The 71,808-nt window shown below is 45.5% G+C and overlaps 1 protein-coding gene across 2 annotated transcripts; it reads right to left on the bottom strand.

Annotated features, from left to right (window-relative positions):
- Positions 1-39,922: 39,922 nt before the first annotated feature.
- MINAR1 (membrane integral NOTCH2 associated receptor 1) lies at positions 39,923-58,093 on the bottom strand. Of its 2 annotated transcripts, XM_054642307.2 has the most exons (4): positions 57,852-58,078; positions 49,025-51,380; positions 47,322-47,576; positions 39,923-43,812 (listed from the first exon to the last, which is right to left on the bottom strand). In XM_054642307.2, the coding sequence occupies exons 2-4, from the start codon at positions 51,332-51,334 to the stop codon at positions 43,615-43,617; spliced, it is 2,763 nt and encodes a 920-aa protein (XP_054498282.2). In that variant the 5' UTR covers positions 51,335-51,380; positions 57,852-58,078; the 3' UTR covers positions 39,923-43,614. The 2 variants fall into 2 exon arrangements, with proteins under 2 accessions (XP_054498282.2, XP_077041531.1); XM_077185416.1 differs by lacking the exon at positions 39,923-43,812 and having other exon boundaries at positions 47,419-47,616; positions 57,852-58,093.
- Between the last annotated feature and the right edge of the window lie 13,715 nt (positions 58,094-71,808).

The following is a 71,808-nucleotide window of genomic DNA, read 5'->3' as shown; positions in this document are numbered from 1 at the left end:
GCCTGACCCTGGAGGGACAGGGACACAGGCAGTAGAGGAAATATTAAAACTAAACACTCACTTGCAGGGTGTCTTTGTTCTTTAACCACTCTTTGATAATGGGCTGTCTTGTTTCCCTGCACTGAGCAAGCACAGCACTGGTTCAGGATGATGCTTAAGTTCATGTTTCAAATTAAACTGTTTTTTTCAGGAGTTCTAGTACAAGCAGAAGCACCATCCTGAATAACAACACAATGCAAGGGAGGGGAGGAGAAAGATGAGCACCTATGTTACATGAGTCATAATCTCTTTAAAGAGAATCTCTGTCCAGGCTTTTCCTTCTTTCTTGGCCTTCATTACCCCATTTGGTACCCAAATGCCACCCATTCAATCTAATGAGTTTTGCAGGCGATGAACATCTCTGGGCTTTCTTGGGGAGGGGTTTCCCAAAGCCAGCAGGAGGGATGCTTGGGCTCAGAGAGTGATCTCAGCCTGGGCACACAGAGGACACACTCCCAGTGGCCCTCCAGCCTTGTCATTACCACAGGATATTTTTTTTTTTTTTCCTGCATAGTACCACAAGGCAACTTTCCCTCCTGTCGCATGTTGTGTATGTATAAATGCTGTGCAAACTGGTAACTCTGAGGGACTCTGCAGCACACAACACACCAGGCTGTGAGAACAACCCCAAAATGCCCCTCTGTGGTGGCAGCAGTGAGATGGGCACCACCACACTCCTGTGCCTGGGAAGTGAGTAAATATTTGTACAGTACTTAGAAGAAGTAAGGTAGGACTGAATTATTCATTCCAATTAGATACTTTGCAAATGTTTCCCTTTTCATCTCATCTTAATTCATTTCTGAATGAGTTTGAATTTCATTTGATGCATTTCTTATAATTGACCAGATGCTGTTTGGGCACAGAGTTTCCAAACAGCCCGGGCTGTCTCACAGGCAGCTCTGTCTGACTCTTTCTCTCCCCACCCCCCTGCTGTTCTTGATTATTATTCCAGCTATATGGCTGGCCATATGTATTCTTTCTGCTTCCTAATTACTCTGAAAATTTTCCAGGGGAAAACTGAACCAGCATACTTCCTGCCTGATTGAATTTTTTTGATAGAAGATCTGAAGATTATCCTGAATAGGAAAAAAACAAATCCAGTCACCCAAGGAGCTGTGAGGAATGAACTGCAAGGGGCCAAAACCAGACTGGGCTGCTTTACTGGGTAGAGAGAGACTCAGAGCCACTCCTCTCTCTTCTTGTCCTCTCATCTCGATTTTCACATGTTCAGCCTTGTAAAGTCAGGTCATCACCAAGCTCTGGAAGGTGGAGGATCCCTGGGTTTCCATGCAGTTTTGGATTTGCAGGGAAGCTTGTGGGTGGTGCTGGGGAGGAAGGTGTAGACCCTGCCTCTGGGGTTTTCTGTGCTTGAAATGGCTCCTGAGGTGTTAGAAAGTCTCTTTTATCCCAGCCTGGAGACCGAAGAAGAAGCTGAGATTCATTGGTTCTGCTTTTCAAGGTTGTTTATTTTCTCTTATCTATTACCTTCTTTCTCTGACCTGCTGAGGTCTGTCTGGCAGGTTGGGTTGTGGCACAGTGACCACCCTCAGGGTGGTGTTAGCATTTTATACTAAGAACTACGTGTACTTTATTTACAATAATTTTCCAACACCTATCGCCTATGTTAGACAGTCTGTCTCTTCTCTAAACCAATCCAAAAGTGTCACCATCACAGCAGAAGGTGGAGGACAAGAAGAAGAAGAAGAAGAAGAAGAAGGACAGGACGTGCCCAGATTCCTCCATCTTGCCTCTTGAACCCCCATTCTAAACCCCCAAAATTCTACTTTTCCACCCTGTGACAAATTAACTATCATCCTACTCAAACTCTTGTGGCTTGTAAATCTTCACAAAAAGTTGGTAATTGTTTCCATGGGCTACAATCAAAGGCACAGGGGTCTTTGACTCTGTGCCAAGGTCTCTGAGCCCCCTGCCAGGGTCTGGAGTCTGCCAGGGGAATGTCCTGGTTCTGCACCCTCTGGCAGGCAGGGTCAGGCGAGGTGAGGCAGGGCTGCTGCCAGCTGCAGTGTCCTTGGAGCAGTTTCTCCTTCTCCCTGAGCACAGCAGCTCCGCTCCAGCAGCTCGGGCTGGATCCCCCTGGGACCCTGCCCTGGGTGCTCCCAGCCTTGAGGGGAATTTGCTGTTAATCCACAGCGAGGGCAGCTTTTCTGCTTGATGTTAATGATGGCAGTGTTGCAGGCTCTTGCTTGGGACTGGAGAACTTTTAGCTGCTGACTGTGTCTATTCTTAGTTTCCTCTTCCAGCAGTAGAAAATAATGATCCATCAGCTCCAGTGGAGCACTGCTGATTTACACCTGCTGAGCACCCAGCCTAAGGTGTTTCGTTTATCCCACCATTAAAAAAAAATAAATCATAGAATCATTCAAGTTTAGATTATGATAATGTGTTTTTTCTGATGGAGCATCTGGGCAGCACATTTAGCAGAGTTTCTCCTCTCCTGCACAGAACCAAATACTGGCATTATTTTGTACCATGTGATGAATTTTTAAAAATGTATTCAGCTTTCGCCTTCTATTATCTTGGATCATTAGCCAGCATCCTGTTATGCAATGTGATCACTGAAGCTTGGTGCAGTACCTCACAATGTGATATCATTTCTCAAACAGAGCATGCAGTGGGGAAGAAATTAATTTCTCAAAGCTGCGGCATCATTACTGACACAGGAAAATCAGATGGCTTCCCTGGTTGTTTTAAAGGGTTTAAATGCTCAGGCTGAACACTGAACTGGAGAACACTGGAGAGTTATTTAACAGGTCCATTTCCAGGGCAAGAGGGCTATTTTCTTTTAGGACATGATTACACTAGTGAATGAAACTTTGCTGTGCTCTCTGAGGTTTCCTTTTTGTTTGGAGCTGTCAGAGTAAACTCCAGTTTGTGGACATACCCCACAGACAAGGGAGATGAAGGCAAAGGGAAGAGCAGACCTCCACCCACGGGATCTCTGATAGCCTCCTGCAAAACAATAATTTAATGAATGCCTCCAAGGCAGCTCCACTGTTGCTGGGCAGGGTGCAAGCTGGGGACCTGATTAGCCATGGATTCACCAGACAAGTCAGTGTGCTGCACTCATGGCACAGGGTCCCAGAGCATCCCTCTGCACAGCACAAGCAAAGAGGGGCAGCCCCCCACCCTGCCTGCTCTGCAGGGCACAACACTCTGCAGTCCAAGACAGTCTTTGTGCCAGGGGAGGATGAAAACAGTTGTGTCATTTTCTCCTGAACAAATGATAAACTGACCTTTCCCAGATAAGGCACTGGAAACAGAGGGAAATTGCCACACTTTTTTGTTCAAAATGCCTGGACCCCTTTTGTACATCCGCACTTTAGAAGTATGAATCACTCATGCAGAGGCATTCGTGCAGATAAAGTGCTGTGCAACACTTTGAAAAATTACCTCCAGAAATATGGTTCAAATGATGCAAATCCAAGGGATGTGATATGGTGTTGAGAACTCATTAAAACTTTCACTTCAAGAAGTTTCCTTAAAAATTGTTGGCTGCGCTGGAACCAGGCACACAGTCTGAGCCTGGAAGCAAAATTTGTTTGTTTCTTCCTTGGGAATGGAGTAATCAAAGTTCATTTCAGATAATGCCTTTCACTTTTTCATCCCTAAATTGTTATGCACAAATAAATAAAGTAAATAAGATGTTTGTCCTTGCCCACCAGCCCAAAAGGTGTGAGAGGACATCAGTGTTTCTGCTCAAGCTGTGACCTGCTGTGTGTGCCAGCAGCTGGTGGAATTGTCTCTCAGGGGTGCAGAGGACACCTCCCCATCTGCTTTGCCTTTATTAGCCTTGACTTTAAATAAAAGACACAGATTTTTGCAGCAGTGCAGCTGAAAGTCTCATTTTTTAGCTAGGAGACACATGAAGCAGGAATGCAGATCAGTGCCCTGATGTCATTGCAGCCTCAAAACCTGAGCTCAGAGCAGAGACACTGACCCAGCCCAGGGGAGGGTCCCTCAACCCCAACATAGCAAACAGACACAAGGAGCTCCCACGAGGTAACCACAGCAAATCCCTGATTCTTCTTCATCCAGCCAGGTCCTGGTGGGATGTTTTCCCCAGCCATGCTGGGCTCCAGGTCACACACAGCCAGCAGAGCGACCCAGCAGGCAGCACAGCCCTGCTGCTGCCCATGGCTCCAGCTCTGACCTCCTCCAGAGGCACAAGGCAGCTGCTCTACAGCCACCCCACCCTCCAGCTCTGTTAGCCATTGAAACTTTCTCCAAAGGGCCTCTGCAATCTCGTTTTTCCCCCTCATTTGTTCCCTGCTCCTTCAGGGATGCAGCATTTGTGAGCACGTGCCTGCACTGGGCAGCCCTGCACGCTCTGAGCACCAGCCTCTGCAATGAGCTCTGCCTTTCTAATGCACATATCAGGGATGCAAATTTTTGCAAATGAGAAATGTTCTCTAACATTATGTATACAGTTTATTTTTGTGGAGATCAGAGAATCTGGCAATGTTACACAGCGATGACATTATTCCAACTCTGAAAATTCAAAAACTCATTGAAATACTGTCAGTTGTGTATTTAGTTTTTCTGCTGGCAGTTGGTGAGAGGAAGAGCACAGATTATAGGCACATTCCAAATGTTTGTCTTTTCCCTGCACTTTTTCAAAGGGAAGAAACGTGTATCAAAAGGAAGCAGGAGATTTCCCTTTTTTCTTCTAATATTCAAGGCCAACCAGTCCTTCAGCTGCTTTAAGAAGAATTTGCAAAGAAAGCAGCAAAGCACAAATTGCAGATATACCAAAATTTTGCCTTTCTTCCTCTGTCTCCCTGCCAACATTGGGCAAACTTTACAAATGGTGCAGTTACCAGGTGTCTAAGCAATATGACATTGCTACTTTATGCTCCTGGCTGCCCAAAGCTGGGCTTGTTGGACACATGACTCGGTGCTAAAAGGAGAGTGGTACCACCTGGGTCTTTAACTCATTTTTCTATAAAATGGAGCCCATTTCTATTATGCTGTATAAAACCCCTGCAGCAGAGAGCAGCAGGGAAGGCAGGTATTCATCCTGCAGCTTTACAACACAAGGAACCAGCACAGAAAGTTTAAATTATGTGCCCAAGGCTACACAGATCAGGAATGCCAAAGTGTAGCTGGAAACCAGCAGCCCGTGGTCCCCTGCCTTCACTTTATGCTGTTAAGAGAGGTTGAAAGAGGCATTGCTGCCCCAGGCCAGGAAGGCTGGCATTTCCTTGCCTGCAGCCTCTGTTAGAAATACTAATTTAAGTTTCAGTTTTTCAGTTTATGAAGAGAAATACTAAAGGGAATGTTTGCAAGTGGTTTCCTGAAGCAGGCATGCAAGGCAACAAAGACTTTATGTTGGCATATTTCATGTCTGCTTGAAGGACCCAGGGAGTGGCCTAATGAAGGATGATAATTCATTTCCATTCCTTTTACTTATTTTTGCCTGTTTACCCATAAATCTGTTCTTTGTTTAACATAAAAAATAGAAACACTTAGGATGACAACCTCAGACATGGGAGATTGATGAGCTGATGGGGAGGAGGCTGAACATTCACCCCTTCACTCCCAGGGAGTAGCTACAGAGGAACTTGCATCTCTTCTGCTTCTTATTAAAAGGGTTTGCAGATTGTTAAGGGTTTTGGAGTGCAATGTTGTGTCTTGTTTGTGTGCACATCAAACCTATGAGTGCCCTGTGGGTAGCTCAGCCTGGTTTTGCATTAGCTGGGAGGATTTTGGAAGGAACAAAGGTTCTGCCTTAGAGATGCACAGGTATGAGGACACATCATTGCCATCACACTGTGGGGGTTTTTCATATTTACCCTGCTGGTAAACCTCCAATAGTTCCATTTACATGGGAGCATCCAGACTTCCTCTGCAGCCCTTGTGTTGTGTGTGGTGGGCATTTAACACAGCAGAGAAAGGAATGATGAAACCTGGCTTGGGACCATGTGGGGAGTGGCAGGGAGTTTTTCCCTCAGGGAGTGGCCTTTATTCATCTCTGCTCTCTCTGTGAAGGAAAGCAGCCTCTGGAGGAGGGACAGTCCCCTTGCCACTAAAACCAGCTTGGCTGATAAAAAGTTTGCAGAACGCAGTTCAGAGTCAGGCGGATGTCAACAGATGAAATCCTACTGATATCACCAGTAAAAATTCCATTGATTTCAGGGGTCTTAGGCTTCTTGTCCAGGGCTGGAGTTCAACAAAACCCATTGAAAATATGTCCTTTTTTGATGCTGTGCTACACTTTGTTTATAAGGAGACTAAACAATTGAAATGCTTGTAAAGTCCCTGAAACTCATGACAAAATTCCTGTGACATGAAGTGATGTGGACTTTTGTATCATCTACAACCAAGGTTACCTTTTTTCTCTCTAAAGACTTCCTTCTCTTCCTATGAAACTTGTAAACAATGTTGCTCTAGGAAAGAGTGAAAGGAATTTGCCAAGAGCCTTTTCTGTGCTCAAAATTCCCAGATGGTCAAAGAAATAACTTCTGCCAGCAGGATGCACTAGAACAGCTTTGAAAACCAGGGCCTGTGTATCCCATCTCCCAAGTTCATGAGCTTATTAAGCTTTTAAAACCAATTCTGTAATTCCCTTTAATTCCAATAACCTTTGCATGGACTGTTGACACTTCTATTGAAACTGCCAGATGCAGTTAACAGGAGTTGCCACTCAGTTTTACATGTGCAGGTGCTGCTGTTGTGAGAGGCTTTGTGCAATTAATTCAGCTGTCACAGGGACTTTGGAAGCCTGTGGTGGATCAGATTGTATCTGTCTATTTTAGGGCTGATCAAAAATCCTCCCCAGCCCAAGGTAATGCCTAGATGGACCCCTTAGCCATTAAATCCACACCCCACTTTCCTCCCCAGCACTGGCCAGGGCAGCCAGGTTGATGGAGGGACAGCAGCTGCTCCAAGGGCTGGAGGAATTTCCTTTCTTAGTCAGTGGCTGTGCTAAAACTGACCCAGGGCAGAAAGATTCAGCCTGCTTGAGGGTTATCCAAAGTTTACAACACATAATTATGAGTTCTGGATTCATCTATCCCAACATGAAACCTCTGCAGATCCCACTCAAAGAGAGACAACCAGGTATGCAAAATGCCACTGGGTACACTCCATGGCCAGTCAGACTACAAAATCCCAGCATGTTCCCTGTGCCAAATACCCAAAACCTCTCTGCAGTAAATCTCCAGAGCCGGTTTGACTCACCTGAAGTTTTTGCTGCTTTGTTTCAGAGGCAGATTGTGAGCCCAGCCCCGTTTAACTCTGCCAGCCCCCCTGGTCTGACTGCCTGCATCCAAGCAATGCCCTGCTCTGGGGCAGTTTCAAGTGGAGATTATTGCCCAAGTGCTTTTGCACCCTGATAAATTCCCAGACTGATACATGAGGGTATCCAGTATCAACAAGCACTGAGGATCAGCCCAGCACTTCCCACCGTGGGACAACACTGGATAAAAGCCCAGTTATTATTATCAGCACTGTCTCTGGAGCTAAGCCTTGCTCCACTTTCTAAAGCCTTAGATAATTAGGTGGGAAGATAAAAATGTGTAATGGGAAAGAGAGACTGGTCTTAAGCAAACACCGAGCAGGAACAGGAAAGGTGGCTCCAAAACTCTGTCAGTGACCTTGAATTACTCTCTGCTGCTCAGTGTGGGGGTGACTCATCCTCTCCATGGCTTCCCTCAGGATCATCTTCTCCTTGCAGCCCATCAGGGGTCAAGTTTGCACTGAGAGCCCTGGATGTGATGGCACTGGCTGTCACCAGGGCTGAAAGCATGGAGGGCTGACCACCTTAAGCTCCCAGCTTTTATTAATCTCCTGTCATTAATTGCAAGGGAATTTCTTCTGCTGTAATGCACTTATCCAATACCATTAACTCTCCAGACATGAACTGCTTCAGAGCAAAGACTCAGGGGTCTCATGGCCATCATGAGAATGCACTTCTAAAGTGAATTAGTATGTTAACCCTTCCACAGCCCATCTTTTAAATATGTGTCACTTGGAATTTTGCACTGAGGGCAGTGCTGTTTTAGCTCTGCAGTGCAGCATGAATGAGAAAAACCATCTCGAGGAACAGTCATGAGTGGGGCAGCCCTGTAAGATTATGGTCTCCTTATGTATTTGAGTAATTAGGAAGTATTCTTGCTTTGTCTCAACAAGCCATGCTCAGACCTGGGCTCCAGGTTTGTTTTCAGTACCAGCCAACTCTGTGACCTTGGGTTAAACACTTTCCTGTGCCTCCTCTTCTTCCAATGGAGGATGAAGGTGGGGGTGACACAGATCTCCCTCATTAAGTCCCCCACAAATGTCAAGTATCTTTACATTATTTTCTGAAGCCAACCTCCCCCTGGATTCTGACCTGGCTGTGACCCAGTTCTCAGTGGTCCCACAGCAGCTCTGACCAGGTGAGGGTCCTGCCTCCAGCAGGCAGATCCCCCCTCAGGGTGATGCTGAGCAGAGCTGACAGCTGGGTGGGCAATGCTGCCCCTGTGCTGCAGCCAGGGGTGGTTTCTGCATCTCTCCTCCTCTTAATAATTGTAGGATATTCTGAAACAATGTAAGACTTCTCACCTAATGTCTGTAGCTCATTAAAGTGTGTTTAGACAGATGGTTGATAGAGGAGGGGTGAGTCCTCCTACCCTGCAACCTGAGATTCACCAGCATAACTTAAACAATGACTTATTCCTCGGTGAAACATTGGAAAACCATGAGCAATGAAACCCTGGAATAACATTTAGTCAGGCACAGCATGAGTAAGGCAGCAAAGCAGCAGAATCAGCATATCTTTCTTTGTTTCTCTTACAAACTCTCATGTCAACAGTCTCAGCAGTTGTTCTTTGGAGGGCATTTTTACTGTTGCACATGGCATTACACTGTTATTTATTCTTTCCTGGCATTGTGAGAGGAAAGCAGAACAGCAGACAAAGGCTTCTGGAATTAACACATCCAAGAGAGCAATTCAGGGAGTGAATATTAAAGCAGGTGAGCTGTGCAACACATCATCTCCCTGAAGCTGTGGATTTTTTTGTTGGAGTAACAGTGCTGCTGCCTGCATGGAGCCCATCCACTGGCAATAACCTGGTGCTGGTGGCAGGTTAATTTGGGGATTGTCTCCCTGTCTGTCTACGCTGTGAAATTAAGAACAGACTCAAGACCAGCTTTATGAACACAGGCATGCCACACACAGCCCCAGTGAAAGCTTTCAGCTTGCATTCCCATCACTTATCCTGTCAGGTATGGCATCCACCTTCATCATTGATCAGGTTATGTTTACCCATGTTTGGCCTCCAGCACTGGCTTTCACATGAGCACAGCAAAGTTTGGAGGCTCCTGCTCTTGAAATCTTTGTTCTGTTTTCCAGGCCCACACAATACAGACCATACTGGTGTTGTCAGCTCCCATCTGGCCCAGTACTGCCCAGCTTGTCCCTCTTTGGCTGACAAATTAGGCAATTTCTTTCCTTCTCCCAGCAAAGCTTCAGTGGCTGCCACCACACAGCCAAACACTGCTCCTCCTGGTCACAAAAGCATGAGAAGCATCTCCCTGGAGCCCATCTCCCACACCAGTGCTGGGGGATGTTGGGAATCACAGTCCTCAGCTCACCTCGCTCTGCATCTGTGATTTTGTGCAAGTCATTTGTCTTCCCTCATGCTCTCTTCCCTCCCAAGGGAGATCCAGTCTCTCCTCATAAAGCTGAAGTGCATCACCCTCAATAATTTTGCACTACTCATTTTCCCCCTGTGATGGACTCTTTGGACACAGGTACAGAGTCAACCCAAGGCCAGAACACTGCCAATATTTCAGTCCCAAATCAGTGTCCCTGCAGGCTGGCACCCAACCTGACAGGAGACATGCATGACCTACAGCAATGACAACATCCACATGAGTGGGCTGTCAGTTTAAAGAAAAATTTGCAAATCTTTACAGGTTTCCAACACCCTGCTGACCTCAAAGTGCTCCTCTTCTCCTCAGACCTGTGACTAACACAGATTTACCCACAAAGTGCCATTCTCCAGGTGAAATAAGATCCGGATGAGAAGCAGTTGGCTCCAAATCAACTGAGAGAAGAGCAACAGCCGTTGGTGAGCAGCTGGGACCGTGGCAAAATAATGGAAAAAGCCCAGTTACCTCACCCTGTGCTCACAGCATCTCTGCTGTTCCAGAAGATGGATGGTCCTGGGGTCACAGAAGCCTCATCTGCTCTGGTAGCAGCCATTGCCAAAAACAAGTGCTGATTGCTGAGTGAATTTCCACAGGCTCCTTTTGTGCCAACTCCCTGCAAACAAACCACCTCTGACATCCATGCATGGGAGTGCTCAGGGAGTGTGGGATTTGGGCCCTCTGTACCATGGGGTGCATCCTTATCCTGCCACGCACACCTGAGATACGAGGCTGTGGAGTGAAAGGAGCCATCTGCCCCTAGCTGGTGATGGTTCTCCCTGCAGGGAGCAGAGCTCAGCTCCTTCCCCACAGGCAGCAGATGGCCCAGAGGGCTGGGGGAGCTGTGCTGGACCAGCTGCTGGCTCTGCCCTCCCCGGACAGGGAGGAACATTGAGATGTCAAGGGTACATCTCTGCTTGTTCCTGAGGCAGCCCAATGGGTTCCCCTCTTTCTTGTCCACCCAGCAGCCAATTCTACCATAGTAATCACTTTTGGAAACATGAAAAGTGCTTTATAGCTTTGGTACCATTCTCAATCTCAGATTTATTGGCCAGGCAAAGCACATGAGCTGCCCGTGCAAAATACAAAATGGGGCTCCTGTGACAAGGACAGCATGAGCAGACCAAGGGGGTGGGTATAAGACTTACAATAACCTAAGCAGGAAGTTTTAAATGCAAAGAGAAGCAAAAGGTAAATTCAGCAAATAACTGCCAGCTGAGCTTCCTAAGTGTGACTTTAATCATCCCAGAAGCTTAAGGTAACATCAGAAAAATCTATGAGCACATGAAGACAAATATCAGAACTTCTGCTCCCTTTTAGTGCCCTATTGCTGGGTTTAGGACAGTAAAGACATTCAGAAAGTGCAGCTGATCCACTGTGTAACATCACAGCTGCTGACTTGTACCAGCTGGGAAAGCATATTCTGTCCTCTTCTGTTCTGCTCAGCTCACATTTCCTGGCACAGGTAATTCATATTCTGACTCTGTGCCCTACAGCAGCAGCATGAGCAGCAGAAGTGGAAGATTTAATTTATTTATTTAATTTTTTACTTTTTTATTTATATGAAAATTTTCTTGCCTGCTTCATGGAACCAAAAGACTGGAAAGAACCTCAGCAGCCCAGCAATTTACTCTCTCTAGTCCTTTCCCCCACAAAAGCTCAGCCATGGCTATGGCACTTTTGATAAATATTTATCCAGCCTCTGCTTGGAGGCCTCCAGCTGTGGAATCCCTGCAGCCTCCCCAGGAAACCCTCATCCTTGCCATTAGAAGGTTCTACTCTTATTTAGTCTGAATCTTCCTTGCTGAAGTTTAAGCCATTACTTTATCTGGAGAGAAGAAAATATTATTTTCTTCCTCTTCACAGCAAAACTTTAGAAGTCTCTCACGTTAAAGTAGAAGATCAGGGAGGCAAGGCAAAGGCAGAAGCAAAGGTTGAAGCAAAGGCTGAAGCTGTTTCTGCCCCTTTTGGCAGTTCTCATTGGAGGGAATTAAGTGTAAAGAGGAACTTTCTCCCAGTGCAAGAGGAATGTGGCTGACATGCAAGTAAGGCTTTGTGAAATCTGAGCAGATGGATATGTATGTAGGTAAGGAAGGGCCATGTCTGGGCATCAGGCATGAAAAAGGAATTGAATTTAGACAGAAACAATCAGGCCATTTCTAGTGTCATATTTTTGCCAGAGATGAGCAGAAATTTTTGTGGGTACAGCATCTTATGTAACCATGCTGTTTCATTTTCATTTTTTTCCCTTTCTCCATCATTCATCTCTTTGAGATCAGAATTCTGCATGGTGCTACCAGCACTCAGACACCAGAGCTGGAGCTGCCCATCTCCAGGACCACCAGGCAGTGACAAATCACCCAAAACCTGTCACAGCTGGCAAGAACCCCTTTCAGAGTTCCAAAGTGCTCTGGCTGCCATCCTCAGGAACATGGCAGCAGTCTCTGACTATAATCTGGCCTGTCCAGCCTTCCCTGCTCCCAGTCTAGTTCCAAGAGCAGTGTGGAGATAACAGGAACCAAAGAGGCAGCAGGTGGCTCCAGCTGACTCCATCACATCTTTCCCCAAAATAATCTGCAGGACAGCTGTGAGGAGGAGAATCTCATCTGGCTGCAAATCAACATAAGCAGGGGAGATGGGATGTGGAGTCAGGCAGAGAGGCTGTCTGGATTATTTATGGTTCTCAGTGGATGGACAACTTTCCTAAGTTAATAACCCTGCAGCCAGAGCTGGTTTTGCTACTTCAAGAGCAACAAAGCACATCTGGTCTTGCTTCCCAGGCTGGTAAGCACTGAATTGCCAGGGAGATAGTGTCCTTGATGCTAAGAGGAGTTTTTATCTCATTTTGGAGTATATACCAATATAATCAAGAGCCAACACTGGGGAAAGAGAGTTTATCTCTGCCAGACCCTGGCATATTATGAGGCTTAGAGGATGCTCTTCTCTGCAGAGCTTAGCAAGAAGGGAATTTCTGTCTGTCTTAGCCTGAGAGCTGCAGGTGTGTGCCAGACCAGGACTACAGAGAGCAGTTCTGATTGAAATGTTTTTACCTGATGTCACACACAACAGCTTTTCCTTTCATCATCCCATATTTCTGAGGTGGTCATCCCCCTTTGGAGTTTTCCTTGCAAAGTCTCTTCACAGAGTGGATCTTTAGCCTGAATGACTCCTGAAAATAATTCTTATTACTAATTGCAGGAAGAGATAAAGGAGATTTTGAGTTTTAAAATCACTCCCAAGGGCCACAGCCAAAGTACTGAGGCTTCCCAGAGTTTGGTTTGTGGGCTGGATGCAGCACCCAGCAATTATCTGCTGTGTTGAATAAGCTGTTCCTATCACATAACATTTCTGTGCATTAAGCTGATCTATGTTGACATAAGTGGGATATTGGGGAGTGTGCACTGAGACTCCTGATACTTTGCACAAAGCAGACATGGATAATTGAAAAAGATGTTCCCTTCCACAAAGCACTGCAGGCCACCTCATCATCGCTCTCTTTGTGTTCCTCTGCATGGCTAAATGGGAAGTGAGAGCACTGCTTGCCTCCTGCTGCTCTTCCCACTCTCTCTTTCATGCCACTGGCAGCAGAGCTCACTGCTGATGGAAGGTCAAGTGGGACATGTGCATTTTGCCTCTGCCATCAAACCATGCCACATGGCTGGGACCTGGGTGGCCAAACAGGGCAAACCTATCCTCTGATAAAACCCAAGTGAAAAACACCAGGAATCACATCTTGTTCCTCAAGGCAGCTTCGCTTCCTTCTGGCTTCTAAATGGTTCTGCATTTTCATTGAGATTAAACAGTTCTCATTGCACACCAGGCCAGGTAAGAAAACAAAAATCCCAGGAATCAGGGCCAGAGGTCAGGGATGCAGGACAAGAGTAGGACTCCCATGGGGTGGACTCCAGCCCACTGGACCATCATGCACAGCCATCCTTTGCTCAGGGACCAGAGCAACTGTGCTAAAAGAAAGGGGGAGGAAAGCAGAACCACTGCTCCCACCAGGAGCAGGGACAGCCAGGGGGCAGCTGTGCTGCTTGCACCAGCCTTTCTCAGGGATGCTGTGAAGCTGGTACCATTTAAGGGCCATCATCTACAACATCAGCCCAGCCTTGGCTCTGCCTGGCCCCTATCGATCCCAGCCCGGGCTCAGGGGAGCTGCAGCTCTCCTCCAAGACAGTTCTGTGCTGCTTATTTTGACTGGAAGGTATGATTAACTCTGAATGTCAAAATGTACTTAGGGGTTGAGGAATAAACTCAGGGGAGATGAATGTAGTGAGACATGCTATTATTTAAAAATACCCAGGATGATTTATGCACCCTCTGCAGCCCTCAGGCACCCCCTCACTAATGCTTATGCATTTATGGACTTCAGTTTTCAGCTGGCAGTGAGGTGTTTCTGCCTTGAGGAGCAGGAAAAAAGGTTCCTGACATTGAACTGAAGCTCATAACCCACTATAAACCCAGCACTGCATGTTCCTGGCCTTCTTCCACACTTCAGGAACCCTGAAACACCCAGCAAAATGATCAGGCCACAGGTTTACAACAGTCAGGAGGAAATATTTTTCCCCTGCCGTGCATATTGAATGACTCTCTGCCACGGAATTATGGAGACTGAGAGATAAATAAATTCATGGACAGATTAAAGAAATGTATAGAAGACAGGACCAAGCAATGGCTATTAAATGAGATGATCAAGATGAAATCACTGCTTAGAAAATCACCAAACTCTGGTTGCAAGAAGAGGCAGAGGAGCTGGATGCTTGGGGAAATGCTGCTCTGCATGTTCCCCACTCACACTCTTGTTTAAGCACCCTGTTTAAGGCATGAGCTGGAGATGGAAGGATGACTGCTCTGATTCAGAATGGGCTCTATTGAAGTTTTCCCCCAGCCTGGTCACCTCCCCACAGGCACCATCCAGTCCTGACTGTGACACAGCCCAAACCTGGTGCTGGAACTGCAGTGGAGTCACCTGGCATCAGAGCCAGGGTGTGCATCACTACAGCAAGAGTCTCTTCAGCAGCAGTGAGCCTTAACTCTGTGAGGAAAATAAATTATAGTATTCATTTTGGGGGGTTATAAAACCCAAAGTTCGTTCTGCAGATATAAACATTATAAAATAAAGTGTAAAATAAATCATTAAAAATGGGAACACAGCAGGAGAAGAAAAGAAGTAAGGAGAAAGGAAAGGAGAGGTAATGAATCTGGAAGGACAGATAAGGAGCTGAAAGATGAAAGAGGAAAATAAAATCAGCAAACAGACCTGCAGTGAAAGGAGAGTGTCACAGAAATAGACATTTGAGGGGCAAGTTCATTTGGTGACTAAAGTCAGTGAGATTTAATGTTACCTGCAGATTTACAGCTTAAACTTTAAGGGAAGTAAACTTCTGAATGGTTACAATGTCATCTAACCTTCCAGAAACATCACCAAGTGGTTAATGTACACAGACACACATAACAGGTAATTTTACTGAAGCATACATACACATACTATTTTAATATGTACACACTCATGTAATATTTTAGGACTATTTTTCCAGAAGGAAAAAAATAGGCTTTTTGTGAAAAGTATCAATGTTTGGTGTTGTCAGAGAGTGAAAGCTACAAGCATTTCATCTGCTGTTATTTCCCAGCCATGCCGGAGGTATATCACCAACAAAATGTTACCCAACAAAGCCTGGGAGTGTGACAACTGAGTGAAAGCTCTGCAAAAACAGACTGAACCATTTGTAAATGAATCTGAAATGAGACAAGTATGTCAAACATACCCCTCCGAAAGCACAACACATTTTAAAATTCAATGCTGTGTCACCAGTGATGGCAGTTTCTTGAGAGGCACAGCCATGGGGGGAATGTTCCAAAGCTCCAGCTCCCTGCACACAGCTCCTGCCTGCTCCTGGGCTGGAGCTTTGGGGTGCAGAGAGTAAATTCTTGTGCTCACACACTCTGTAGGAGCATAAGCCATTGCTTTATAGCAGCAAGGCTTTCTCTGACCTTTAGAAATTGCACACCAGAAAATGGCACCTCATTATGCAGCTGCAAGAAGTTGGAGTAAATGGGCTTTTTCCACTGCAAAAAAAAAAAGAGAACAAAAATAAAACCCACAAAACAGACAAACAAATCCAAACCTGTCCTACAGCCAAGATGCATTTGGGCCCTTTCCTCAGTACAAATCCTTCTCTGTGGAGTAATAGAGCTCAGTGAATAAAACCTGCCCCTCCTTCCTAATTCACTCCAAAGTGGAGATGATTAAAATGAACCATTTATCTTGGTCCCCTCTGCACAGGGCTGCCTGCTCCGAGCTGTGAGGAGAAGCTGTAGTATTGCTTAGCAAGGAAATTCCAACAAGGACATGGCACAGTTTCTTAGGACCAAATCCAATTAAAACATTTCCATTTTCATCTCCTGACCACCCAAAGTAAAGCAGAGAGCATCTAGCTCTGGAGCACTTCAAAGCGCTGTTTAATTGTATGAATATTTTAAATGCAACACAAGAGAGACAGATCCTCTGCTGCTTTCAATTAGCACAGCTCCACAAAGTCAGAGAGATGCACACCACTGAGGAGACTGGCCTCAAATGGGGTTTAAGGGGAAAAAAAATCCACTGAAAAGCACAATAGTGCGGTGCTAAAATTCAGCTTTTGCAGAAGATTTAAATATTTCTAGTGTTGCTCCTCTGAGTGATGCTCTATATAGGCTAAAATTTACAGATATCTGATTTTAGCCATCATCCCTACCTGGCAGGGCTAAGCTTGCTTGTAGCTGGTGAGGGTGCAGCCTAAACCTCTCCTGAGTCCTGCAGAGCTGAACATCACTGTGTCCTGCCTCAGAACCCCTGGCTGTAAGGGAAGGTGAATCCCACTGACACGAGATTAACCACTTTGGAAAGTCTTGATTCTCCAGGCTTTAGCAGGAAAAAGAATTCAAATACCACGTGAAGCGTGGTACAGAGTGCTGGGTGTTGGAGGCAGCCTCGTGTGCAGCATGTCCTGCACTGCTCTGGGGCTCTGCACAGCGTTTCTGCTACAGCAGCTCTTGGAGTTCAGGGTAAAAAAACACACCCTGAAAAGAGCCTTCTGCTGCAGAGTCCAGCTCAGAACACCCCGAGCCTGAAAGGGCCAAGGAGATTATGAATAAAATACTTGTGTTTCCTTTTATGTGGAACAGGGCAGAATTTCAGGATCTCAACAGGAGAAGCTGCAATTTACAGGAAAATGTTCCTGCTGGAGTTTGAGACTGACATTCCCACAAGAGACCTATTTTAGATGGTTACACCCCCCACAGAAAGAGTCCAATTATCTGGGGTTTTTCAAGCCATTTCTGTCGAACCCTGATAAATTTTTATAGAATCCTCAGAATTCCCACTCTGGTGGATCCTCCGAGGTTTTGTCGTTAAGGCAATTCCTGGAAGAGCGCTCCGTGTTAGAGGGAGGAAGAAATAAAGTACGAGTTGCATCCCCAAAGAGCCAAGATACACACAGAGCATATTCACAGGGGCTACAACAAGCAACCCAAAATTGTAAAAGCTGATGGCACGTCCCTAAGTTGCTCTTTAGAGAACTTTGCAAAGTCTTGTGCTTGTATCAGTGATAATGGAAGCGATTAGCACAGTACGATTAAACTCCCCCTAGGACTTTTTTTTTTTTTATTTTAAATTAAAGGTTGGAAGTTAGATTTATCCTCTTCTATAATGACTTTTGGATTATACTGTCTGAACTGCACAGTTTTAACTTGTATAAAAATATTAACCCATGAGAGAACTCACAGAGGTTGAAGGTGTTATCAAGTCATAGAATTCCACCTAAAAACTTCCCTTCACCACCTTTTTTTTCCCCCTTATAGGTCTTTAAATTAATTCATAAATCCATTTTATGTGTTTCTCAAGATATTCAAAGTATCAAGTGCAATTGATCCCTGCAAGTTTCAGCTATCCCAGACTCAGAAAAATGCCATGGAGTTAATCTGAGAAGGGAAGGAAGAGAAACTTGTATTTTAAACAAACGAAACAGAAAAACTGTAAAGCCAAAACCCTCAGACAACCACCTCAACCCTGAGTAACACCTTTCTCAAGGTGAAAATGAAAATCATCCCCCTGGAACTGGTCACTTCCCTGCATGGGAAAGTGTGACCATGTTCACAGGGGGATAAGGGAAGAGATGAGGATCTGACTCCATGTTTCAGAAGGCTTGATTTATTATTTTGTGATATATATTATATTAAAACTGTACTAAAAGAATAGAAGAAAGGATTTCATCAGAAGGCTAGCTAAGAATAGAAAAAGAAAGAATGATAACAAAGGCTTGTGTCTCAGAGTCTGAGAGCCAGCTGGGCTGTGATTGGCCATTAATTAAAAACAACCACATGAGGCCAATCACAGATCCACCTGTTGCATTCATCAGCAGCAGATAACCATTGGTTACATTTTGTTCCTGAGGCCTCTCAGCTTTTGAGGAGAAAAAATCCTAAGGAAAGGATTTTTCATAAAAGATGTCTGTGACAGGAAAGAGCTGGAGCTGGGCAGGGATTCTGAGGTCCCCGGGCTGCTCTGTGGAAGGGGCTCTTGGGCTGGGTTTGGCAGCTCCCAGCCTGAACCTCTCACAGGTCAGAGCTCCAGGACAAATCCTGCTCCAGCATCAGGCTGACAGCCCCTGAAAAATCTGCAGGAGCCCCAGAGGGCACTTTGCTGCCACAGAAAAGGGTTTTGCACCCCCACAGCCTTGCTGCCTGCCCGAAGAGCCGCAGTGTGTGGATGCTGTGGGGCTTCACCACATCCATCTTATCCATCCTTCCACCAGTTCCACATGTCACTGACAGAGAAGCCCATTTAGTTTCAAGGTCTTTGAAGAATTAGCGTGTGCCAGACCCACAGTGCTAAAGAGACTCTCTGAAAGTTAATGGGAGACAAACTGCATACATTAAGTGCTCGGAAAATTGATCGGATGTCAGGTGAAGGAAATTTTTCCACAGATCCTCTCTTTGGGTGAACAGCTTGAAGAAAGGACCTCAGACATCTCCCATTTTTTGTGTGGGGGATCTCCTCAATCTCTTTTTGATCTGAGCTCCCCTGCAGCAATGTCCCAAGGATTTCTGCTGCCATCAGGCCAAAAGCAGAGCCCCAGGATGAGGCTGCAGAGCCCAGCAGCTGCATCCCACAGATACACACACAGTAAATCCATGTTTCTTCCCATCCCAGACTTATTTCCTATGTATTGCAAGTAAAATATATTTGCTGGTTTTATACCCTGATCTGAACATTAAAAATGTTTAAATATATTTTTTTTTTAATTTTTTTTCAGGTAATTTTTAATGTTCAGATCAATGTCCAGTTTCTGACAAATTTCAGGATCAAGTGGACTCCTAAACATAAAATAAAACAAAATTCTACTGGCCATGCTTCTCCCCTATATTTAATATTAAGATCTAATCAACTTACCTGCCCATTGAATTCTAAAGTACGGAGATAAGGTCCAATATTTGCTACTCAAGACAGTGAAAAATTTGTCTCTCTTGCTGAATAAATTCTGTCTCTGAGTTTGAAAACAAATGATTTACTTTTTAAATATTTGTGTAACATTTTGCTAGTATGAAAATAGTCTTTAGACATCATGCTTTCATGGTACTTTTTTTGAGAGTTCAGGTTTTCTTTACTGTTTTTTCTTTACTGTCATCAAATCTGCCATTTTCTACTCTCTTGACTTCCACTGTGCAATGCCTCTCCTAGGAGGCAATTATAGATGCTTTTTTAGTGTTCTTAAATGTTATCATATACCTCTAAAAACAGTTGTCAGATCTCTTACAAAAATCTAAGGGATTGTTGTTTTGCTTGGAGTGCCTTTGCTTACAATAAATCAGATAAACAAGACTAACTAAGTGCAGCTTAACTCTTCCCACTGTGACTTGAGACTTTCCTGAACTACACGTGCTGCACTTTTCAAGCTGTGCCAGCTATTTTTACCCATTAACTGAAAAGGAATTAGGACAGAAGCACTCCATAATATTCTTTTTTTTTTTTTCCCCTCAAATCAGCATGAGGGATGAGCAGGGTGCCTGGCAGTTGTCTCAGCACATGCCTCTTCCCTTGTTAGACCAACAAAAGGGATTGACGGCCCAAAGCAGTGAGTGAGGAGAGTTTGGGTGCTTGAATTCCAAATGCTGCCCTCAATAAACCCACCAAGCTCCTTTGTACCCTATATTTTGCCCCTGCTTTCCTTGCAGGCTGCTGGAATCCTGGCAGGAGGCTCAGAGCCTTCCTCCTGGGCAGTGTCCCCCCAGCACTGAGGGCACCACAGTTACAGAAAATTCACACCAGAGACCTCTGTGTCACCCAAAAAGGGTGCTGGGAGAGGGGGGTTTGATCCCCTCAGGCACACAGGGACTTGTCCCCTGGTCTTTGCCATCCCCAGCTGAGGCTCAGATCACAGCAGTGAGCAAAACCAAGAGGAGCACCTCTGCCTCCTCCCTCAGCACCAGCCAGGTCCATCCCCCAGCATCTGGGACTGGAGGGAGAACCCAAACGGAGCAAGATAAGCACCCTAGATTAGCATCTTAAGGAACCAGCAAGCAAAGAGGGTGCAGAAATATCTCTGTCCAGGATTTCCTATTGGATCACCCAGGCAATCTCTAGCAGGCAACCCTCAAGGGAATCCCTCCTCATCCATCCTCATTCAGGGATAACAGGAGCTTCACAGAGCACTGAGGATCCCAGCTTGTTGACAACAGCCTTATTAACCGAGCAATTAAATTTGACCAGCCCTTTACCAAGCAACAACTTGCACACAATGCTTGGGGTATTTTACATTCCCTGATCACTGCATGGCTCAATTAACTTGTACCACTCATTTCCTAAGTTTATAAAAACAATAAATAAATCAATATGCAGCTATCTCTTCTCATCTGAGAAAATGGGCAGCATCATCCCTGTATGTAGTGTCCTGAGATAGAAAAGAGCAGAGGAGCAGATCATAGAGAAGGTGCCATAAACATAATATTGTTACCATCAAAACAGAGAAGAGAGTGGAAATAAAGTAGAAATACTTATTAGAAAGTAGAAATACTTATCAGCAAGATTCTCATCACTTGAAAGGGACCTGGATTCCATCCTGCCCCTTTCAGAGCGTGGAGCTCACACAGAGGATACACAAACACCTCTCCAGAGCAGCACTGCCTCTTCACACACACAACAACGTGCATTTGTAAGGAGACAGATGGACAAAACTTAGAGCTACTGCTTTCCAAACAAGCCACTCTCATTGAAATTCCTGATGGATTTGTGTTCCCAGGTATTTTCTCAAAAAAACATGTCACTGTCAGCAGGGGAGTGACTGGGAGGAGAATGCACAATCTATATCCTAAATCAGAAGGATCTCAGCAAATGAGCTGGCCAAGAAACAGCACAAGAGAAATGGGGCATGTGATGAAAACACATAAATCTGTCCTCCAGCAACCTTGATGCCAAAATTTCCTGACACCCTCTCAGAGGGCTGGACCTCTTGTTTCCAATTCTTTTTCATGAGTAATTCAAATTCCTGAAGTGGACTGAAAACTTCAGCCAAACTTTTATTACCACACACTGTCCCAACTACTTGCAGGACCTCTGCATTGTCAATCCCAGTGCAAAATGGTGTGTCTGTGGGTGATCTCTGGCCCTGGAGCTCGGCCCAGAGATCCTCAGGTGATTCAAAAACCAGTAAATCACCACAGAGAAAACCTCTCTATTAACCCCTCCGACCGATGACACTTGGAGCGGTAATCTTAGGACTGAGCAATGCAAAGGGCAGACACAGTTTCAGCAGATCTGAGCCACCAGCAGGTCTCTCCTCAGCCTTCCAAGGTCACAGCCCTGTGACAGCTCCTGTGCTCAGCTGGGAGGTGCTGCAGACCCCCAGGGCACTGCCCTGAGCTGATGTCTGAGCATCCCCCAGCCCACATCCCACCCCAAGGTGTCACACAGCACCTCCATCCTCCTGGGGCTTGCCAGCATGCACAGGAACCACCACTCACCTCCTAAACTACCTGGCCCCAAGCAGGAAAAATACGGATGAGAACAGAGCAACAGCAACTTTTTAATGCACTTTTCCAATGTAAAACCCCTCAGCTCATTCACAACATCAGAGAAACTTGCACCAGCTGCAAAGTCTGTTCCTTCAGGCCCATAACCCTCTGACAAGGTTAACTCAGAAAACCTCACTGTACTAAATAAGCTTGCAAGGCTTTGGCTGTGATCCTTGTCTCTCACCTGGGATATTTCCTAATTGCTTCACAACAGCTCAGCCACCAGTGCTGTAATGGGTGCCATGTTTCCATAAATGCTCTGAGCTGAGCCTGGCCACAGAGAAGCTCACTGAGAACAGGAGTTATCAGCTGTTTGTTTGACCTATGTTTTTTTTTTTTTAATATACAATTGTAAATCTTATCTCTTCTACACATATAGCTGCTCTGCAGAAAGTGCTTTTTCTGCTGAGAGACCCTCCAGGGGCATAGCATTAGCTGCAAGCAAGCAATGCAAATACTGAAATGCTTTATCGCCATGCAGAATAGAAATGCAAAAGCAATATTTGACACAGACCTCTTTTTCAAATTATTTAATAAAAAAAAAAAGACAAAACACAAAAAACCCAGGTGACCAAAGTCTTCTATAGGTACATCCAAATAACAAACAGTACAATTTAAAAAGCAAACTGCTTAATACTTCCAGTGAGACACAGTGTTTAAAAACTTAATTTCCTTTACTATGACTCTTCAGATGACCTACACCCATAAGTAAGCCAGGCAGAAATCAAGGACAGGGGAGAATTGAGGCACTTTGTTTGCTATGGAAAGCTGCAGGCAGGAGGCTTCTGAAGAATAAACATCCTGCTGTGTAACTTGCACACATCAGAGCAGAGAAACAAGTTTTCAAGGAAAAGTTGAGGTTTTTTACCTGAACACAAGACTACTCCTGCAGCCTTTACCCAGGAGACTAAATTATTGCACTGCTTGGGAAAAAATAGATCAAGTTTAGTGCAAGCTAAGGAACTCCACGGAGCAGTTTGGAGCAGGAAGCAATTACTGCTGCCATGTGGAGTGCTGGAAGCCAGAGGCAGGGACAGGGACAGGGGATGCAAGAGCTGGGTGATGTCAAAAGCACCACAGATATTCAACACTTTCCTCTGGGCAGCTGCACAAGGTAACACCTCGACATTTCTGAGAATTATTTTGTTGGGTTTTGGGCTGCCATGTGAATTCCCAGTAGGATTTTCATGGTAAGTTTCTGAGTTCATATAGATGAGGATTTGATTGAACCCATAAACTCAGCTGAAACTGCTGAGCTTCATCCAATTATGAGGTAAACCAATGTAAAATCCAAGCAGTGTCTGGGCAGCTGAGTCCAAGGTCAAAATTTATTGGATAAAACCTGAGGTAGTTTCCTGCATTTTCAGGTTTCTGAGAGATAGGTTTTTAGCTATTTGTATAGATTGACAACTATTTAAACAAATATTTTAATATCATTTCAAATGTCTAGACATCCCTGAGTACTTGAGCACCTTTTTGGCACCTGCCTTTACCCAGCTAGTTTTGCAGGAGACACTTATGGGTTTCTCTGGAGTTTGGGTCCAGTTGGGTTTATGCAAACCCAGCTCACACCTGGAGAAGTCTGCCAGCCCTGGTTATCACCAGCACTGCTGCCTCATCACTCTTGGCTGGAATTCCCTGTGTGTGGTGATTGAGAATGAACCACAGACAGTGACATTTACAGAGCCAAGCTTAATCAGAGCAAGGAGAGTTATCCCTTTACAGGTGAGCAAGCCTTTACAGAGTGAAACATTTTCCTTCTACTGCATGTGCTTGTTATTTTCCCTCTCAAGTTATTCCTCCTCACACTCCTCTCATCTAACACCGTGCTTTTGCCAAGGCTCACTTGGTGAGATGAACCTTACCTATTGGAGCACCTTTGCCAGGCACTGGGTTATCACTGGTCTCTTCCCAGTCCCCTCCTTCCACTGCAGCCATCATTATGTGCACAGGAGAAGTCCACAAAGCTCCAAAAGAATCACCTTGTGCAGAGGCTCCAAGCAGCACAGAATGCTGCCTAAGCAAACCTCTTCTCTTCAGTGCATCTATATTTATTTTTCTAAACCACTGAGGAGACTCCAACAAAATGCAAAACCCTCACAAGTGATTTTCTAAGATAAGTGAGTTGTCAGCTTTGCTGTTCACATCAGGTTTGACAATCTCAGGTACAGGCTGAGCTTTTGCTCTGCTTTTAGATTATTTCTGAAATCCACGAGCAGCCTGACTTTGATAGGCAGCGAGCCTGGGTCACCTCACTGGCAAGTTTTCACTTGGGTATCCTTCCCAGGATGAAACATCCCTATTTATCATGCAGGAAATGACATTTTCATGTTATTGCAGTTGGCTGATTTGGTACCATCAGAGGAACAACCAAGGTACAAGCTACCTCTCCTTTAACTACAAGGAAGAACAACAGAGAGATTCATGCTCTTGTCAGCTTTTTTCTGATCTGCAGAGACAGTTCCTCAGCATTCACCAAGGTGGGAAATGCAGAAATTCTTTTCCTCGTGGTAAAGACTGCACCATCACTGATGATCACTGAGGCTCTGGTTTTATCATCAGACAAACTCAGTTCCCTGACCAGAAAATGGTCTCATTCCTGAAGGGGCAGCAAGATTGCTGCACTCCTGGATGGGTCTACCTAAACAGGAATGAGGGATCTGCTCGTATCTTTATCTTTCTGTGCAGGAAAAGAAAAACACTTAAAGCCTGGCCAGAGCAGGGACTTACCCAGCACTTGGTCTCCTTCATCATGGTCCAATCACCAGAAAAACTCAGCTGACCACATTAAGGTAGTAGAAAGCACTTTGAAGTTTATATCTTAAATAAAACTGCAATTAAATGTGTGATTTCTTGTTAAATGCCTCATTGGAGCAAGGGGTGAGAACATTAGGGGCTGCCCCACATAGAAGAGAAAAAAATCCTGGCCCATCTATGTGAGTCTGTTCAGGGAGAGAATATCAACCAACAAATAATGATGCTAATCCTTCTGTTAGTATTTTAAAATTGGAAAAGCTGTCTACATCTTCAGGGAATACTTGGAGCAAGATCATGGAATATGGCACAGCTGGAGTGCAGCTGTAATGTATATAATTATAATGGTGTAAGGTGCCAAAGAAACAAGTGTCACACTGGAGCTGGGAGTTCTGAGCACAGCATGAGCTCTGCAGAGCCTCACCAGGGCCAGGCAGCAGATCCAAACAAGGGCCTGCAGTCTGGGTATTATCCATATTCTGCAAACTCAGGGTGCCCCTGCTCCCCAGGTTCCCACAGCCCCCGGGACATGGAAGGAGGAACCTCTGCAGCAGTGATGTTCTCCCATTCCCAAGGGAGAGACATCCCTGTTCCTCTTCTGTGCCACCAATCTCATGGCCAGGATCTCCTTGTCTAAGGTTTTCCAGGAAATCTTAAGGACAGACTAAAGGTGAATTTGAAGACACATGATTGATTACCAGCCTGAAGGTGCTGAGCAGAGCCCCAGGCCAGCAGGACCCATCTGTCACTGCTGGAGAGGGTGGGCAGTGATAGCCTGAGCCTGCTGAAGTTATTGTAAAATGTCCTTGGTGAGCAGGATTTCCCTTCCCAAGCTTTCCTGGGAGTTTCATGCTAACAAACCAGGCTGTTGGTCTGTGCTGTGCTGCACAGCAGCTTCTGGCTGAGGGAAAATCCATGTCCTGCATCAGCTTCTTTTCACACTGCTCTGCAAGGGGCAACCAGAGGGGATCCTGGCCTCGTGCAGGGCTGCAGATAACATCTTAGAAGGGCAGGGATGAAGCTGTTCAGAGATGTTTCCAGCAGCCAGTGACAGCACAGACCACTCAGCAGCATTCAGGGATGACAGAAAGAAAAATTATCAGTTTTCAGGAGGGAATTAGAAGGAGTTTCTCTGTTTTCTGGCTTGACAAAAGCAAACAATGTCTGTGTTTAAAAAGACATTTCCTGACTGCAATCACACAAGTCAGAGTGTGCCAGCCTTTATTAAAGGCTCAAACAAGAAATCTGAAGTATGTGGTTAGTGAATGCTACAAAGCCAAATTGGAAGTGTCCTCTCTTCCCAATAACATATGAGCATGTGAAGCTAAATTAACTGTTTTGTGATTTGGGAGGTACAGTGGGATAAAACATCTTTCAAAGGAATTAACATGACCAAACTAGTGCATCAGAATGAACAAATTGTGAGAGCAAAAACTGGGGGTTTGCTTTAAAGGGAACCAATGCCTCACTTCTTCCTACTGTGCTCCACAAATCCTCTTGTCTAAACACAGGGGTAGTGAAGATTAGCACTTCTGTTTTCTAGCTCTTTGGATTGGGGCACTTTCCCCCTCATAGTGCAGCATATGAATCACTCAATAGAAAACACTACTGTAAAGAAGAAAAAAGTAGTTATTTAGTGATTCAGTCATGACCATTGCAGAAAAAAGTTCACTCTCTTCTCTTTCCTCCCATTTAGCCTCCAGATGTAGGTAGAAAGAAAATTCACTTGAAAAAGGCTGCAGCTCTTTGTGTGGTGAGCTGATTGAAATAAACCTTACCTGCCTTTGCATATGTTTGCAGTTTAAAATGGATCTGTATTTACACTAGATGAAATATTTACCAAAATGATTATGCACATTTTTCATTTGCATAAGTCAATGAATTATATCTCTAATGCTGTTTGAAGGATTTGAGTATTTTTTGCAATGAGAAGCAAGGCTTTGGCAATATTCTTTTTTCATGTAGTTAAAGAATTGGCTATTTTTGGCAGGACATTTGCTATCAAACAAATATTCAAAGCAGTTCTGAAGGTTTCTCATTATCAATAAATCTAAGAGTCTCAGCTTTTAAGTCCTTTGCCGCTTATTAAGAAACTCAAGCAGACAGCTCTGCACATTTAAGCTCAGGCCCACTTCTTAGTGTAGTGGGGAAAAAATAAATTCTGAGAGAAACCTGTTGCTGTCATCAGAGACACCAGAGGAGAGGAAGAAGGGAAGGAGAACAAACACATTTAAAAACTGAAATACCCACAGCAAAGCCAGGCTCCCAACAGTTATAATTTGCTGTATGCCTCCAAAGGCAGTGGAACATCACTGTGTCCCAGCAGCCAAGGCTGTGCCCACACTGCCATGCTCATGCAGCTCATTGACAGCATTTCTTCTCTGGCAGAGACTCCATCTGTTGTGCTTTTACAGCATCTGAATTTGCTGGGGTACAGCCAGAAAGGATGTTTTCTTCTCTCTTTGGAGAAACAGCCATCTTCCACATGCTCCTTGCTCTGCTGAGCATTAGGAAGCCACACTGAGGTGTCCTCCAAAGAGAAAGACCCCTTGGGATAGTGCCTTGCCAGCCTTTACCTGAAAAGGTGGCTGGAACTCTCCAATCCAGTGTTGGTTAGTCCCAAATCTTCTGTTCCTGTGCTCATTTGAATGGGAGGCTCACATAGACCTGATATATTTACACTGTCCAAGTGTTGTTCTTTGCTGTAGAAACTTATGGTGGTAACAGCATCATAAATGCTTTATTACACATTCTTGCCAAATTCCTTACCTTAGTCTTCCAAAGGGAAGAGGAGCTAACAGTACAACAGCAGCCTGGCAGCATTAGGGATGCTGGAATAATCTTTCTAATTGATCTTGGAAGGGGTGAGCAGTGATTTCCTTTGAATGATTTTCATTAACTGAGCTCCTTCTTATTGCTTGGGTGTGGGTTATGAATATAACACTTTTCACATGAGTGTGCCTTCAGTTCAAACACAGTTCAAACACAATATAATCTGCTTCAGTAAACAGGTGAAAGAATGCAGTTTTCAGCAGCATTTTTATTAAGTACTGGCAAACCCTTGTGCATGTTAATGCTTGATAAAAATACAGCCAGCCCAGATGTAAAACACTGTGATGAGTTAAGGCATATGACAGGTTAAGCAAAATATACCCAGTACCAAATGATACCAACCATCCCTGCAAACTCAGGTCACAAGCACTGGGAAGAGGAAGGGGATGCCTGTGCTCCTCAACATGTTAAATTTCAACCATCCACTTTCTAAAAAACTGTAATTTATCCCAGGAAGGCTGTCTAAATAATCCCCACAGAATAACCTGGTTAGACATTTGCAAGTGGATTGCATCTTGTACTGCTGTTGAACTCATTCTGTGGGAGAGCATTGACAATGTGTCACTTACTTCATATTCACATTTACAAACACAGTGAGAAGAATGGGAGATTAGATGTTCTTATTGCCTCTATATACTAAACCCTACAATTTCCTGCTATTTGCCATTAGTTTTCTTTATTCACTTTTGGTTATGTATGTAGCCTCCACAAAATGAGCTGAGGAAGTCACTTGGTTAAGCCACCAGAGAATGGTGTGTCCTTGACCACAAGCAGTTGAGAACATGAGCCATCACCTTTTTTATATGAGAGCTCTGTGATCCCTTTAAATCACTGAAAGCTGGCTCTGCCACCAAAACAGCTGCTCCTGTCCTGCCTTGCTTCATCCTGCCCCATCCCTGCATTTCAGTCAAACATCTCTTCAGCTGCATGGCAAAACAGAGAAGGGATCTGAGCCAGATTCAAATCACCCTGATGAAAACCAACAACTGTGTCTTATGGTGGCCCTAAGGCATTAAGAAAGGCATTATTCCATCCTGGAACAAAATCTTACAGGATGTTTCCAAGTATATTGTAGTACAGCATTTTCCATGCCTGTAAGAATAAGATATTTCTATTTAGGCAGTAAATACCAATCCTTCTGCTAAACCAGGTTTCCAGTTGTGGTTGTTCCAAATTCTGCACCACCATGCTTATTTCAGAGCTCTGGGGCAGATCTGATTTAGTGTGACCATGTGCAACTGCTGCTGATTTCACTGGAGATGCACAACTGTGCAGCAAATGTGAGGCTGTGCCCATCATCCACAGCACTCACGTGAATGACTGCAGCTACCCTGGGATAAAATCCATGGATTTCACCATGGGGTCACACCAAGAAATGCCCTTAGCCCTGGAGTTCAATAACAATACAAGTAGCCTGAGCTATAAGAGCAGCCAGAATTGGTGAGCAGTTCAGAGATGCTCTTTCAGACAGTTGTTTTTGCTACATTACCTCATTGCCATTTTTCTTCTCCATTAGACTGTGCTGTTATGACTCTCTCATTTAGGGTCATCTCAGGTCTGCAAGACATAGCATCAGAATGGAGAGAGGGGGATATTTTTAGGTCTGCTGTAGAAAAACATGAGTAAGCATGGATGTTTACAATAAGGCTGGAGAATGGTACAAGGAAGAAAAGTGAAAATAAAAAGATTTTGCTGCACATCACCCTTCCCTGGGCAGTAGTCACAAATTAAGCTCATTTAGGCAGGAAGATCTGAGAGTAGAGTAGAGTTGAATCCAACTACACCATGCATGACCCACTCTGGGAATGACAGGTGGGGTAGGACAGATTCAGCCAGCTATCCTGTAGACACTAATGTGGATCTGTGCCCTGGTTACATCCAAACTTCCTTCCCAGCACAGGGAATTCATAAAAAAGTCACCACCAGGTCAGTATCTATCACAGCTCTACTACAAACACGTGCTCTGCCCGTGCCAGGGAGCTCAGTGGTTTCCTGGGGGCAGTGAACAAGCCAGTGCTTGTTGCTTCTTGCTCCTGTGTCAGGTTTTCACTGTGCTGCCTAATCAGTACTGCTGCAAGCAGGGAATGAGGGTTGTGCTAGTGCTTTTGCTGCATTCCTGCTGCAGGGAAATTGTGCTGTTTGTACACTAAAGTCTTCACCACAATAACAGCGAGAAACAAGGAATTTAAGGCCGGATGGTATTTTCACAGTGTCACTGAGAGAATGTGCAAGAGCAAAAGCAGCTCAGCTCAATTTGGGTTATTTAGGAACTACTTGAAACACTGCTAAAGGACTATGTGATGTAATTAGGCACCAGGTCATAAGAGCTACCAATACAATTAATAACTTAGTTTTGGAAACATCTTTTCCTGTTCATTAGGAAAAACAAGTGTTAAGCAAGTAATCTGTCTCTTCATTGCAATTTCAACACAATATATGTCATGACTTGTCTTAGAAAATGAATTACAGGGCTCTCTGATAAGGCCTCATTTTACTCAGAGTAAAGTGGCTCCATACACCCAACAGGGCTTTGTTAAGATGGAAGCATATTGTAGCACTAATGAAGCATGAGTTCAGCCTAATTAACAGGATGGCAACAGCAATCATAAAGCCTTTTCATTCACTTTTATACATTCTGTCAGGGTAACAAAGTTGTGTTTGGGCTCTGCTGGAACCCTCTGGCTTTGCTCCCTCTTTGCATGCCTGCTAATCCCGCTCTTTGTTCCAGCGGGCCGGGATCCAGCCAAGCACTGAGCCCATATAATCAGGGATAACAAGGCAGGACCCCTGGGCAGTGGCTCTGCTCAGCCACCCACCTGCCAGCCCCCACTCCTCACATTTAACTCCAGGCATGAGAGCTGATCCCTTGCAATCAGCGGGGCCACTCACGAATTTCCACTTCAGCACATGCTAAAGTGCTTTACTGGATTATGGCCATGGTTTGTATTGTAAGAGGAAAAGTCACAGGCAGAATTCATTTTCCTGAATAACCTATTCTGCCCATGTTGGAAAACAATAGCATTCTCATTACCCACTTCACAACTCACCTGAATGAACAGCAGAGGCTCCTTGCCTCCAGCTGCTCTTTCATTTGGGCTTGTAAGATGAGCCTTTGAAGGGCAGTGCAGGGCAGGTGAGTTGTGTCTGATGTGGGTATGATGGAGGAGATATCCAGAGAGAAACTAACTTTGTTTTATTAATTTCAACATGTTCAGTTGAAATCTCTCATCTGAAGTTCTGAAAGTAAGCCTGCAGATGGGGAGCCACAGATCCCCTGCCTGGCCCAGCTCCAGCTAGGGTAATTACATGCTGTCTGCCTGAATCCCCTCATATGGCTTCACATGGAAAAGTCATCCTCCACTTCTCCTCCTGAAATACTGCAGTGTAGCACAGCAGTCACAGAGTGGCAACTGAGCAGTGTCTGCAGTTCAGCAGTGGTGGGAACAGTTTCTCATGGACTAAATAAAGGCTGAATTCCTCCAGTAACCACTACAGCTCCCCTGGAGAAGATTTTTGTGTTTCAAGGTATAGCTCCTGGCCCATGAGAGCTTCCAGATGGCTCGAAATATGCACAGATAAGGCTGGTGGAAGGAGTAGTACAGGGACATCCCTATACCACACAATCTTGGGAAAAATTCACCTTCAATTCTGCAATAATGAAACCTGACTGCAGAGGGTCACCTTTCCACTTCATTGTAGTCAAAGGTGTGGCCCTGCTGTCAGTCACTTGGGACATCCTCTCCAGAGCAACTGCTCCAAAGTCATTCAAGATCTACACACAAACTCCAGCGCAGAGTCTGACCATCTCCCGCCTTCAGAATGAATTTGCCTTTCCTTGGTTGAAGTAAATCACACATCACATTTTTACACAGAGTAACTCTGTAAGCAGCATGAAAAGAGATGAAGGAAGCTGTGATCAAAGCCTCTGGTAAGACTACAGTCATTGAGGGCACCTAACAAGATGCCAGATTTTGCTCTTGTTCTAAAGTGTTCTTCAGAAGCTGCATTTTCGTTTGATCACATATTTAAGTAAATCAGATCACTGCAGCAAAACTTTCACTGGAAGAATTTCATTCTCTTCTACCAGTTACAATGTATGGCAAAGTGATAGGAGCAGGAAAGATAACCCACTGTTATTGGGGGAGACTTGAATAAAACAAAATTCAGATGGAAAGGCTGGACAGCTTTCAGAGGCTGACAATGTGTGGGGAAGTCTGTCTTGGTTAATGCATCTCAGGTCTCACAGTGACTACTATTTTTTACTGCAAGGAAGCTGGGTCAGGACAAGAAGAGAGGTGGGACAGTTTGGACATAAGTGACATCTCTCATGCCCTGTCCTTTGCTGGACTGCTTCTTGTTCTACACTGCCTTATTTTTCCAGAACACAAAAATGTTTGCATCTTCCATCTTTGCGATGTTTCTGAATGGTTATATTTTGTCTGCACCTTTTCTAAAACATAAAGGGTTCCTATAACCTTGGCATTTTACATCCTTGAAGAGTTTTAGCAATATCACCTCAGCTTCCTGCAAACATCAACATAGTGAACAGATCTCTTCCCATTGATCTCATCAGACAAGCTAAATACTGAATAAACCCAAGCACTAGATTATCCTCTTATTCCTAAAGGTTTGCAGAGGAATTCTTCCAGATTAGAGGTACATGATGATAAAATCATAAATGCAGTGCTGTCCTTTACTTGACCTGAATATAGCTCTTCAGTTCCCAAGAGATTCTTCCTCTTCCAGGAATCTAGTTTACCTAAAAAAGATACAGTTCATTTGTACATAGTAAAAATAATTCTTGTGTACTAGTTTATCATAGAATTATTAAAATCCTGTTCTCTGGTGATTTTTTGTTACTTTTATTGAACAGCAGAAATGCCTGCAGTGAAAGTAAGATGAAAAGCTCCAAAAGTATTATTCCCTTAAGGGGCCAAAAACATGCAAAGAGCAATTTCTTTCTAAGTGTTTCAGTTCATACTAAACTTGCAGGAAAGGAGCACGACAAGCTTTTGCTAAGTATGGCATCAAAGCAGAACTCAGGAATGCTCAGGATATTTTCAGTAGCAGGCCCTGGTACAACATATACCTTTGTTTTCAGGTATCTTCTCCCATCTGGCTGATAAAGCATTACTGGGGAACTCCTGAGAACTGAAGAAACTGGTTTGGGAACAGAATGTAATAATACATTACAATGAAGCTTTTACAAGTGGGTGTCAAACCATTTTTGTTGGTCTGAGAAAAATACTGTAATAGGAAATGAAATTATTAGAAATTTAAAACTTTGAGACAAAATGTTGGCAAGCTCAAGACACAGACAAATAGTTACAAAATGGCTTTATTCTCCCAGGGAACATAGCACCATCAGCAACAAATATGCTGCTTGTCTGTATTTATATTCCAAACAGTCTTGTTTCCCATAAATCATTTATTCTACATTTTCCTGGGTTTTGTTCTAGTTTTTTGTTGGTCTTTTTTCGGAAATAAATCATATCCATTAACAAATAATGGCATGGGACATATTCCCACGCACAGGCAGAAGTGTTTCTCTCAAATCTGTCGAGATACCCCAACTCCTGGGACATTTTGAGTGGTGTGACAGTGACATTCTCACAGCACAGTCATCAGCACAGATGCAAAAGAACTGATTTTCCCAACAAATGCTGCCTGGGCAGATGGAGCTGGCAGGTCCATGGATGAGGGAAGAGGAACATGAGCCATCGTGGGTGCCCTGGGAGCAACAGGGTGTTAAACAGAGGGGGATGAAGATGTAAGAAAAGGATGAAGCCCAGCACTGGATCTGAGGAGACATCTCTGCTCATGGAGTGCTGACCCCCATGGCACTGAGTGAGGTTAAACTGCAGGGCCTGGTGGGGAGATGCTGCCTGTTCAGAAAAACCTGGGAAGTAGGACTTCAATGACCCCAGGATCTCACCCTTGCCATTGAAAAGGCATTGACTTTCCTGTTATAGTCTGTTTCTTCCAGAAAATAAGGCAGTTTGGACTCCCTCTTAATTGAAAATATTTTTTTTAAAGTCTCCCCCCTTATTTGAGAAGATGCAGGGTCAAAAATAAATACTATTGAAAATACTACTAGAAAAATACTGGGAGTAGGAATGGGAAAGGTCACTCAGGTTCATGCCTTGATAAGAAGAGCTCCAGCTCTAGACACGCACATAAAGCTCAGCAGATGGCAAAACATTGCAGTTCACCAAACTTTCTTTTGTCTAAGCTGGGACAGGAGCTCAGGTGCTGTGAGTTGAGTTTTCCCATCTCTCCATCCAAGCCTGCAGGTCCTCTGCTGAGCTCCTCTCCTGCTTTACACTGACCCAGCCCCTCCAGAGCCAGGAGGACAGACAACCAAGGACAGACAACCTCCAAAACCACTGCCTGTTCTCTCAGCTCTTTTGCTTTGAACCCAAATTTCAGGTGGGCAGCAGGCAGGGAAGAGAGGAGCAGGGACACTTTCTGCAAGGACAAAGCCTGCTGCAGTGTGCTGCGCAGAGCAAGTGACCCATCCCATCTCACCAGCGTGAACATGAGCTCCTGCAAGGAAAATAACAGGGGAAAAGCATTCAAGGTCTTTTTTTAAAATGTTCTTCCCATTTTCTGAATTTTGTTCTCTATTTCAGGTAGCTGATTGAGGAGTTTTCCCCTTTACCCACAGCTGGAAATAAGAAACCCGCGAGGAGAGCCCTCATTGCCAATAAATGGCTCAAGAACTTCCCCAGCTGGGACCTGCCAGGGCAGGCAGATTACAGCAGCCAGCATCAGCAGATTTGCATATTCAAAGCCCGTAATTGAGGAATAAGCAGTAATGGCATTATGCAAATCCCCGGGCTCTGAGTGGCCGGAGCCAGAGCTCAGTTTACACATCCTTACCAAAATAAACCCGAGAGGCAGCACAGGGCAGGCACAGCCAGGGAACGGCAGGAAAAGGCACCGTAATTCATCGGGAACTAGCCCTGAACTCCGGCAGCTGAGCCACCTCCTTCCCCCCTCTATATTAGATATATTTGAGCTCACAGTGCTCTTCTGGGTCCATGGTGAGTTAGAGGGCAAAATTATTGCCTGCAACAGGAGAAAGGCCATAGAAGTATATCAATAAAACAACATCCTTTCATGTGCTACCGGTGAGCTAAGCAGCCAGTATCGTGGTTCCTTCCTTATTTTTTTCTTAACCCTTTTCCACCTCCTCATCAGCAGAATTGGATCTGAGATGGTGTATTTCATCTGGAGGATAATTCTTCATCAACTCCACTTGTGAACTTGTGCTTCAAGGTCAGCAAAGGTTATGGAGAAATGAGTGGTTCAATTGGCACATTTAAAAGCAAGTAATAATTACAAGATTTTTTTTTTTTACTTAAAACACCTGAAATACAGCCATGCTTTCAGAAGGATCCTGTTCAAGTCTGTCACACATTATTTTCCACAATACATGGCTGACTCTGCACCAGTAATTCACTTCACCTTGATTCATGAATAACTATCCCTCACTTCATACTGTAAATACAATTCTAAACATATGGGAGAGAAATTATAGTGAATTAGGGTTGTACATTATCACTGTGATTAGCTGCATTTCTTACCCAGCAGATGTCTGGGTAGTAAAAATCCCCCATGAGGAGAGTATCCTGGAGTTTCCCAATTCCTTGATAACTGGGCCAAGAATTTCTCAGTCCTGCTGTGCTCTGATCCTGGTGGCCCAGAGCAGATGCTCACTGTCTGCCCATCTTCTGCAGCACTAATCCCACTCTCCCCATGCTCCCAGCAGGACATCACGCTTCCCCTGCTTTTCTCTCTCATGTTATCTTCCCCCAGAAGCCTTCCCAGGGACATTCATCATTCTCACAATACCAAAACACTTTGACAAACTGAGCCAAACACCTCCCCGGTGTCGTATCTCTGATTAGCACCAGAGTTACAAATCCGATGACTGATCTGGCTGTAACTATTGTTGATACTGGCAATGCCATCACAAGCATCGAGGAGGTGCTTGTAAGATTTCTCAGCCCCCATTTGGCCCCTCTTTTCTTGGGCATCTCACGACCCCACAGCAAGGGACAAGCTCTATTCCAAGCAAATGCCTGAAGAGAGACACAGTGAGAAACTGGCACAAAATGAAAGCCCACAGAGATCAAGCAAACAGTCCCAAAACATGGAAGACATACGGTACTGCCTTGAGAGCTTTCACATGAAATTATCTTCCCCACTGCATTGCTTTTTCCATCCCACAGGTGCCTTACTTTTGGCAGCTCAGCTCTTCCAGCAGAGAAAAAAATAAGTGTCACTGTTCCCCTCCCTCCCCCACAATGGCTCTTGTTCCTAGAGGCTATGAGAACATAAATGGGTATTTTTGTCCTCTTTGCAGGCTGCTGACACTGATCACTTTGTCGGCTGTGGCTGGAGCCACCTTGGGGGCCAGTGGGCTCCTGCATGGTGTGACTGGGCATACCCAGACATTTTCCTGCCCTAGAGCTCCAGTACATCTCAGCTCCTCAACATTTCATGCTCCTGAATCCCAAGGGATGAGCTTTTCACCTCTGACAGCAGTGATCTTGCACATGCCCCATCCCAAACATCAGCACCAAGATCAGCACCGAGCTTCCTTCTGGCTGTCAGACACAGCTCTGAAGAAGTAAACAAGTGCTGTCAGATACCTTCTAAATTCCTGCCTCAGCATCCTGAAAATATTCTTCCAACCTCTTTTCTTCAACATGAGCCCTCATCATTGGGCATTTGTCTTATGTTATGTCTCTAACCTTGAATACCAGATTAGCAACTATCTTTAAACTGGTAAAAAGGCTACAAACACTAATTCATCCTTCTAGCAGAAAGTGACTTTTCTACCTAGTAAGAAAATGAAAGTTTAAATGTAAGTAATGTCCATTAATTTATCATTTACTGAACAGTTATTGTTCACTGACTCCAAAACAGCACGAGGAGTAGCTCTGAGGGCAGCACTAACATCCAGTTCAGTCTCTCCAGAGCAGAACCATGGCTAAAAGGCCCATTTTTAATATACTGCATCCATAGACATCTGCTTTTGAAACCTGGAACTAAAAGCCATGCAAAGCAGCAGAAACCCAACTGAACCAACTCACTGGGCCAAAATTTTCAAGGTTTAATTGCATAAACAAAAATGTATAAAAAATACATATTTGTGTGTTGTGCATTACTGTTTTTTTAACTTTTACCTGGCAAACTCTTCAAGGCAGCACTGTTTCAAGGAATTAAGAGCTGTAAGGTGAGCAAAACATGAGCCCTGCTTTATTGAACAGCCATTAGCCATACTTAGAAACTGCACCATAACATTAATTTTGCAGCTACAAGATATTGGCCTTGAACAGAATTAATGCATATGCACATATTTGCTACACAGTCATAAATTTTACTAATGCAATTTTGTGAGCCTCTTAAATGGTAACCATTGCAAAAAAAAAAAAAAAATTAGTAACAGGAAAAGCAGGGTAAAGTTCAACAGCAATATTTCATTACCAAGACAAGCAAAGAAGATAAATGACTCAGCTTCCTTGGTTCTCTCCTCTCCCCCCAACATTACATGAGGAAGAACATGCTGCACAACATGAATCTCTGTTATTGTTGGAAGTGTGACAGTCTGGCAGGACAGCAGATCAGGAGGATTTTTCAATGCAGAGATATGTCTGTCACTAAAGCAGAGTTTGCAGCAAAGCTGTTCAAAAAGGAGCAGATTCCACATAATTTCCAGGGACAGACAAAATAATTAGCATCTCTCTAGTCCCTCTTTTTTACTGCATGTAATTCCCTCTTTTCCCCTTCTTCCAGGGGAACACCTGCTGCTGTGGGCACAGGCTGGAGCCCCACCACGTGCTGGGAAACAGCACACTGCACACAGGCTCAAAATGAGCAGGGAAAACAGAGCAATTCTGCTGTGAATAGCAGGATTTTCCATTTTTCTTGAAGAACCAGCAATCAGAACTGCGTGTTCCTACTCGAGGAGCTCACCCATATATTTCCATCCTTAATAAATGAAATCAGTTTTCAGCCCTCTGGTTGCAGAGGCTGGCAGGAAATGTGGCTCCCACAAAGCCCAGTGTGAAAGCAAATGGGACTTGTTTTGTAGCTCTGCCATTTCCAGGGCTGTCTCATGATGTTTTGGGGGTGATGAGAAGAGGGGCCAGGTCACATTCCCGTAGTGCTGTCAGCCTCTCCAGTGGGATAAGGAGATCACAGACCCCAGGATTTTTTTCTTAATGCTGAGGCCAAAGCATTAATGTCTGGCAGAAAAATTCCCTCTTTTTACTGAGGAAATCTGGTTAACTTTGAGAAAAGGCAAGATCTGAGCCTTCACTGTATGTCCAAAGACCTGCTTAGTGCCTCAGAGAAATATCCCAAAATCCACAGGTCCAGGGTGCAGGAGGGCAGGGAGGAGCAGGACTGGGGATTTGCTGCCACAATGCTCCTAATTTCTAAAAGCCCCCAGCCTCAGCAGCAACCACATCTCCAGACGCCCACCATTTCCTCAACCCTGCACTGTGCTATGCCTTGTAGAAAACTTCCCTGATCCAGAAAGTGCTTTGCACATCTCCCCACCATCCACTGCTGCCCACCAGGACCAGCAGTGCCTTGTAGTGCCATGCACAGTCCAGGCACAGCTGATTTCTTGGGCTGGGCTCATCCAAGGCCATGATCTGGTCTCCCTTGAAAATCTCAGTCTGTGGCTGTTGGGAAGGTGTGGATGTACTGTTGCTTCTGGAAGAGCTTCATGCCCCTCCTGCACATAGTTTGTACTGTACTGAACATAAATAAAACCATAAGGAACTTACTCATGGAAGGAGTTTGGCTGCTGACAGCCCACTTCTTCCTTGTTTGAAGATTTTGTTCCAGTAACTAGGTGAACATTGTAGATTCAGGTAACAGCCTGCAAGATATCAAGTTGTCCTGTGTCTCAGAAGTCATCCAAAGTAGCCAAGTTTGCTGGAGAACCACTAGCACAGCAGCACTTTACAAGATAAAGTGGTCTTTCCTGAAAAGGCAGCAAGGAAAAAACAAAATTTAAAAAATTACCTCATCTCCACAATTGCTTCCCCAGATGCTTGGCTTTTCCCAAAGTGCACACAACACAACTGACCTTTCCTTTCAGTAGGAGCGCACCTCTACGGACAGGGCACTGCCTGCTTTCCCTTCTTCTGTTTGCAGATGCAATTGGATGGAGACACAGGGGCTCCTCAAAAGGAAATGTATGGCCCTTAGATCCAATATTCTGCTTGTGACTTGTTTGTGCAACAGCCAGAGCCATTCACCAGAGCTCGATCTGAAATCAAGGATTTATTCAACCAGCACAATCGATTGCTGTGACACATTCAAAGCAGCACTGAGCTCCTGGGGCTGGGCCTTGGTTGCCAATACAACATTGTGTGCAGGAGTTTTCTTCTACCTTGAGACTCAGTGACTCCATCCAGCAGACAGAAACCTGGCAGCTGCTCCATCTTCCAGCACAGCGACGACCCAGATGAGATCTATATATCCAATATACGCAGCTTCATGGCTGAGGAAGGCTGTGCCAGAGTGCTTAGGATTTTTTGGCATGAGCCTGGTCCCACTTAGCATTTTTATGAATGTTCCTGCTCCTGGATTCATGCTGTAATCTAAAAATCAAAAGGGCACTCCTGCTTGTAAGCTCCTGGACTTGATGGGTACAAGGGAAAAACCTGAAATTGATGCAAACCCATGATAAACCATTGGTGCAAATTAATGCAAAACTATCTCCAAAACTGAAACCAGCACCAAATTGTGATGGATAACCCCTCCATGAGGACCTGTGGTTGCAGCCTGACTCACAACACGTGAGCACCCAAGGTGGGAGCTGCTGGTGTGGCCCTGCAGAGAGCACTCAGCATTCCCCATCCTGACCAAAACTACAAAACCAACACATTGAAGGTGTTTGTGCAGCAGAGAGGAGGAGTTCAGGATCTCACATCTCTGTGTTTTCATGTCACTGCCCATTGTTTGTGAGTCCTCTTCCACAGCTGCCCTCTGCAACCTCTGACAGTGGTAGGTTCAGCTCTACCTCTGTTTCAACACCTGGAATTTTAAGACAACCTGATTTTGCAAATAACAACTCACAAGCAGCAAATTAAATTCATACAGGGACCCTAAGCAAGCTGACTGCCTGTTCACAGGTGATTATAAACACTTATCTCTAGACTGACATAAAAGGGACAGAGGTTGCATAAACATGTAAGTTAAAGAGGTACCAAAATATTAGTCATGACCTTGTTAAAACAGTTGATATGGCAAAACTCAGGCATGAAATAACCTATAAAATGAAATATGATTAGTGTCAAGAGCTAATCTTCCAGAAGCCCAAACAATGTGATGCAAAGGAGCTTTTAAAAGAAACCAAACAAACTCATTTTTCATTATCTTCTGCTATCTTATTATTTCACAAGTTAGAAATCCATTAGCAATTCTGCCAAGAACTAGATAGGCTGCTTAGTTATCTAACACTGAGACACTCACATCCCATGGCTATCTTGATGTCCCTGGGGAAAAAAAAAACAGAAAAAGCAATGGAGTAATAAATTATTATAACAGTTTCATTAAAACTTAGGACACTGTAATTTTCAAGTTTATTTGGTGTTATATTTAAATGAACCAAAATGCAACATTGTACAGTAACATTATAAAATAAAATTATTACATAGTACATTAACCAAAGCCCCATTAAAAAAAAATCCTAAAAAGTCATTTGGGGACATATCCTACTCTTGCTCTTCTGCACACATGATTTATTAAGCTCATTTAAAGCAGCACTCTTATTTTTAGGAAAAGCAAAATGGAATTTGCCCCCAAAATGGAATATCTTTTCTTATAGTTTTTGCAGTTTCATTTTATCATGTGTAATATATCAAGTTTATAAGGCATAAATACGAAAAACAGTTCAATATGCTCATCATAATTTTAATTAAGTAATACAATCTAGGACACTTTTTCAATCACACCAAGGATTACAATGTACCTATAGCTTGAATTTCTTTTTTTTTTTTTATACAAAAGTCTATCATATGGTATACAGTGTATTCTAGTTGGTAACTGATTCACAAGGTGGATCACAATATTCTTGCAGGTTAATATGTCAGGATTTCACCCAGTTTGTACACTCTGTGCAGAATTCCTCCTTCCCTGGCTGCTCTCCTCCAGCAGCAGCAGCAGCAGCATCCCATTGCTCCATCTCCTTGCCTGTTTTCAGAAGGGCTCTGTGCCAGATGCAAATCCCACTGGAAATGGCTCGGGATGCACATCCCAGGGGTGCCAAGGAGCTGCCAGGGCAGCCAGGGAGTGGAGGAGATGGCAGGGCAGTGGCTCACAGAGGTGTTTGTGGAGCAGGAAGCCAGGCTCTGCTCTCCTCCAGCAGCATCCCATTGCTCCATCTCCTTGCCTGTTTTCAGAAGGGCTCTGTGCCAGACCCAAATCCCACTGGGAATGGCTCGGGATGCATATCCCAGGGGTGCCAAGGAGCTGCCAGGAGTGGAGGAGAAGGCAGGGCAGTGTTTGTCACAGAGGTGTTTGTGGAGCAGGGATTCAGGCTCTGGTCTCCCAGCTCCCTCAGGCTCCTGGAGGGAACCCTTGACAAACCAGTCTGGTGTGTAAGGAAACCACTGACCAATGGAGTGGGTGCCACTGGCTGCTTGTGCAAAGCAAGGAGGGGCAAAAGCACCTCAGTAAATTAGGAGGCAGCTTGGATGTTTGGGATGTTGAGTGCTTGGGTTGGGCCAGCTTCACATCACCCACAGCTCCATAACCTGCAAAGCCTTCCCAGGGTTTTGGGCACCTCTAATGCAAAGACTCATCTGGTGCCAGCTGGATGAGTTGCACAGATAAACCTTGTGATCAGTAACACCTCCCACACCCATCTCCCACCTCCCCTGGGTAATATTAGGGTAATATTTTCTAAAATCAGATTACTGAGATGCCCTGGTGAAAGCACTGCTGATCTGGGGCTGGGGGCAGCAGGGCCAGAGGGGCTGGAGAGGGCAGGGGGTCTGTGCCCACTCCTCCTGCCCCTCCAAGGCTCTTGTCACTGCTGGTGTGGGCAGATGGGGATTGACCCTGTGCCCCCACTCTGCTCCCTCCAGCAGCCAAGGAGGGGTGGCAGAGGGCTTCCTGACATTACCTGGAACCAGGAATAGCTTTTTTTACATAGACAATCAACCTAAATTGTGCATGAGGTAAACTGCAGAGCAGTGTCCTCCAGAGTGTTTTTCCCATGTCTAATATTAGATATCTTGCTGGCAGCTCTGAATTGTCCCCAGAGGTTTCTCCACCTGCCTACATTTACTACGCACGGATCCTGAGCGCCTGTGCTCAGGTGCTCTGAATCACACCATAACCAAAGGCAGCCTAAAATAGACAGTGTGAATTGCTCCCTCCCTGCTGTGACTCCATCCTGCAGCATCTGGGAGGAAAGAGAAATTAGCTTAGTATTATGAATGGGCCAAAGTCACAGAATTTGGGTCAGGATTCAGGCCAGGCAGGCACAGGTTTTGTCTGTGGGCCTATTCTTGTTCTCTATTTGCTGATGGAACATCCAACCCTGTGCTTACAGTTATTTTTCTGATAGATCAAGTCTCAGGAATCACCTATCCCTAAATAAAGCACAGCACGTGAGCAGCACACAAACAGCTCTCCAACTGCAGGAATGAACTGACACACATCTAAAGTCACAACAAAGCCTTCACCTCCCACACACCCTTCCCTCAATACTTTTTTTAAACCAGTCAGAAACAAACAGTGAGTGCAGCACATCCCAGAGAGCCAGAGGAAGGAGCATCCAGTGCTTTCTTAGCTGCTGTGTCATTGTGTAGGGAGGCTGCTTCTGAGGAAACCAGAATTACCCTATACAAAGAGCATTCACTAAAAGAATCTCCTTCCCCAAGGAGGAAGATCACACTATTTCCTGAAAATCTTTTTTTTTTTTTCCTATACTTGACAGAAGAGCAATACTGTCTGGGTTTTTTGCTTTCACTAACCATGACAGGTTTCTGTCCCAGCTTGAGAATTCTATTGAACCTGCTATTTGCATTGGGATAAAGCATCAAATGGACATTTCCCATGGGCTACAGACTGCTTGCTGTCCAGAATATTCAACCATCATTCTTAAGTACATTAGCAAGAGGGAAGCAAAAGTTCTCCCTGTGCTGAATGCATTGCACCAGCAGCAAGTTTCTACCAGTGCTGAGAAATTGTGCCCTTAATGTAAGTGCTCAGTAACCACCAGCTCTGCTGCTTGAGGAGCACTCGGAACTGTATAGAAGGCTTGCAGGAAAAGGACCTCCATTAGTACCCATTATGCTGTGATTTATGTTATGGGCTTAAAATAGCAAAAAATTAAACAGTTCTATTTAACCTAGAGTCTAAAAAAAGGCACAAAGACTTTGTGGGGGAAAAAAATTGTAACTGTTCAGATTACATTTCCAAGAACTTTACAGAGCGTTGCTTTGATTTGCCAGCTTTGCTTGCTGGCAGGAGTGAAATTGAGACAATTTCACTGTCTGCAGAGGTAAAGAATACCCTTTTGGCAAGGCAAGTTTGCCAGCTCTATGCAAATGTTATTCAACAGAAGTAACTAAAACCTCTTGTGATTGCTTTAAAACATAATCTTTTTGGTCTGCAGCACATTGCACTTAACTAAGTACTCAGTGATGATAGAGTGGGTCTTAGGGCAAGACCAAATACAAAGAGCCCTTTTTAATCTGAACGTAGGAATGAACTCTGTTCACAGCTACACAGTCTGCTTTCAAACAAATGATCATGAAATACATAAATACTATAAAATAAATACAATACATTCAGAGTTTTCAACACTGTAGAGAGTTGTTAAGACTTCCCTAGCTCCTCGATGTGATGCATATAGAACATTCCCTTCTATACAGTGCTACCTCCATGTACCCACACCTCAACATAGCTCAGACAACTTTCCTCTCTTGCCTGGATTCTCATCAGTCTCTGATTCTGTAAAACACTATATCATTCCTTTAGGAAAAAAAAAATATTGCACTTTTAAAAATGCATAAAAATCGAACCGAGTTCCCATTAACCCCACCACACAGTCTGTTATTTAAAATAGGACTTTTCCAAAAATGCATCTCTACTTGTTCTGCGTTCCACCTCCATCCTCCACCGGGATATCCTCAGAGCATCGTCCCTTAGCGATGTGCTCACAGTTTTGCCAGCAGCCATTCGACACACAGCGTGAGCTATGCGAGCCACAGGTGGCTGGGGGTCACAGGGGTGTGCCCAGGCTCAGGATTTCATGGTGCAGATGGGCACCACGATGACCAGGATAACCGTGCAAGCGGCCGCCGCGATCAGGGCAGCGATCTTGCAAACCTTTGCCCTCCTGAACTCGGCTTCTTTCCGTTTCAGCAAGGAATCGTAGCCAGGAGTGTAAATGTCTTCCATCCAGTACTCTAAGTTGTTTGGGTTTAAAGATTCTTGAGTCTAAAAATTGAAAGGAAACGGTTGTTAATTGATTGGGGCCTGTCATTAATAAAATAAGTGAGCAAAGCAGACGTATCCAGCTGCACCTGGATCTGCTGTCAGGATAAAGTGGGTTATTGCCACTTCTCACACCCCTTCATCTCCTGGTCCCAATTCCATAAAGCTGATGAAAGTGGTAAAAAAAAATACTGCAAAAAATAGGCTCCTGCAACAGTAAGATTCTGCTCCAAAATCCCTCACGTACCTCTGATTAACCGGAAACTTCGTCATCTTGGATGGCATTTAAATAAGATCTCTTTAATCTGCTCGACAGCAGAGGTGTCAGCAAGTGCCGGCCTGTTACTGTTAATAATTTTTAAATTATTAAAGCTCAGCTGATGGGAAAGGTTCTTAATATATGCTCCTCATGCACTACATTTTAAAAAGCTAACCCTAATTTTGTCACCATGATTTGCTTGCAGGGCGTGATAACCCAGCCCCACCCAGCACCCAGCCCTGCTGCAGGGGCAATTTACAGACCCCTCCTCTGGAATGGCATTGCCTGGGGACACGGGCAACCTGCAGAATTCATCAGTATTTCCATCTGAATTACTTATTTTTTTTTGTCTTACAGCTTTTTGTTCCTAAGTATTTATGAGCTCTTAAAGCTTTCTATTTTAACCTTGCTTGTTTTTTCTCCCCCTTAACCTCTGTTTTAGAGGAAAATAAAGGGAAAACTTGGGAAACTGAAACTCTACACATTATATTGAACTTATCAGCAGAAAGGAGTAAAGCAAAAAGAACATTTTCAAAAATGACAGCATTTCCCCAAAGCTGTCTCCTTTATCTGAGGCTCCAAAAGCCCATTTCTTTAAAAAAAAAATGAAAAAGATTCCATATAAAAATATGACAGTGAGAATAGCCTAACAGACACCATTTCTGTGTTTGTAACAGTCCTGATCCAAAGCTTGTTGGACTCTGCAAAGAAACTCCAGCTGCCTTGAGAAGGATTTGACTAATCCTTTAGCCTTTAATTGACTAATTCAGATTTTGTGGCCACAAGCTACTGGCTGAAACTTTGCTTTTCCTGATAGCAGCATTTGTTTTATGTAAAGAACTACTAAAAGAAGTGATTCTATAGCTATCTCAGAAATAAACATTGAAAATCGAGCAATGGTTTTATGATCATTTAATGGACACCTCTATTATAGTGTTAGGATGCTGAAACAGAGGCTATCAGCCACACCTGTGATTGTATCTTTAGGGCTTGGAATGACCTGTTTCAGCCTTGTGAAAAAAGGCAGCAATCTCATCTCTAAAGGCATCAGAAAATAGCCTGATACTGTTTGATCCCAGTGGATCATCATACACAAAGCAAAGCAATGAATCTCACACTGAGCCCACACCTGGGACAAGCTTTGGGCCTGACTAGTTTTGCAATTTCTTTTTTTGGAGGAAAACCCAGCAGACTCCTCAGGCTCCAGGGGAAATTTTAAGTAAACAAAGGTAGAAAAACCCCAAAGATAGCAATAGTATGCTTCAAGGAAATTGCAGTTTTGGACCCATCTGCCTTGGCATTGACCTTTTAACTACTTCAGAAGGAAGATGCATTATTAAAAAGGCCCATTACTGTTAATCAGCTTCCTTTCCCATTTCATTGCCAGACGTAGGAATGTTCATTAAGGCATAATGTATTTACTTTCAGTTCTAATAAACTTAATCACTGGGGAAAAAAACCCCACTCATCAGTCTGTGTCTATTTTTTAAGTTTGTCAGTAAGCTCCATTATAAAGTCTAGACATGGGCTTTGCAGGGTAGATGCAATTCTGACAACCTTTTAGGAGGGAGAGAATCAAACCAGTAAACTTCTATCACCTTTATCCTAAAGATAAATGATGGCAATAAGCCGATTTCTCTGGTTTGCTCACAGCCATGCAGAGCTGCTTACAGAGAACAAAACAGCCCAACGAGGAGCAGATGGAGAACACTTCTCCCAGAGGGGCTTTGCTTCCAAATATCACCTCCCTTACTGCCTCACACAGCAGGTAAGTGATGCTGTGTGACTGCCTGCTGCAGAGGAACTTCTCCCAGCCCATTCCTACTCTAGACACAGCCTGCAATGCCAGGGTTAGGAATTTAGTAAGCCATCTAAAGCTTTTAAGACCCAAAAAGCAGCAGGGAGCTGAGGAAAGATGCAGCCTGCTCCCTGTGCTGCTTGGTTTCTCTCAGAGTGCACTTTAGCCACAGCAAGGAGCAGGAGATGGTGAGGACAGGGAAGTTTGCATGAGCCAAGCAAAGAGGTGAATTTGTTGTGCACAAATTCCTGCACCAACACTCATGGCAGTTGCACTACAGCACTGTGTCAGTGATGGTTTCAAATCCAAATGAGCCAGCTCAGGGTCCTGAGGCACAGCATCCCGATGCTTTCCTAGGGATTAGCCTGATGGGTTTGGAGCTGGCTTAGGTACCTCAGCACTGAGCCACTGGGGGCTGGCATGGAGCAGCAAAGTCTCAGACTCCTCCACGCTGCTTTCTCTGGCAGACAAGCTGTGGAGACAAGCAGACTCCCTCTTTGAGCACGGCTGCACCCCACAGAACCCAAAATGCCCGAGGTCAGCACTAGACCTCCCCACTGGTCCTACATTCTACTGTCAAAGTGCATATAAAGGATACACAGAGATTTGCACATCAATGTGGATTTCACTGTGTGACACATTTTAGGTTTTGAGACCAAGAGGTGCGACATTTCTTTGGTTTTTACACATTTTGCATGTCGTCCTTCAGGTCTCCTCTTCAAACCTCTGCTCAGATACCTTCCTTCCTAAAAGATGTGTTGTGTTCACCAGACTACACAGGGTATCCAATGTGGGTGCTCATTTTATGTCAGGTTTGTGATTTCATGTCGGGAAAACATTAATGCAAAATTTGAATGTGTCTCCTCTGCTTGTTGCACAAGAGCCTGCAGACTTCCAAGCTGAACCAAAATGCAAACTAGACACAGCATTAGTTGCCTGGCTGGTTTCCAACAGCCACTTCAAAGCTTCCACAGTGACGTGTTTCAAAACCAGTCGTGGTATTGAACAACTTCTACAAGTATTTGATGTCTTGTGTTCCTAGTAAAATGGAAAAAAAAAAACAAATCTAACATTGCAATTCCCTGTGAATAATTCAGAGGAAAAGGCAGCAGTCCCAGCTCCTGCACCACTCTGCCTTGCTGCAGTTAGGGACCAGGTCACCTCTGCACTCCCTTATTCCCCAACTCTTCCTTAGAGCTACTAAAGCCATGATGGCTTAGAAGACATCTCTCCATTGCAGAATAAGCTGGCAGCATCAGCCTGCCAAGGATCACCATTCAGAAACAAAACATTCACATTCTTTATAGTCCCTGGCCAGGATGGATAGGGATCAGCGAGATTAGAGGCTCAACAATCCACAGCTCTTTCCTGAGCTATTCAAATCCCTTCTTAAATGCATATTCTGGCAACATCCATTTGCAATCAAGCCATTCAAATTAAACAAATGAGACTCACTTGTAGATCCAAGGCGGCAATCTTGCCTTTATCCCCCGAATTCCTCGTGTATTCCTCTATGGTCCATGATGGCTGGGCACGTTTCACTTCAGCCAGCTCTGTCAACCTCATGTCTGTGTAGAGAGGGTTGCTTTTCATGTGTGACTTGAGTGATGCAGGGTAGGGATGAGGACTAAAGACTTGTTCAATCAAGAAAGCGTCTTTTGGCTGTTTAGAGAGTCTATGTGGCTGTGGGATTTCATATTGCCTGTCTGCCTGCAATAGGGTTTAAAAGAATTTGAGAGAAAAAACAAGACTATGAGGGAGTTAAACACAAAAGACAGAGATATTCCTTTCAGAAGCACCATATGATAAAAAATAGACCGGCTAGGATAAAGGTTTTGGATGGCCTTCGTCCATTTGCCCACCTTCTTCTCACAAACAAACCAAAGAGGTATTCAGGTATTTTACAGACACAACTCCAACATGAACACAATGCTGACACAGCAGAAGAAATTTAGGGTTTGTGCTGTTCAGAGATCAAAAAAATATTCTGAAAATGGCCCTGACAACCAGAGAAGCCCAGCTGATCTGCAAAAGCTGAGAGATAGAAGCAGGCTTCCAGGTTTCTGTTTCCAGATCAAATCCTAACGTGAATTATTCTTCAGGGATGCCCCCACCTGACACTGCAGCATCCATGGTACCATCCAGTGTCAGCCACAGGCCACTGAAGGAGTCTGGGAGGGACTCTCAAAATCAGCATGTCATCCTAAGCAAAGCAATGTACACAAAAGCCAAGGTTTGGGCTGACTAAGGATGGCCTTCCTCCCCCTCTGCAGTCTAGCAATAACCCATGGTTTGCGGTTTCTTGTTCACCCAAATGCACTTCTCTCCACCAAACCTCTTCCTCTCTGTTCTCAACCCTCCTCTGCCCTCACACCCCAGTGCAGAGGGCAGAGCAAGCCTGTCCTGTGGTCACAGCTGACAAGGGGCTGCAGGACCCCCTCCCCAAACAGAAACAAGCACCCACCCCTGCAGTTTCACAGAGCAGCACCCAGAGCCCCAAGGACATCCATGGGGTCAGTGAAGGGGGCACAGGGAAGCTGCTGGGAGCATGGGCAGAGTTTTTCTGCCCAGCCAAACCAAGAGCCCAGCTATGCTGCAGTTCCACAACAGGAGGCTGAAGATTCATTTAAATGACCATGAAAGTCAGATAGAGAGAACATAACTAAAATGAGCATCTCACAGCACACATACAAGGGTTTTTTCCTTGAGGGATTTGAATCCATGAATCTATTTTGTTGGCTTTTAAATATGTACATACTTCTCTGATAAAAGCCATCACGATTCAATTTCAAAATATCCCTTCTAAAACAATCACTAGACAATTTCAATTTTCCCCACACCCTTTTCACCAAGGTAATTACCAGGCCTCCTTATGTTGCTGCAGATGATGAAAAATACCATCACCTTCCCAAGATGTCACCCACATTACCACCCTTTCTTTGTAAAAAAACAAAGCTTTTGAGAAGCAACTTGGCCATTTTGCAGCTGCCAAGCAAGAACCTACAGGTACAAAATCACTCAATTATGATTACAATAAAGGCAGGCATAACATGGCAAGGCAAAGCATTGTCATACCCGGAGGCTTGTGATGACTGTGGAAGGCATTCATAACCACATTATTTTTATGCATTTATTATGTGAGTTAAAGTTGAAATTACCTCCTTAGATTTCCTGTGCCAGTCCTTATTTTCTCCTCCATCTCTCTCTTTCACTTCCTCCTCTGTAATGCCAACTTGGTTGGTGTAAGTAATAGCTCTCCAGTCTCGGGGAGAGTTTGAAATACTTGCTATTTTGGATTCGGTCGCACTGTTTTCTTCTGTTAGTGATCTTGATGATCTCCTAGTAAACAAACTTTTTTTTAAGGCTTTTACTCGAAGACTCTCACTATTACTTCCACTGGCATCTGAACAGCACCATTCTGGATTATTCTCCAGTTTGCCTCCATGAGGAGTATTGTGGCACTGAAATATCTGCGGGGAGTTGCTCTCATCTGACGCGGCATCGCTTGTCAAAGAGTTGAGATCTATTTGTACACTGACCTTCTCTGGCTGCTGGATTTTTTGATCCAGCTTGCTTAATTTTCCCAGGACTTGAGAGATTTCTTCTCGGACACCTGAGAGAGATTCCAGTTTCTTCTCTATTTCACCAATCCTCAAGACTAATTTGCAGACACTCGTTTTCAGTTCATCGTCTGTGTTACTCACATCTGCCCTGACCACTTTATCCAGTTTGTTACAGGCACTCCCATTGGAGATCTTAGTCAAATTGTGCTCAGGTGAGCTCTCACAGTCTGATTTATGCACCTGAGACAAGGAACCAGTGCTGTTGTAGCATGAGGACTGCATCACTCCCGTGGACCCGCTGATACTCATGTCATCCAAAAACCTGAAAATGTCACTGATGTCATCGCTCACGATTTCAGAGTCATCATCTGACTGCTTCAGAGAGTGCCGCTCGCCGTACTTGGCTTGGCCTGCTGCACACAAATCTTTGCATTTCTTGTGCTCCAGAACCTGCTGCTCTGTTTGTGTCCCAACACTCATGGTCCTGTCAATGCTTAAGATCTGCACAGAAGTACAGTTAATGCTTTTATCCTTAAACTTTTTGACTGGCTCGTGTTTCTCCACATCTAGAATGGAAGGAATTTCCTTAGGTTTATGCCCGTTGGGTTTCACAGCATAGTTTGCCTGCATAATTGGTTGCTGATCCTTTGCATTTAGGTAGGACTGATGCCTGTCAACTGAAGGAAAGTTTGGAGATGGGTTGCTCGAACTCTGGTATCGTGGTTTCTCTTCAGACTGCTTCCTATTAAAAAATGAGCGTTCAAAGTCAGGGACCTCCTCAGTATTTAAACTCCAGCTTTTAGCTGGCCAGGCAGTTTGCTTGGTTGGCTTTCCAGTCCACTTTTTGGTTTCCTGTGGTCCAAGAACAGTAGTTGGGCCAAAATATGTTGAAGCTTGAAGATCATCTAAACTTTCATGCTTCACTCGCCTTTTGTCCGGTATAGGAGAATAAATTGGATTCAAGTACTGGCTGCTGTATGGCATTTCAAAGCTGTGGTTGAAGAAAGTCTGCTTAGAGCTTTCTTTCCTGTTCTGAGGCTCTCTGTGCCCATCTTCTGGTGCTTTGTTGGATGGTATTAAGTTGGGAGATATTGTAATCAGATTATGAAAATCTTCTTTGAATATATTTCTTTTCTGGACACACGACTGCATCATGAACGGCTCGTCATTTGAAATGAAAGTTTCTTTTAAGCCTGCACTTATAGGCAAGGAATCCTGGTCTGAAATAGATTCATTTTCAATGTTCATGGGGAAGTAGGTACTCTGCATCTCACATGGTGGGGACGTGGCAATGGAGTAGGACGCCAGTGCCTGCAGCCTGTCCAGAGAGGCAGCCCGGCCCTTCATGTCCTTATTAACACCAAGCAAGAAGTTGGGTTCTGATGAGGGGACAAACTGCTGGCAGTCTTTGCAGTCCATCTTTCTGCATTTTGAAGACCTTCTGACAGGAAAGCCCCGGTTAAAGTCCTGGTCGTTGAGCTCACAGTTGGGCACGCAGTCAGGCACACAGTCTGCCATATTGCAGATCTCTGTGTCAGACCTGCAGGACTCGAAGGACTCCTTCTTCTTCACTTTGTGCCTTGCAACTGGAAGCTTCTCCTTGGCCACTCCCCCGTTCATTTGTATGAGGTTGAATATCGTTACTATATCTGCTGCAACCATGATTTTCTTTGATTGCTGATTGTTTACAGTGCATCTCATTTTGTCTTTGAACAAAGTCGCTGGGAAATTAGGATCCAGGCAAGCAGTGTAAAACAGCACGCTTCTGAGCTTGGCCAACTGGGATAAATCAAACCTTGCACACAGGGACTTGCAGAGATCCTGGTAAGAAACAGTATTCTGCTTTGTGTCCAGCTCCTCCAGTATCTTCACCAGGAAGAGTGAGGATTCCTGGTTGGACTCCATGGCTTAAGTGTGTTTTGCCGTTTAGCCTGGAAACCACGTTCCACTTCTACAGCAACACAAAAAAGATTGTAAATCACCCACAGGTAACACCCAGGGCCTTGCAACTCAGCTAGAGATGGGGCCTGACTCCCTAACCATGCCATCCAGGGCGTGCTTTTATAACCCATCCTCATGTTCTGAACTTCAGGCTGCAATCCCAGCATCCAATAAATCAATACTTAAATGGAATCGGGATTTTATCTGAGAAAGCTCCTTTATGCCAATGTCTACTAAAGCAACCAAGTGAAAAAGCAGAGGAAGCTTTGGAGAGGCTGAACTAATGGCAGATAGACAATAGCCTGCACAGAATTTCAGCACAGAATTTCTTACCAACTTATGAGAGTTTCAAAGCACAGTTTAAGCATCAAATTGTCTGCAATCATTTCAGTCCTAGCCTAAGCAGGGCTGATCCACTGCACCATGACATGTTTTCATATCTGAATGCAAATGGCTCTGAAGAAGATTTTCTGTCAATAAACTTCTGACATGTTTTTAGAAGTTATCTGAGAACATAATTGCCATCTTGCTTGCTTTAATCCATTATTTTCTCCTCTGCTCTGAATTATCTCCTTTGGATACTTTGACATATTTTTTCCAGAAATACCTTTTCAAGAATGGAAAATTTGCCAGGTCCCACATGAAAAGTGTGTGTGGGCCCCGTTTGGACTCTAAAGTCCAAAATTTAGCAAAGAACAGAAGGAGTTAAAAAAAAAATAAATCTTACTGAACCTTGAAACCAATCCAGCAGATGCTAGAGGGCTGGCTGCCAATCAGGATGGATTTGAAGACAGAGAAATATCAAGGACAGAGAACATCCTCTTCAGTGATGTGCTCCCAGTGAAGCCTAGAAGTGCATTTCCATTCACCATCCCGAAATGACAGGGCAGAGGTGAAGAGCAAAAGCTTCACATTTATGTGGATAACAGGAATAGCATGAACAAGCACAGCTAACACTAGCAAACATCTTGGGGAGAATATAAACCCCTGCACTTTCAGAATTGAAAACAACCTTTAGCTATTATGGATTAGGAAAGGATGTTGACGATTTTTCATCCATCTATTGTAAATATCCTTGTCGGTGTCTCTACTGTTGGCTACTAGGAAAGACAGAGCACAGGCTGATGCAGTCTGCCAATTGCTACATTTGGTCACTCTGTCTTTGTTATTCTTACTGATAGGAATGACAAAAATCTTCTCAGTCTCCCAAAAAGGTATGTTATCTTCCCCCATTCACTGCCACCCTTAGATGACCCCTGGAACTGGCCTCTCCTCCATCAAGTGCAGAATATCCACCCAAATGGCAAAGCACTGAAGTCAACATTGCAAGGCTTATTATTACTCATTCTAAAAGGCACCTTCTGGTCAAAGACCTCAGGACTCCTGAGCACCACTCCAGAATCCAGGGCTCCTGTTCCATCTCCTGCCCTGACATCACACATCAGTGATTGCTATCAGTGTCAGAAGCCAGAGTACTTCAGCTGTCATAACAGATAGTTACCCAAAAGAATACGAAACAAGTCTCCATATGAACTCGGCTGTTTATTTAAATAACATCTCTCTACTGTGTGTGACCAGGAGCTGAGCAGCAGCAACGTGGATGTATTTCTGTGATTGTAAACACAGCTCTCAGAAAGCAATGGCTACAGGGATTTTCCAACACCTCTGCTGCATGCATGTTTGCTTTTAAAGCTCCTGTATTATGCATAGCAGCACAACTCTTCTGCCAGCTGACAAAGGAGAAAAAATGTTTTACTGTTCTGTGCTCAGCTCCAAGAAGTAATGCAAAAGGCTGGAGGAGGGTGCTTGTATCCTTTTTCTCTCAGCAGAGTGTGCTTGGAGGCACAGCCTCTTTCACAGCCTGCCTTTGTATTTCTCTGACATGCCACCATTAATGATGCTCCTATGCTACGTCCAAACTCTGCTAGTTACCACCAAGGCTACCAAGTTCTTACAGAATAAACTTCACGGGTGGGGCTCAGAGACATTCCCAGCTGATAGGGGGCTGGCATTCCAAGTCAATTTTCTGCATGTTATATATCTGCCACTTGGGACAGGAGTGAAAATATGTCTTTTTGTCACCTCCAGGCTGAATACCAGCAAAAGCAACTATCTCCTCCTATTTGTAAATTCACAGCTTCTTGCCAGCCCCTCACCTGGATATACATTTTCACAGCCTGATGCACACCCTGCACTGGCCTGCCAGCAGCCTGCCTTCTCCCCACTCACACTCCTGCTAAAACACCCAAGTAGCCAGTTTACACTAATGTATTTTGAAAAGTGTCAACCCATTTTGTTCCCCACCCTTCTGTCTTTACCCTCTCATCCCAGTAAGGATATCCCAGGTACAGCTTCTTGAAAATCTTTGCTTTGCACCAAGCCATTCTTTGTGTCATCAGAGGTTTTAACTTCAATTCAGGTTTCTAAACACCATGAATCTGGTAAAACTCAGGTGTAGCCTGAGTGATGACAAGCTCAGTAAGTTGAGTGGAAGCCCTGCTGCATATCCCCAATCTCATGATGCTTGTACTTAGCACCAGCAAGGACCTTTGTTTTGGGGGCCCCAATCCATACACAAGCAGAAAGGCAGAGGCACTGAAGCACAGAGGCAAAGCAGGAGAGCCCAGCTAGGCTGGGTTAGCTCAGTCCCACCCCTGTGCTCCCAGACCCAAGCCTGGCAGGTGGCAGTCAGCTATAAAGCAGTGAGAGATCAGGGATGTGACAGAGGCTTTGAGACAAGGGTGACCAGGAGAGAGCTGAACCTGCTCAGGTGGGAATTCAGCCAGTTCATTCAACTGAGACTCAGCTATGGGAGGTGGAAACTGAAATGGCAGGTTGCAAACTCAGATATAGGCCTTGAGAAAAAGAAAGCTAGCTAGGAGCTGTAATAATTTCTTCTTCACCCCTTGGCTGTTCACAAACAGCTTTTTAGTGTGAGAGAATTTTAGGTGTGAAAGATATCTCTGGGCTTCAGCCTGAACATGGAAACTGGTGCTCCCTTGTGCCAGAGCATCAGAAACATTGCTGCTAGTGGAGCACCAACAGATTGGGGCTGTGAAGAACAGGATGTACTACCCCTAAGGATAATATATAAGGGCTTTGGAATCTTGTTTCCTGGTTCAGGGATGTGAAAACCTAGTGCCAGAATTTTTAGTGGCACACTAAGCTCCTCTGCCTCTTGTCAAGCCTCCTAACAGCCTGCGACAAAGACGGGCGCTTCTTGGCAGGCCAGCCCAGGAGCTGCCACGTCCCAGGTGCCAAGCACTTGGCCAAGCACCATCTCAGCCATTATGTCCACGTTCATTCAGGATCTCTCAAAGCAGGACCAGAATAGAGCTAGACGTGGCACATAAATGCAGAGCTCTGAAATGAGCACAGGAAGGCCTTTTAAAGAGGGCACAGGGTCACGAATCAGTCAAAAGCAGCAAAGCAAATGGAAGCACCCACAGCAAGAGCAGCACACAGGGTCTCCTCAGATGGCCTCAATTCCACCAATGTCCTCGTGCCTTCCCCTCACTGCCAGCAGCCACACACACCCCCCAAACCCTCCCCAAACTGACTTTGGTCTCCAGACACATGGAGCTCCCCGGACAAAGGGATGGGATCTGGCTTATTTATCTCCACCAAGACCATCTCTGACCAAAGGAGCCACTTAACATTTCATCCTTAATGATTTTGTTATATTAACATTGGAAGGGTCGCTTTGACTCAGCTTCCCGAGATTTGACATTTGCTGCTCTAATAGCACAATTATATCCCAGCATGGGCTTGTGGAGCATCAGATTGCACAGCCAGTCGATGGGGGCTGGCTCTCCTTGCACGCAGATGAGCTCCAGACTTACCACAAATCGATGTCTTCTTGCCCTGCACCAGGAGCAATGAACTGAGCTCTCATCTTACCACTAGCCCACTGCCTCAGCCTCTGGAGGAGAAGTCCAAGAATATTACAATTGCAAGCTCCATCCCCAGAGGAGCTCTCTGCTGCACAAAGGGAATATACTGTTCTATTTTCTGGTGTCTTTAGGAACCAAGCCTCCATGAAACCTCTCCCCTGTGGTTCTCCAGACCAGGGGAATCTGCAGACTCTTTCATGCATCTTGCTTCCTTGTAGGAAAGCCAGAATGCACCTCCCATCCTTACCACCTCCCAAATCAGCAGTGGGGTGAGGGTGCTCCCTTCATCTGCTGCCTACCCTATAAATTTGCCATCCACAGGAATTCATGGAATTAGTACTGCTTACCAGTTGCCCTGGCTGCTTTCCTGTGACTCCTTGAGCCCAAACCCTGCCCTGCCAAAGGGTCTAAGGGCAGCACACACTGAGGCAGACAAACCCCAGCACAGGATTCAAGAGACAGTCCCACCACTCGACTTCCCTGAGCAGCTGCAGGGTGGCAAGGTGCCCTGCACGAGTCTGAATCACGGCCACTGCCACACAGACCACGTTATCTTCTTCTCTTATTTCCTCCTTCATTTCCTCCTCTGTTCTTTGTGCCACTGACATTTGTTCTCCCCATCTCCCAATATCCACAGCAGGTGCAGCTACCACACAGATGTGACTCTCCCTTTGATTTGCCAGCCAAGAGGGAAAAAGCACCCTTGTTTTGTCCCCCCCACGGTGACAAACGGGCCACCCCAGAATGTCACTACAGCAATGCAACAGCAGAGTGATCCTTGCATAAATCCCCTCAGAAAGAGCCAGCCACTTCAGCACAGCAGAACATTAATACAGAGCCAGTGATATGCTGTTTTACTATTAACTTGGGCTCATAAATCATTCAGCCTGCCTTCCCAGCACCAGATACTATAAAACAAGGCAGGCAACGCTTGCCTCACATGAAATGTAACCCGTCGAGACGGAATTCAGTTTTTGTTTTCTCCCACACTCATAAATTCATTTCTCTGTCAAAACATTAAGAAATTTCTGATGAAGGAATGGGGACCTCGAGCCCCATCTGGCTTCCACTGCACACAGACACAGGAGCAGGCACTCAGGGAAACAATGCCCATTTCCACACACCTTATTCCTCCTCCTCCTCCTCCCTCCAGCCTTCTGCCGCTCATTAAAAAGAAAACTAAAACACACACTTTGGAGCCCTGCCCGTGCAATGGCAACTGCTCCTCTCCACCTTTCATTGATGAGAAAACTCCTCCTGACCAGTCTGGCACAGGCTGTCTCCTCCGGAGCAGGGTGGGCTCATTCCCTGGGGCAGGTGGAGGTGGGTGCTGGCTGCCTGCTGTGGTTTTTATTCACTCCTTCAGAGCCGAAGGGAAGGAGCCCCTGCGTGCCGGGAGCTCGCGGTGCCTGTGCTGCCGGGAAGGACGCACACACCCCGCATCTGCCGAGCATCCCGCTGCCAGTGCCAGCCTCCTCCGAGGGTCACCGGGGGTCGCTGGGAACAGCACGGCAGGAAGAAGCTGCTGTTTTCTGGCTCTTATCCTGCGTGAATGAGCCCTGGGAAACCGCGCTTTACAAACCCAGCTCCTTACCAGAGGCAGGCTCTGCTGTAAAAGGACTCTGCACAACACTTCAGCTGCCTCAACACCCCAGAATTCAGCGGTTTTTAAAGGATCTGAGTGCCTAAATTGATAGGGAACTTGTGGATAAAAGCAGTGGACCCTCGCGGCTGTGCAAGAGCTCAGGTCGAACAGGGTTTGCCATTGATTTTTCTTGCACAGTAACATTAGGCTGATTATCTGATTATTTGCATGGTTCAGTTATGCAATCCAGGTTAAGGTATCTCTACGATCTGGGAAAGTGCAAACAATCATTCTAAAACTGTGAAATAAATCACTGGAATTATTACTGCATCATATACTCTTGGTTATTCTTTGCCAACTCTTGGCCCATTCAGGCACACACAAATACTGTCCTCCCCATACATCATTAGAGCCACATCCAAGCCACGTTTTTACTGGAATTTTTTGTATAGGGAGACACCATTAAAAATACTGACAGACAAACACAAAAAAGTCTAATTTAATTAAATGTGAGCAATTTATCCCATCTGTGGGCAACCTGGATTTTTGCACAGCAAGTCTATAACAATCTCACTGCCACCCTGCTCCCTTGCCCTGGTGGGTCCAGCTTCCCTGATCCCCATCCCTTCAGACTCCGTTCGAGGGTTGGGGTGCCTGGGGCTCAGCCCAAGGGTCACCCACTCTTGGGCAGATCCGGATGTGCGGGACTAAAGTGGAGCTGCCAAAGTCCCAGACGGAGTTTCACGATTTTGGAGCACCCCCTTTTCCTAGAGAGCTTAACAAAGAGGCAGGACCCCGGGGCACCGGTGGGGACCTGAGGGGTCTCTTACCTGCGCTTCCTCCTCCTTCTGCCAGCCCGGCGGGGGCAGCCGGTGCTGAACGCGCTCCCGGGCACCGCCGGGTGCTCAGCGCATCCCTGGGGATGGAGATCACGGGGGCTTGTCCCCGGTGCCCCTTTCCCCCAGCGCACCGCCCCGCGCCCCCTCCCGCACCTGGGGCTCACCTGCGGGCTCCGCCTGCCTCTGGCGCGGGCAGCGCGGCCGTCAGGGCTGCATCTGCCGCTGCAGCAGCCGCTTCCCGGCCAGCAGGAGGAGGAGGAGGAGGAGGAGGAAGAGCCCGAGCCTGAAGCCCCGGCAGGATGCCATAGCGCCGGGCTGCGCTGACAAAGGCGGCAGCAGGTTGGCATGGGAGGAGGGAGAGAGGGGAGGGAGGGGAGGAGAGAGGAAAGAGAAGGAGGGGAGATGGGAGGGAGGGGGCTGCACAGGCCGAGCCTCCCCGCACCGCCCCCGGTCCCGCTGCCCCGGCCGGCCCCGGGCGCTGCGGCAGCGGCTCCGCAGGGACCGGGCGCGGCGGAGGGGCCGAGACTCCGCTTCCCCAAACCACTACATCCCTATTATTGTTATTATTCGGGTGAGTCCCGGCGCTCCTCGGGGCGGGGAAGAGCGCTCGGCTCCAGCCGCACCGCCAGCCCCGCTGTCCGGGCAGGGGACAGCGCCTGGCGCAAAGGGGGCAGGAAAGGGAAAGGGGTGCCCAGCAGGAAAGGGGGTGCTCAGCGGGAAAGGGGGTGCCCAGCGGGAAAGGAGCCCGACTCTGCCCAGCCAGGGACATGGAGAGCAGCACTCTGAGGAGGAGCGGCTGATGGAGCCGGGGCTGTTCAGCCTGCAGGAAAGGCGAGGCAAGGGTGACTTTACGGCTCTTTACAACTCCCTGAAAGGAGCTGGTAGCCAGGTAGGGGTCTCTTGTCTCAGGTAACAGGCGATAGGGCAAGAGGAAACGGCCCCGAGTTGCACCAGGGGAGGCTGAGGTTGGATATTAGGAAATAGTTCTTCACTGAGAAGTGAAGGCTGGAACAGAGTGCCCCGGGGAAGTGGTGGAGCCACCATCCCTGGAGGTACTGTAGACGTGCAGATGTGGCACTTAGGAACACGGTTTTGAGGTGAGTTAACACTTGGACTTGATGATCTTAGAGGTCTTTCCTGACCTAAACAATTCCGTGATTCTGTGACAGCACCCAGTGCCCACCTTGCACACCCAGTGCCCACCCTGCATGCCCATCACCCCCAGGGCACCAAAGCCACCAGTGCACATCCCTGTCCTGCACAGCTGTCCTCAGGCAGGTGGTTCTTGCGGGGATGGGCTCTGGTGGTGTAGGAAGGGGCTGCAGGGTGTGGGGTTCCCACCCCAGCTGTGCCCTGGTGCAGGGTTCAGGTTCCCCACCCCAGGTGTGCCCTGGTGCAGGGTTCGGGGTCCCCACCCCAGGTGTGCCCTGGTGCAGGGTTCAGGTTCCCCACCCCAGGTGTGCCCTGGTGCAGGGTGTGGGGTCCCCATCCCAGGTGTGCCGTGGTGCAGGTTTCGGGGTCCCCACCCCAGCTGTGCCCTGGTGCAGGGTTCAGGGTCCCCACCCCAGGTGTGCCCTGGTGCAGGGTTCAGGGTCCCCATCCCAGCTGTGCCCTGGTGCAGGGTTCAGGGTCCCCATCCCAGCTGTGCCCTGGTGCTGGGTGTGGGGTCCCCACCCCAGGTGTGCCCTGGTGCACATGCAGTGCCCAGGACACGCACGCTCTCAGTCTGGGCAGGCAAGGTCTGACCTCAGCCACGGCACTGCCACTGCCCCTGCTGCTGGCTGGCCACGCCACACAGAAATACTGCAGAGAGTTTTTAATAGAGGTGTTGCTGGGTGAAATAAAGCAGGAAGATGTCAAAGGCTCGACTTCTCCTCTCGCTTGCACTGTTTGGGGAGCGGACTATCAGCTTCCCTTTCCTAGATGGACTAATTTGAGGGGTTGTATGCACAAGCACGTCACAGCCATCAGACCCCTATGGACAAACTGGCCTAAAACTATGTGGTTTGCTTATTCTGACAACCTTGGGAACAGAGCTCTCTGCTTTCCTGAGAAAAACAAGAAGTCAGGAGGGGGTTTTTATTTAAAACCTACTGACTTTGAAGAATACTGTGTGTGATTCAGTGTATACATAATATCTGCAAAGACAACACACACAGCAGCTAATACAAGAGGAGAGGGTAAACATACATCCTTGAAAATGGAAGAAAAACATGTTTATACTACATTATTCTTACCACTACTTAACAGCATTAAAAGAGGGAGTGTCCTTGGGCCTCATTTTCCATGCTTTTGTCAGATTTTTTTTTTGTCTATAAGTATCCATTTACTTGCAAATTTCACGGCTGGGTGATTTCAGCCCTACACCACTTCCTAGAGTACATGCCTTCAGGTCATCAGAATAGTCAGAAGAACTCTCTGTACCCTTCAGAACTGCACACACCAGAGAATAAATAGAAAACATTTCTTACCCCTAGTTCAGGTCTAGCTGATCTTACTTGATTTTGCCCAGGTTCTGAGAGGTTTCCAGAGCTGGCTCCCATAGCTGCCACCAGAGGAAAATTTGGTGACTTCCCCTTTTGCCTTCCTTGCTTGCACCCCAGCACACAGAAATTACATTTAATTGATGGCAAGGGCTTCATTACCTTCTTGTGGGCTGTGACTAGCAGCATATAATCAGGAATCACCTGCAAAAATTGGTTTGAAACAGTTAAACATGGTGCAGACTCATATACACAAGATGTTGATTTTACACTGGGAGGTGTGTCCCAAGGGCAGCAGGGCTGCCTCCCTTGGGGCTGGGGAAATCCTCTCTGAGCTCTTGGGGTGCTGCAGGGACACCTGCCCCCCTCCCTTTCCCTTGCTTGCCAATCTGGACTCCAGCTCTCCCCCTTCCCCAGGCCAGATTTGACAGCAGCTTCGGTGGGAATTTCGTCCAAAAGGAAAGCAAGGATCAGCTCTCCCTGTCCCCATTCTCCATCTAATTTTAGCACCATCAACTCCTGTCTCCCCTCACCACCTTTCCCTGACATTTCTGCTTTGTTCTTCACTCTTCTTTTCCCTTTCATCTCTTTCCCTCAGCAGCTGGCACATTTACCTTGTCTGGCTCCCCCATATCTTCCACCTTCCCTCCAGGCCTCCAGCTTCTTTTCCCTCGGCTTCAGCAACTCCTTCCAAACTAAACAGTGACCCACAGGATGTAGATGTCTCCTTGAGCCAGGGGTGTCCAGGACTGAGCACCAGTCCCAGTTTGGCTGGCATCACAGTGCAGCAGAAACAGTTCCTCACAATCTCTGCCCTATGTAGCACAGCCCTAACATAAAGATATTTCAGCCCAATTAGGTTGCCAGGGCCAGAGCATATTCCTCATTCGTACGTGATGCCAATTCCAGCTACACAAAAATGAATGCATTGCCTCTGTCCTCTCTCACAGCAGCAATGGTGCTTTTTATTTGTGCACAGGAATTGTTCCACAGGGCTGGAAACACTGAAGCTGATGGATGGAGAAGGGGAAACGGATGTTGAGGGTAAGGTCTAGGAAAGAAAATCTACCTTTCATCACTGCAACACTCAATAGATATTTCTTTGAAATTTTGGCTCCCTTTCCATGTGAACAATGCCCTGTGGAGGGGCAGGTTTTTTCCACTCATGTCCTGTCCACAGTGTCCTGCAAAATTTCCTCTCTGTTGCAGCCCCTCTAGAGCAGTGTGCATCCAAGGAGCCAGCACAAACACCAGCAAGCCTGGGCTCATGGTGCCTTTCCTCCTGCCTTGCCTCCTGCCAGTGGCTGCAGCACCTCACAGCTGCTGTGTGCTCCTCTTGCAGAGACTCATACAAGTATTTATAAATTCAACCCAAGCTGTTTGTCCCACTGACAGCAAAGGGACTGCCCCAAGGGCTCATCTGAAAGCACTAACAAGTCTCCATGCAGAAAGTCTTTTCTTCACCTTCTTCATTGTGACCTCTGGGCAAATTTGTGCCTTTAGAAAAACAAGACCAAAAACCCATCAGTCAACTTGGTGTTTTAGCTGCTTTCAGGAGCCCCCAAACCATTTCCTGGTGAATCTCTTTCACTAAGACATAAAAGAAAACAAATTTCATTAAATGGGACATGACTTTACCTAGAACCTTCCTCAGCACAGACATTTCTTCAACAGCTAGCAGCATTCTAATGGTATTAAACTGTAGAAAAAACACTCCTTTGCCAATATCACCTTTAGTGCAGAGACTAGTTTATATTTTCCAGTGTTCCAGTAGCAAATCCTTAATCTCTTCTGGGTTTGCTTTTAAGAGAAAGAGAATTTCTAAAGCCCAAAGCATAAGCCTGTGCTGGGAGCACAGTTAGTTACACTCCAAGCAGACGAGACTCTCTGAGCCTGCTGTGCTCCCTGAAGTCTTTAACCAGGATTTGGGAGAGCAAGGCAACCTCTGGGGGAAGAGCCAGACAACCCAGGGCACTGCTTTCTTCCTCTCTGTCATGGTCTGGGTGAAACACTGAATCCTTCCTAGCTTAAAGACAAAGACTAAAACTTTCTGCATCGTTAAATAGCACTTAGCAATACAGAGCCTGCAGATTGCTATTTTTATCGAGTACTCCGAATTTGCACTTCCTCTGAAATCTCAGCAGGGTCTCAATATTGCTGAAGCTGACTCCTGCAGCCAGCATGCACACAGGCTGTGCCTGGAAAAATGCATCTTGGAGCTGGCAGCAGTTATCAGTGAATGATTGATAATGGGCAAACTTCTTGTTCAGCTAAACGGGCTTTGGCACAGGATCACTTGAAATATAACAACAACCAGGAAAAAAAAAAAAAAAAAATCAGTCTGTTGAAGAGCATCCACCCATACCAGATGTGCTGACTGGAGAATATGCCAAATTCCTCAAAGCAGTACAACTTGACAGCAGTTCTAGGCAGAAGTGATATTTTTCCCCCAATGTATTTACAAACAAAAAGCAAAAAGAACAGTAACTGTAGGGTAGGATGGATAAAATATTTTTGTGAATATTGGTCTAAATTTTTAAATGAGTTTCCCTCTGCTAAATTGAATTTCTTTTCAGTGGGCATGGCAACAACTGGCTTTTGCTGGCACAAACACCTGTGAAAAATATACACCCCCCGCCATAGTGAATGTTTGAGCATTTGAAAAGTGCACTTTTAAAGCCATATAGAAAAACACTGATGATTAAAGTGGCCATGGGATAATCCATCAGAGAGAAGAAATGCTAGATTTAGGTTTGTATAACCAACTTGAACTCAAAACCAGAACAATTTCATTATTTACATTCATGACCAATACTTCTTCAAATGAGCCTTCACTTCTCAGTTCTGGTCTTTGTGAATGCATTGCTAACCATGAGCAAAAAGGGTAAGAATCAGACATTTCTCATGTCACGGCACAGACAAGCTCCTTTCTGGAGTGAACATGCACAAAAGCACAGGTGCAACAGATTTGAGGTCAAAAGTGAAGGAAAAGATAATCAAGGGGTTGCTTTTGAAGTGCAGCCCCCGGGAGGGAGCGAGTGCTGCAGGCTGGGCAGATGGAGCCGCTGTGGCTCACGTTTATCCGTGCCCTGCCATCGCTCCTGCTCTCTGGGCACTGCTCCCTCTCCATCTCACAGGTGAAGGCAGCAGCAAGTGTGACAGGTACCCACCTGCTGCTCTGCAGGGCTCCCTGCAGCACAGCCCCACTGCAGGCTGAGTGGGATCTCAGGTCAGGGCTGGAGAGGTGTTTGTTCCATGTGAGCTCTTGGGAAGGTGTTACCCTCCATAGCGAGGGCCAGAGAGGTGAAGGTGCTTCCAAACTGTGCAAACTGCCTGCAGGTTCCTTGCACGTTCAGGTGAATTTTCTGTGCAATCTGTCTCTCTGTTGGTTACTGGCTCATCCCCAAGCCCATCCAGGTTTTCTAAAGGAAAATCAAAATAACCTTCCCAGGAGGGTCAAAACCTGAAGGAAGATCTCTGTCATGCAGGGATGCTCTGTGATGGAGGGTGGCACAGCTCTGCCTCCCTGCTGGCTTCAGCCCTCACACAATTTCCACAATTTCCATTTCTTTTGGGTGACCTGACCAAATGTCCACTGAAGGCAGAGGAGACTTTCCAGTCGTATCGATGGATGTCTGATGGTGCTCGCTGGCGCTCAGTAATACACTAAACAGTCTTCAGATTCCTTGTGGTCACCAAGGAATTCACAAATGCCTTAGCTTTTACTGCCCTGAGTAATTATTTATTGGGATGGCCTTTTTATAGAATCTCCTTAAAATGTCCATCCAGGTTTTAAGGCCGGTAGAGACTATTAGCTCATCAGTCTGCAAAATAACATATCCCATAGCATTTCACTCAATAACCACCACTGTGTTTAGCTCAGCAGTTAGCATTTGATTAAAAAGCATCTTCCAGAAAAGCCTGCAGTCTCCACTGAAGAAATAAAGAAATTAAGAAACTACCATTGCTTTCTGTGGTTTATCCGGTGCTTCATCTCCTCTTGGGTTTAAAAGTAAAATGTATTTAATACAGAATATCCCCCCACCTTTGAACACCTCTGGACACTTGGCTGGGGAGCACCAACATTTCCAGCCCAGCATCCTCACAGGTTTGTATCCCCCACAGCAGTGTGACACAGTGTGTCTTGTAGAGAAATGCCTGGAATTGTCATAGGGGATTGAGCTATTCATCCTAATTCCAGCCTTGTAGTCTGGAAAATGAAGGAAGAATCTTTGCAAATTATTGTTGAGGAAAAGGACAAGTTCTCATCTCTTCCAGGTGGGTTGGAGGAAAGCAACCATCGCTGTGATGGAATGGTTTAATTCTGACTCCTCCTCCAGCTGAATCACAAGTTGCACTGCTTTGCCTTTTTCTCCCTCAGTATTTCTGTCTTGCTTGTTCTAAGCTCCAGTTTTCCATCTCCTCTGTCAGTTTTGCTGCAGGAAACAACATCACATTGTGGGAACAGGTGCAGTTTGTTCATGTATGATGGTGGGCAGGGATGCACCTCCACTTAACCTTGGCTTCTTTGGCCCTGCTTTTATTTATAACCATTTCCTGGATCTTCACTGGGGGAATAAGGATCATGTATTAACCAGATGCTCCAAGGCTTTCAAGGGATGGAGCAATATGTTCTGGCTGAGCCCATGCAAAGTGGAGAGTCAAAAGTGAACTTTTGCAACAGCAGCAACAACAACAGCAGCAGCTGCTGTGTGGGGGCCAAGGTCAGCTTCCCTGGGAGGGGATATGGGGAAGGCCTGTGGGAGAGGATCTGTAGAAGCTCTAAAGGAGCTGTTTCACATGTTTCAGTTCAAATCTCTGAATTGTTCCCTGCTCCTAGTATCCATACCCCTCACCTGAGTTTGTGTGCCTTAAAATCCTATGAAACTATGATTGTTTTTGTGCTCCCAGAGTGAAGAATAGCTCAGAGTGTATCTATGGAAAAGTCATTCCTTGCTGGTTTCTCCAGACCACTTTGTACCTCAATGTGGTGCAAAACCCACTGGCTGCCATCCAAAGATCCACACGGCAGCACACATCATGTTGTGTCTTCAGGCTTGGTAGGGTTAAATCACTCCTTTCATTTGAAATTGTCAGCAAAATCTTATTGATCTCAGCAGCCCCAGGATTTCTCCAGTAGCTGCTGAGACCAGAGCAGGCAGTGTGACACCCTCTGACTGCCACTGGAGAGCAAGGGAACAAGTGTCCCTATGTATTCCCATTCTCTTGTGTTCCTCCCCTGTGGCACTGGCTCGCTCACAGGAGGGACTGCATGATATAAGAAGATGCATCATAACAAGATGTCTTTATAAGCCAAAAAGTCATGCTTCTCCATGCTGGGAAAAACAGCAGATGAATGACCCACATGGATCACAGTAACTTCAATTACATTATGGAGACAGTGAACTGTTTGTGGCACATCCTGTACAAGCCTCTTGAGCCACAACAAATAGATTGAAACCTCTCTAGCATTTAATCTTTTCTCCCATTGACCATGGGCAGGTCGTACAGAAAAAGAATCTCTCTTCCTTCTGTGTCTGTATTGCATTTTATTAGGTTTGCAAGGTTTGCTCCCTGTGTGAGTTACTCTAAGACCTTACTCTTCCCCTGTGATGTCCAGGGGATTATACTCACACTGCAGCCCAGCTCTTCCAGAATTGCTTTATCAGTGGGGACCACGTAAAACCACATTTTACATGGCACTTCTGCCATAATTTGTTTTGCTCATGGGAGAGACAGGATACTTAAAGGAATTGCTCTTCTGCTCTGTACCAGAGAGGATCCATGAGGTGTGTCATACCTGACCTGCCTGTGTGCATCAAATCCACGAGGACTCAGCAAAGTCTTGCCTGGAGGTTCACAGACAAGTCCAAGGAGTAGCAGCATCCCAGGGAATGCCTCATGCCAAGAAGCTGCATCTGTTCCCAGCTGGGCTGAGGCTGAGCAGGTCTGCTCAGTGCAAGAGGGTACCAAGAGCAGTCCAGCCTGACTGCTGGTGCCAGCTTCTGGGCAGTAAGTGCCAAGGTCAGGGATGCACATGCCCTGTGAGCTGCACTCACAGGCAGTGACGCCATGCCCCCTGTTCTCAGCTCCCAGATGAAGCTGGGAAGGATGGAAATGCAGCTGTTGCCTCCCACCTGTGGCATTCACATTCACCTCCATGCATAGGGAAGGAACAGAGCTCACCCTGCTTTGCACCTTCACCCCTGAGCTGCCCTTCAAATGCTTCTTGAGGTGGTTTCTCCCTTTGCCACAATTGAACATTTGCACCGAGCCCAGCAAGAACCTGCTCCTGAATTTGCAAGACAAAATTATTTTAAAATATCTTCATTGTATCCAACACTGGTGCAGAGAGCCAGAGAAGGTGGTGTTGGAGACCTTTTCCTTTAAGTATCAGTGCTGTAAAACTTCACCACCACCAAGCATTACCAAAGATTAAGAGCTAAAAAGCTTTATAAAGTCTCTTATAGACAATGATACTATCTAGACTTGGGGTGATAAGCACCAGAACCCTACATGAGTTTTAGGGGGATGTCCAAAAATAGAGAGTGGGGCACAGATGCACAAAAACAGCGATAAGACAAATTTAACTTCTTCTGGAAGCTGGTTGGTCTGGTTTTGCTCTTCCATGGCTTACTCTGACCTGACTGTGAAGGCAGTAATATATTTTGTTTTCTTCAGTGAAAATTAAGCCATGACTATGCATTTCTGCAGTGCCCCCCAAAATGCCTGCTGCTGGCCCTCCTGCTGGTGACAAAGTCTTGCACTGGAGGGGCTCTTCTGATCCAAACTGTCCTAGCAGTGGCCCTGCTTCTGTGCTCCAGCAGGGCATGCCAGACTGCATCCAAGGATAAAAAGGTAATTGATCCCACAGAGGAAAAGGAAGAGCCTGAGGCGAGAGACAGACACACAAACTGGAAGAATGCTACATTCATACTTCTACCTAAATCAATAGTAACTATGAGAAAGCTGCTATAGCTGCAGGCTCTTGGGCTCTGGCTGAGTCTCAGACCTGGAGAGGGGTTTGGAAATCCTTGTCTGCAAGAAAGTACCTGAGAACTGCACAAAACTGGGAGCGAGGTGAGGAAAACCAAAGCCACCAGGAATTAACCACACTTACAGGCACAGAGAGGGGTAGGGGGCAGCTCCCTGCACCAAGGTCGTGCCATTTTGGAGGTGTCAAAAGGCTGAGAGCATCAGCTCACTTTGCATGACACAATGAACAAGTGCTTTTCAAGACAAGGTTTGCTGACCTAGGCTGCACTGCAAGAGACAGATCAGACATTCATCAGTACCCCACGCACTCTGTCCACTGGAGATCATTTATTTTGGCTCCAGTGGCAAGCAGCAATATGTGAATTCATCACAGTCAGATAAACACTAATAAAATGTCCCAGGTTAGAGCAATAGTGATTTTTCTGTCAAGCCCAAACTGAATAAAAAGCAGAAAAATTTCATTTTCTGCTCTGAAACTGAAAGGACCAAGGTGTAGAAACAGAACAAGAACAAACCCCATGAATTCTTTGCAAATAGCTTCCTCTCTTCTAATTGCATTTCCCATCTAACTCCACTTTTGCTATGGCTTGTGAAGGTAACAGCTATTGATCTACAACTATTTTGACAAGGAGAGGTGCTGCAGAAACAGCAGAAATCTCCTCAGGTCGTTGTCAGCTAATCTGGCCACACAGTAAGGGAGAAAACAATTAACACCAAGCACTGGCTGCTGGGCTTATCATTATCCAGCAGTATAAGGTCCTCTGAGGACTTGAATTCACATTTGGGTCCAGCTCATAATACAAAAGTCATACTTGAGTAGCATGTGCTGGCAGAGCTGATTTCACAGAGTACAGAAACACAAGCACAGGAGCTGCAAACATGTTTTCCATTGACTGGAGCATACAATGTCTTATTTATCACAAGCCAATTGATGACTAAACTCACCCAGCAAAGTCATAAAAGCATTAGTTTGTATTTGTTGTTCACATTCAGAGACATTATACATCAAAAAGGTCAATGCTTCCCAACTAATTCAATTATAACACAGCCATCTATCATAGCAGTTCTGTTAATACCATGTTAGCTTGCTGTTTCTGAGGAATGATAAAATTTGAAGTGTCCAGACAGGATATTCCACTTTAATGACAAACCTGTTAGTGATAGCAGCGCTCATTGCAAACCTTTCTGCAGCCATTCTTTGCCAAATTCTTTGTGTATCTGAACTACTGCTCCTTGCAGGTGACAGGGTGTTTAAATGCACTGAGGCACAGTGCTGCAGCCTGAAGCCATGCTACCTGCACAGAGCTTGAAAAATGAGAGTCCCTAAGGATGTTTTATTTGTCTCCATTTGTTATTAAATGCATGGTGACTGGGATTCATTTACTGGACTGTTTTCAATAGATTTCATCAAAGAAAGAACCATCATCCTCCCTGCACAGGTTTGAAAATCTGGATGTAAGATAGCTGCAAGGCAAGGATTTATTTAATAAATCTGTGCAATCAGATAGAATGAGAAAATATGATATTCCAATTTTTTAGAAGTGCAGACAAGCAATCTGGGCAGCTTCAGGTTCTCCAGTCTGATTTCACAAGCAGGTGAGGCTGTTTAATACATGATGAAGAAAAGGGCTCTGGAAGCAAATGGTGGCAGGAGAAAATGCACCAAGATAAATCACACCCAGGGACACCATTATGTTTCTCTGATAAAAATCCTCATTTTTTAAAGCAGCACATATAACCTATCAGGACCTCAGCAAAGCAGCTGACGTGGAAAATTAAGTTCACTGGAAATTATTTGGATTAATTCACAACTACTAACTACCTCCCCACCCAGCCAGTAGGAGAGATGCTGACATGCCATTTTGAAAGGAGGAGGAGCAGGCTGGGGGAGATTATTAGAGGAATTCCTCTGTGTCTGGGACCCACTTCTGTTGCTATTTTCATTAATTATCTGTAGACAGAAGAGAAAGGCACTAATGCCTCCAGTGGCATCAGACAGAGAGCTGGGAACCATTCTTAGAGAAATTGCACAGGATGAGAGGCTGAGAGATGGGCCAAATATAAAAAAACATCTGTGATTCTGTACTGAAGGAGCAGCAAGAATATCTGTGAGCACCTGGGAGCTTATCAGTGGGGAGGGAGGGGAAAAGCAAAGCATTGGTCTAGCACAGGATGCTTATGAGCGTTTGTCAGGCTGTGGCCACACAAAATCAAAGGGAACGGGATGAGTGGCTCTGCACACAGCTCCTGGGGAGGTGCTGACACATTTACAGGGCACAGATCACTGGGAAGGAGGAGCATCGCACTGGGAACACCCTGCCCCATCCCTGTGCTCAGCAATGCCCAACCCAGAGCAAAAAGCAGCAGGGATGAGCCAGTGCTGTAAGAGCAAAGTGGACAAGCTGCTCCATTTAGCTCTGCAAAATGAAGCCTGAGAGGGGCTGTGATTATTTTCTATAAATACATCAACGGGTAAACACAGGGGAGAGAGAAGAGCTATTTCAGCTGAGGAAGAGTATTGGCACAAGAACAAATGGATGTAAATTGACGCGCTAAAAAAACTTCTTCAGAAACATGAGTTGTTGGAATAGCCACAGAGGCAGGGAGAGTAAGCTCTCCCTCTCCCCCTTTCTCTGTGCTGGGTAGGTTTGTGTGGCCCATCTGGGTGGGATGAGAGCACACTGCTCCCAGCCCATCCCCTGAGTCTAGGTCCTCACACTGAGCAGACACCAGACCTGCTCGTGGGTGTCCCTGACACCACAGATCTCCCCACTCAGCCCATACCATCCAGAGCTTCCAAGAGTTTTATAAAACTTCCAGTTTTATAAGTGGTGGTGGAGTTTTCCCCTCAGCTGTGTTTTCCTGGTCCAGTGGCCAGGGGGACCATGGAGCTCCTGCCCTGTGGCCTGGCAGGGAAGTGGCACAGATGCAAATAAATGCAGATGCACCTGTTGAGGTGCACACAAACAGGAGCAGCCTGCTGACTGCTGCCTGTGCCTCTGCTGATGGGCAGCAGGAAGGGCTCATACAAAGGAGAGCTCCAAATAATGGGATTTTTAACAGTAATGGGGATCAGAAACCATCGTGGTTGGACTCAGGGCTTTTGCTGGTGGCAAAGCAGGCTTTTAAATCACAGAAAATAACCATTATCCATACTGACACAGTAACATTACTAACAGACTCATGAAATACCACCCCTAATCATCACATACCATGAAACTAAACAGTGATGTGGGAAACTGAGGCACAGAAAGTCAATGTCACAACTCAACAATACTTTGATCCCTGATTTCCAGCTAAATTATCCTGCTCCAGCCTTACAAGAGGTGCAAAATCATGATTGTCACTGGCAGGAGATCTCCACAGAGAGCAGGGTCGCTCTTCCCAGCTCTGTAGCACCTTGCTCAAGCCCTGGCCATGGCCCCCTCCCTGTGCAGAGGCACAGCACCCCAGGATGGCATTTCTCAGCCTGAAGCTTGCAGTGCAGCACGTTCACCCTCACTGCTTGGATGGCCCTCCTCCACCAGGTAATGCATTTATCCTCTCCTCCAAGCAGCTTTTTCTCAGGGCAAACACATCATCTTCTGGAGTGTTTTTACATTATCACAGCAGAGCTGCTCTGATGACACACCACTAATGTGGGACTTTGCTTTTCCATTTTGTTGCAGTCTGCAATGAAATTAGATGGAGGGCTCCTGAGATGTGCATTTTGAGTCCCTCCATATCACACTGGAAAGTGCCAACCCATCTTGCAATGAAGGAGGCAAACTCAGAAGTGGAGGCTTCAGTATGAACTGGCATTTCAAAGAGTGGGGCAATAATTCTCATTGCTCTTCCTCTGAGTCACACATGAAAACTCTCCTGCAGACCCAAACGAGCTCATCTATCCCTCAAGTGCAAATAGGAAATGCAGTCCTCTCCTCTGGACATCAACTACCAATTTTTGTGTTGCCTCATATTGTTCAGATCATGTCTTGGGCTGATTTTATCACTTTTGCTATCAAGTTTATTGGTTTTATTTATACCAACTGGAGTCATTCTTTTTAGCATAGACTATCACTGTGCTTTATAAATCTTATCACGAGGATAAATCAAGAATAACATTTTTTGCTAGTCTATGAATCCATAATTGGCATTTGCTCTCTGATGTTTTATGCAGATGAGGATCTTTCTCAATACACTACTACACCTGCAGAAAAACCCCCACACTCCTCTCTAGAAAACCCAATGAATTTTAAATCAAAATCTTCCAGATCTTTTGTGCCCAAAGGTTGATTTTATTTGCACACTGAACAAACTCCTGGAAGAGAAACGCATTCATTTTAATACCTACTGCTGGATCTTAGAGCATGTTTTCTTTTCCATAAAGAAAACCTTCAGAAAAAAAAAAAATAGACTATTTGCTCTGAAGCTCTTCTGAATCTGGGAACTTTCTCTCTGAAACAGATGGAAGCTGCATGACAAGGCACAGGGGGTCCCAGGAGCTCAGGACCCACATTCTTCCTTCCTCCCTTGTCCAAACATCAGCTCAGAAACCCCAAATGGGGCATGGGATCAGTGATGGCTCTAAATGATGCAGTGACCACCAGGAGCTGGGAAATGTGGCAGCAAAGCCAGCTGCACCCATCCCAGCCCTTGCTTT

The sequence above is a fragment of the Agelaius phoeniceus genome, chromosome 13 (assembly GCF_051311805.1).
Source record: "Agelaius phoeniceus isolate bAgePho1 chromosome 13, bAgePho1.hap1, whole genome shotgun sequence".
In the NCBI taxonomy this organism is placed as follows: Eukaryota; Metazoa; Chordata; class Aves; order Passeriformes; family Icteridae; genus Agelaius; species Agelaius phoeniceus.
Note: the sequence above shows the minus strand (reverse complement) of the source record. Positions and strands in the feature narration are given on the sequence as shown.

Excerpts from the sequence above, each read along its gene's own strand:
- MINAR1 (XM_054642307.2), bottom strand. The coding sequence starts at position 51,334 with ATGGAGTCCAACCAGGAATCCTCACTCTTCCTGGTGAAGATACTGGAG. Across the intron at positions 47,577-49,024 it reads GGCACAGGAAATCTAAGGAG|GCAGACAGGCAATATGAAAT; the intron begins GTAATTTCAACT and ends ACCCTATTGCAG. Across the intron at positions 43,813-47,321 it reads TTGCCGCCTTGGATCTACAA|ACTCAAGAATCTTTAAACCC; the intron begins GTGAGTCTCATT and ends TTCAATTTTTAG.